General features: G+C 36.9%; 7 protein-coding genes across 12 annotated transcripts; 4 read left to right on the top strand and 3 right to left on the bottom strand.

Moving 5' to 3' along the window:
* The first annotated feature begins 1,120 nt into the window (after positions 1-1,120).
* On the top strand, positions 1,121-5,920 carry LOC103927157 (probable protein phosphatase 2C 10). Its single transcript, XM_009336048.2, has 6 exons — positions 1,121-1,364; positions 1,518-1,689; positions 2,457-2,690; positions 2,789-3,065; positions 5,094-5,248; positions 5,401-5,920. The coding sequence occupies exons 2-6, from the start codon at positions 1,651-1,653 to the stop codon at positions 5,539-5,541; spliced, it is 846 nt and encodes a 281-aa protein (XP_009334323.1). The 5' UTR covers positions 1,121-1,364; positions 1,518-1,650; the 3' UTR covers positions 5,542-5,920.
* A 14,451-nt stretch (positions 5,921-20,371) lies between these two features.
* On the top strand, positions 20,372-24,281 carry LOC103927181 (glutathione S-transferase T3). 5 transcript variants are annotated; one of them, XR_007257277.1, is made up of 3 exons: positions 20,372-21,409; positions 21,532-22,203; positions 23,265-24,281. XR_007257277.1 is itself a non-coding variant. In XM_048581326.1 (2 exons), the coding sequence occupies exons 1-2, from the start codon at positions 21,095-21,097 to the stop codon at positions 22,141-22,143; spliced, it is 927 nt and encodes a 308-aa protein (XP_048437283.1). In that variant the 5' UTR covers positions 20,372-21,094; the 3' UTR covers positions 22,144-24,281. The 5 variants fall into 5 exon arrangements, 2 of the variants coding, with proteins under 2 accessions (XP_048437283.1, XP_009334352.2); XR_007257279.1 differs by having other exon boundaries at positions 23,280-24,281; XR_007257278.1 differs by having other exon boundaries at positions 23,313-24,281.
* Positions 24,282-32,499: 8,218 nt separating this feature from the next.
* LOC103927180 (lipase 3-like) lies at positions 32,500-35,896 on the top strand. Its single transcript, XM_009336076.3, has 4 exons — positions 32,500-33,413; positions 34,790-34,882; positions 35,079-35,146; positions 35,402-35,896. Exons 1-4 carry the CDS (start codon positions 32,784-32,786, stop codon positions 35,562-35,564), a joined length of 954 nt encoding a protein of 317 aa, XP_009334351.2. The 5' UTR covers positions 32,500-32,783; the 3' UTR covers positions 35,565-35,896.
* A 102-nt stretch (positions 35,897-35,998) lies between these two features.
* LOC103927179 (14-3-3 protein 7) lies at positions 35,999-38,909 on the bottom strand. The gene is made up of 7 exons (XM_009336075.3): positions 38,590-38,909; positions 37,706-38,012; positions 37,400-37,487; positions 37,163-37,272; positions 36,892-37,037; positions 36,414-36,448; positions 35,999-36,257 (listed from the first exon to the last, which is right to left on the bottom strand). The coding sequence occupies exons 1-7, from the start codon at positions 38,654-38,656 to the stop codon at positions 36,252-36,254; spliced, it is 759 nt and encodes a 252-aa protein (XP_009334350.2). The 5' UTR covers positions 38,657-38,909; the 3' UTR covers positions 35,999-36,251.
* Positions 38,910-40,878: 1,969 nt separating this feature from the next.
* LOC103927160 (melanoma-associated antigen 1) lies at positions 40,879-44,420 on the top strand. 2 transcript variants are annotated; one of them, XM_009336052.3, is made up of 6 exons: positions 40,879-41,014; positions 41,113-41,359; positions 41,685-41,843; positions 42,229-42,334; positions 42,435-42,549; positions 44,189-44,420. In XM_009336052.3, exons 1-6 carry the CDS (start codon positions 40,967-40,969, stop codon positions 44,228-44,230), a joined length of 717 nt encoding a protein of 238 aa, XP_009334327.2. In that variant the 5' UTR covers positions 40,879-40,966; the 3' UTR covers positions 44,231-44,420. The 2 variants fall into 2 exon arrangements, with proteins under 2 accessions (XP_009334327.2, XP_009334328.2); XM_009336053.3 differs by having other exon boundaries at positions 41,685-41,717.
* Positions 44,421-49,681: 5,261 nt separating this feature from the next.
* LOC103927161 (5'-adenylylsulfate reductase-like 4) lies at positions 49,682-52,339 on the bottom strand. Its single transcript, XM_009336054.3, has 4 exons — positions 51,720-52,339; positions 50,689-50,876; positions 50,484-50,608; positions 49,682-50,127 (listed from the first exon to the last, which is right to left on the bottom strand). The coding sequence occupies exons 1-4, from the start codon at positions 51,900-51,902 to the stop codon at positions 49,682-49,684; spliced, it is 942 nt and encodes a 313-aa protein (XP_009334329.2). The 5' UTR covers positions 51,903-52,339.
* Positions 52,340-54,951: 2,612 nt separating this feature from the next.
* LOC103927162 lies at positions 54,952-60,602 on the bottom strand. The gene is made up of 5 exons (XM_048581808.1): positions 59,566-60,602; positions 58,375-58,510; positions 56,519-58,306; positions 55,790-56,227; positions 54,952-55,349 (listed from the first exon to the last, which is right to left on the bottom strand). Exons 1-4 carry the CDS (start codon positions 60,600-60,602, stop codon positions 55,874-55,876), a joined length of 3,315 nt encoding a protein of 1,104 aa, XP_048437765.1. The 3' UTR covers positions 54,952-55,349; positions 55,790-55,873.
* Between the last annotated feature and the right edge of the window lie 346 nt (positions 60,603-60,948).

Below are 60,948 nucleotides of genomic sequence, written 5' to 3' on the forward strand. Positions count from 1 at the left end.
GAGCGATGACAACAACAATGGTGACGATGACAATGGTTGTGATGGTGGTGGTGGTGGTGCCAAGAAAGGGGTGTGGTGGTTATGCTGCAGAGGTAATAATAGTGGTATGTGCAACAACAACCGCGATGGTGGTGGTGTGGTGGTGGCGGTGGAGGCAACGATAATAGTGGCAGTTTTGATGGTGGTGGCGCTATTGTGGTGTGGTGGTGGTGACAACAAACGTGGTGGTAATGGCAATGGTGTTGTAAGATGTTAGAGTTTGTAGTGGTAAGTATTAAGTACTAGTAGTCACATTGTTCTCTACGATAAAATGTGTCTGCAAGGATAATTAATGTTATTTTTTAAATTAATGAGCGTGATATAGAAATTAAAAATATTCATTAAAAGATCAGCTCTACTTTTTATTAAAATAGCTTTTAAAATCAACATACATACTGTTCTAAAAACTGTTGTGTGGAGACCATTATTTTTAAAATAACTAGGATATTTTGCATTTACTAAACACTTGTAGTTTTTAATAAATAAATAAAAGTAAATCGAATTAGGTGTTAATACTAAAATAATAATATTTATATTCAATTGTAAAGATTAAATTCCTCCAAGTAAATTGTGAATTAAATAACCAAGTTATTTGGTCTAATTTAATTGTTGTTTAGGTTTTACCTATACCTATATAAATAACATATTTATTGGTCAAAATTTCCTATTTATTATTAATACTCAGGTACAAATATTTCGTACCAAAATCTGAAATACAAAAGCGCGTGTCCCTGTTGAATATCAAGAAAAAAGAAAAGTACAAAACCGCGTGTATAAAAAAAAAGCTAAAATTACGAAAAAGCAGTCTACGAAGAAACAGACTAGAGAGAGAGAGAGAGAGAGAGAGAGAGATAGAGATGGAGAGAGAGAGAGTCGAAGGAAGGGAAGCAGGCGGGGCAGGCAGCAAAAGTCAACAGCCAACAAGTCTTTTATGGCAGCCTCTTCCCAGTTTCCTTTAAGACCTTTCACAATATTAAATTAAATTAAATTAAAAAAAAAACAAAATTAATTAATTAATTAATATCAATTCCCAAACTCCCACGACAGCGGTTATAAATCATCAAACACAATTCCTAGGACTCCCACAAAACTTCCCAAGAAAAACAATTTTTTTTTTAAAAAAAATTTATTTATTTTTTTGGAAGAAGAAAAGGTTGAAATGTTCACCCTTTTATTTATATTTTCTTTATAACTCGTCATCATCACCATTCTGTTTTTATTATCTTGTGTGTACGAAGTCATAACAAAGAAGAAGAAGAAAAGGAAAAGCAGCCACCACCGGCAAATAAGAGACCGCCAAGCAATTTCTACCTTTGATTGGATGGGTATGACCAAAATCTAGGACACCCACTTTCTGATTTTACTCGTTTTTAAGATTTTTTTATGGGTTTTACGGATGTTTATTTATCTATATATTTTCTGAAAAGGGTTTTTGGTTGGTCTGTTTATACTGATTGAATTCGGGTCTGATCGTGCAGTTTGAGAATCTGGGCAATTTTTGTTTGTGGTTTTGGAGGTGGGTTTGGTTTGGAATTTGGATTGGAGGTGATTACAAGTGGTGGATGCTGCAGATTTAGCTCCAGTTTACTTCCTTTTTTTTCTTTCTGTTTTATGGATTGGTTATGCTGTTTTAGTTCTTCCCACTCTCAGGTAATCATTTTTCTGCACTTTTTATTTCTCTTTTTTGGTGTTTATTTGCTCAATCATAAGTCTTATGAATCATGGGTTTCAATTATTTTCTGGGACCATGTTGAATCCGGTTGACTTCTATTTTTTTTCATGTACTTTGTTTTCTGGTAGGATTTTTGTTAGATTTTGGGTAGATGTGAAAATTCTGTGTTATTATGGTGAGATGGATTGATAGACTCTTTTTGGGACTTTAGGGACCATGATCCTTCATGCATGCTTTTCGATCGATTGTTTTGTGTATTTTGGTTTTCTGAGCTGCTCTTAATGGATTGCTATGGAATATTTGGTAAATTGAACTGCTTTTCGTGTTCTAGTTGACTGATAATTTTTGTAGCTGCAGCTGATGTTCTGAATAACTAAAACTTTAGGGCCGTTAAAAACCGAATCAACATGTATCTAAGTGGCTGCTGTTGTCGGTCTGGTGCAGTTAGTATAAGTATGTTGTTTTAGACTCTATAGGCAGAGACTAGAGTTATGTTTCATTGTTGTTAAAAGAAGCTTACGAAGGGAAAATAAATTGTAAAAAAAATAGATTTAAGCTCAATTTTCTTCTATGCTAGCCTGCGCGCTTGAAACTAATATTCCAATCTATCCCCGCTAAATGGATTAGGAACTGAAAGTTTTTCAGTTTTCTGAGAAAAAGAATCGAAAATAGTTGTTTCCTTCTGAATATTTCCCGTCCCTGATACACAAGATTGAGGTTGTATTATGTTAATTTTTCTGTGCAGTATGGGGGCCATTCATCTGGCTCTGGTAAGGGAAGAAACAATGATGGGATAATAAAGTATGGCTTCAGCCTGGTAAAAGGAAAAGCAAATCATCCAATGGAGGATTATCATGTTGCTAAGTTTGTTCAGATCCAGGGACATGAGTTAGGATTGTTTGCTATTTATGATGGCCATTTGGGGGATAATGTGCCGGCATACCTACAGAAGCATTTATTTTCAAATATCCTTAAGGAGGTATTGCTACTAATTTCAGATAGTTTCATCTATTGGTCTTGTTTAGGTGCATTTAAGTGGAATGACGCTATCTTACACTTCTCATGTAACTATTCTAGGAAGAGTTTTGGGTTGATCCTAACAGATCTATCTCAAAAGCCTATGAGAGGACAGACCAGGCAATTCTTTCACATAGTTCTGACTTGGGGCGTGGCGGGTCTACTGCTGTTACTGCAATATTGTTAAACGGTCGGCGGTTATTGGTGGCAAATGTTGGAGATTCACGGGCAGTTCTTTCAAGGGCAGGTCAGGCAGTACAGATGTCTATAGATCATGAGCCCAACAACGAACGAGGCAGCATTGAAAACAAAGGTGGCTTTGTCTCTAACATGCCAGGTATTTACAGCACCAATGTCTAAAATGTTCAGCAATGTGTAAATACTCGTATAGATGTAACTACTTGAATGGACATTGCTGGTTTTTCATGAAGGAATGAGTTGTCAATCTTCACTACTTTCATTTTAAATTGTTCTTCATCTTTTCATATATTGTATGCATTCTAGTTTTATGCTGCAAGGTTCTCCCCTTAGTTGTAAACTCCAACGACTCTTTTCACCTCCTTGCATTACAGTTAAAATTGTTGATGAGTTTTCCACCAAATAGATAGAAGCAATACGATGGACTATTTTCTTTGCAAGAAAATAACATCTTTGTAAATGTAGATACTTTGTTTCCTTGGAATTGTCTCAGCAATATTGACATCTTGCTTGTCCAATGTTATTGTGCATCCGAGCTTAGAAGTAGGTAGGATGACTTTCAAATGCACCAACTCTTCCTATATGTTCTGAAGTAATGAAATTCTTGAAGTAACAAAATGAAGATTTCTCTGTTCAAATTTAACTATCGAAACACAACCAGTGAAAGACATCTTGTACTGTTGGTTGTTCAACTGTGATGTTTAGACATCTTCTAGAAAAACAGTTATTGTGTCCTTTCAGTGTTTTATAGGTTATAATCATCCCCTGCATTATTTTCTATCTTTACGGTACTTGAGATGCTTTACATGTTTTAATCATTTCCTGCAATATTTCTCTCTCATTAGGACACTTTTCAATTGTGGTTTAATGCAATCCTTGCTTTCATTTTAGCATAGAACGTTATACTTTCGTTTGCTTGTTCATTTGTTTGTTTGTTTGTGTATAGACATGGTTATTACAGTAATAGAACACTCGTATGCCACAAGGTAGTGAAAAACTCACAATTTCCAATTAAACAACAACGACAACAACAAAGCCTTATTCCACTAAATGGGGTCGGCTATATGAATCATAGAATACCACTGCACACGGTTTTGCGCCAGGTCTTCCGTTAGCTCCAAGTAATCCATATCTTTTCTTGTAGTCTCTTTCAAAGTCTTCCTAGGTCATCCTCTACCTCTTTTGCCCTGAGCCTCCGTCTCATAGTCGCATCTTCTAAACAGAGTATCTATGGGTCTTCGGTTCACATGTCTAAACCTTCTCAACCGATTTTCTCTAATCTTATCTTCAATTGTGGCAACTCATACTTTACCCTGGATATCCTCGTTCTTAATCCTATCATTTCTCGTATGCCCACATATCCAACAAAGCATTTTCATCTCCGCTACACTCATTTTTTGCACGTGTTGCTATTTGACCGCCCAACGTTTCATGCCATAAAGCATCACGAGTCTTATTGTAATATAAAATTTTTCCTTGAGCTTTAGTGGCATACGACGATCGCACAACACACCCGATGCACTCTTCCACTTCATCCATCCAGCTTGTATTCTATGGTTGGGATCTCCATCTAATTCTCCATTATTTTGTAAGATAGATCCAAGCTAACGAAAATGTTCACTCTTTGGTACTTCCTGATCTCCAATCCTCACCCCTACCTCATTTGGGCCACCATTGAACTTGCACTCCATATACTCTTGTCTTTGACCTACTTAGAAGAAACCTTAGTTTCCAACACTTCCCCCAAAGGTTAAGCTCCGCATTTACTCCCTCCTGCGTTTCAACTATCAACACTATATGATCAGCGAAAAGCATACACCAGGGATATCTTCTTGAATATGTCCCGTTAACTTGTCCATTACCAATGCAAAAAGGTAAGGACTTAAAGCTAAGCTCTGGTGTAACCCTATGGTTATGGGAAAGCTTTCAGTTTGTCCTTCATGACTTGATTCTTTTTTACCTTAATATTAGTTTACCATCTGTGCGAAAGAGATTAAGTCTTGAAATACTTGTCTGATGCAGCTCTAAGTTACATCAGCCTGTTATGAGCCTTTTCTGTTAATGAATGTTCAGCGCATTGGTATTTATTGCTGTAACACGAGGTTGCAATTGAGCTTATGTTAAGTCTTTCGTTGAACTGACATCTATTGAACCCTTTTCTTTGCAGGAGATGTCCCTAGAGTCAATGGGCAGCTGGCAGTTTCTCGTGCTTTTGGAGACAAAAGCCTCAAGTCACATTTGCGATCGGATCCCGACATACGAGATGTCTACGTAGACAATAGTACTGATGTTCTAATCCTTGCCAGTGATGGTCTTTGGAAGGTGAATCATTTTACCTGATCCTTCTTCTTGGTGCATTGTGCACTCTAGAAAAAGCAGGAAGAATTCGCCTAAACACTGCATGCTTTAGTTTCATAGCAACAAGATAAAATTGAAAAGTCTCTTAGCAATGACTTATTTCTGTGACAATCCAGGTCATGGAGAATCAAGAGGTAGTTAATATGGCAAGAAGGACTAAAGACCCTCTGAAGGCGGCAAAGCAATTAACCGCTGAAGCACTGAAAAGAGACAGTAAAGATGATATTTCATGCGTTGTTGTTAGACTGAGGGGATGATACCAGTAAAACCGTATTGCTTTCTGGGTGCAGTATATAGGAATAATTGAAGTTTCTTCATATGCAAGGCTGATTTATGAATGGATTACACAACAACGAATACTTACCTGGTTCGGGTGGTTCCGGTACAGCGAATTTCTGCAGAGCACGGAAATGGCGAAAGAAAAGGGAAGAGAGAAATAGTGGGATGCTTGTCAGTGTAAATTTATGCTTCTTATTTTTATGTTTGGTGTTTTGATATTGTTTGAATTCTTTGAGAAGGTGAATTAGTCTGATGTGTATATGGCCTTCTACTTTATACAAATGAGCAAACGTGGCCATGCGATGACGTGGACGTACTTCTGTTTGTGATTGGAGGAATGCATTTTGTTTTGGACCAGGTTTTTCCCATTTACTCTATGGAATTGTGAAATTTGCCTACCATTGAACGCTCATCTTTGCTGGGGTACTGGGATTCTTGTCCTTCCCCTTTCATGGTAAGTTGATTTAATACAACGATATTGAAGGCAGCCGCTGGGGTTGGGGTCAAGCCATATAATAAGTCAACAGTAGATTGGTTTCAAAACCGTCATTCAGGGGCGTTGAACTCGTGATTTCTCACTTACAAGTGACGGTGAACAGTCATTTTGGCGACGAAGAAACTCCCCATGGAGCTACATCTGCCTACTCTTGCACAAACATTCATACTACCATGGGAAAATTACAAAATCAAATACAAAGATTAGTAAAAGTGAGTCCATAGTTTGGTTGAGCGTAAGCAACAAAGTTTGCTTCTTAGTAAACATGACAAATTTTTTGGACATTGAAAGCTCTCAAAAGGGGTGCAAGCATTTGTCATTTCCATAATAACTGGATAATCACCTTCAATAAAGTTGTTAGATAATCCAAGACGTTTAACCCACTTAAAGCCGGAGGAGAATTCTCTCCCCTCCTAATCTCTCTTCCCTTCCCTTCCATCCTATTTGAATGGTTACGGTTTAGCCACTTCAACATCTTATATTGATTATTTTATAGAGATAATAAGACAAAAAACAATATGTGAGAGGAGGGGAGGGAAGGGGATGAAAATAGGAGGAGAGAGAATGTATCTTTGTTCTCCCTTAAAGCCAATAAAACATATCTTTGTGCTATAGAATTTGGAAGAATGTCATGACAACTCTCCTAGATTTTGAGAATTCTTAGATGAGTAATGTTAGGTAAATTAAATTTGAAGGTTAAATTTGTAAATTAAATAATGTGTCACCAATAAGAAATAAGCATGTTAATCAACACTTAAATAAAAATTCAGCCATCAACATTCATGTCATTTAGTTTGCAAAATTTAGTTACGAATTTAATCTCCCTAGCGTTATTCATCTTAGATATGTCCACACAAGACACACATCTTCTACATTCAGGTTCCACATGGGCTCGTATGGAACTTGAAATGTATGAAATTCCTTTATGTGTGCATCTTTGGCAAACAGGTAAGGGACAGATACGATGGTATCCATAAATCTTATGTATGTTCCTATTTATACTTAGAGGCGACTCTTAGTAATATTGTCTAATGGTATTCCTTTTCATTGAGGTGTTAGGTTCTAATTCCGGGAAAATAAATGACTTCGTAATTAAGACCATCTTCAAATGATATGTTGAATATAATATAATTTTATTTGATGATTGATGTGACTAATTGATTAAATATCAAATTTTCTTCATTTTTAATGGATGTGTCAAATATTTATTTTATTAATATATTGGACTCATAGTTATATTAACTATTAAAAAATAATTAAAATTGATTCTAGTTTTCATCATATTAGTTGGTTTTTTTTTTTTTTTTTTTTTTGTCATCATATTAGTTGTCAATGGAACCCATGATAAATTAAATATATTTGACTTTATCTTTGCTTGTTGTACAAAAAGTAAGAAAGTAAGGAGTCAAATGACTTAACTGCCACATCATATATTACATCTCCACTAAAGAATACCTTAATGTCTTTTAGTCTTATTATTTAACATCTCCAATGAAAATATCGAATTATATAATAGTCAAATTACAATTGATGGCTAATGTTGCAATATGAAGTCTTATGTAAACTTTTGTGTTTCTCCAACCAAATTGTCAAATATTATTTCTTTAATGTTGAACTTTAATTGGTTGTATTTATTAAAAAAATGTTAAAATCAAACTTTTATTGGTTGGAATGTAGTGGAATAAGGGACCTACCATTTATTATTTATTTATTTTTGAATAAATGATGTTATCTATATTGACTGATATCGATTAAAGATAGTATTGTCCAAAGACTAGTTATGTTGATATGGCAAAACAATTAGATATCTAGCTGATGTGACAGTTAGTTAGAGTTTTTGGGGCTAATAGCTTACAGTGCAAGATAGCTACTAAGCTATATAAAGTGTGTAAGCTGTCATTGCATTTCAATTAGTGAAATATACACCGAAATTCATAGCTTTTTCTCTCTACAATTCTCTCTTCCTTCTTCTTTCATTTCTGCATTTCTTCCTTTTCATTGGTAATTTCTTGATACCTGTAGTACTATTATCATGGTATCACGAGCCCGTCGATCCTCGGTGCTGATTCCACTGTGCGATTCCTTTTGGTCGATCGAAGGTTCTTTGCTGGTTGATTGAAGTTCTTGATCGTTCATTTCATGATCAAGATTGCAGTGTATATTAGGTTCTATGCTTCTAATTTTTCTGTACATGCCAACTGTTTACTATAATGCTTCGGTATCAAATGTCTGTCATTTATGTTCAAGATTGAAAGGCCGATAGCCATTTTATGAAAGATACAAGGCCAATAGCCAAAATTGTTAAAGTTGTATAAGAATTGTTGAAGATTGTTAATTTTTTACTCGAAAAAGGCCGATAGCCAAAGAGTGGTTTCTTGAGAAATTTGTAGTTTGGTTCATGATATTCAAGAACACATCTTTTTGTGAAGAACAAGTATTGTGTGATCAAAACTGGTTGCGATTGTATTCAAATGGCAGATTTACTGTAAAGATTGAAGGGTTACTTGGTATGCTCACAGTGAGATTATAAGATGACAAATTTGTTAAATGGAGTTTTCAATTTTAGTCAGTTCTTAGAGGTTATGATATTTTTTATCATTTCACGGGAGATGCTCCATGTCCTCCAAAAATTGAGATCAATACAGAGATAGGACTTACAAAAGAGGTTGCTTTGGCTTACAAAGATTGGGTAAAGAAAGATTTGGCTTTGCTGAGTTTGCTCATAACTACTTTGTCTGATGATGCTATGGAGCATATTATCAGTTGCAAGACTTCTTATGAGGCATAAACCTGTTTACTAGAAAGGTTTGCATCAATTTCCATGGTGCAAATTAATCAATTGAAAAGTGAATTTCACACCATTCAGAAAGGTGGGGAATCGATAGATAAATTTCTGTTACGAGTCAAGGCTATTAGTGATCAACTTGTATCTGCTGGAGAAAAGATTACTGAGAATGAATTTCTTATAGTTGTCTTGTCTGGATTACCACCCGAATTTGAAATGATCAAAACTGTCATACTTGCTCGGGATTCAACTATTTCATATAAAGATCTGCGAGCTCAACTTCTTGGAGTAGAAGCAAGTATTGAGTCAAGAATGAAATCTCTGAGCACTTCTATGGCAGCAATGTATGTTCAAGGAGAAGGATCCAGTTCTAATGGGTTTTCAGGTGGTTACAATAGTTTTGAAACTGGTGAGAGTTCTAATTCCCAAGGATCTCAAGATGGTTATGAAGGAGAGCAACCACATGGTTATTAATCTGGATTTCAAGGTGGTTTTGGTTTAATAGGGAATGCTAGCAAGTCTTTTCACAAGCCTAATTTCTCTGGAGGTAACAGGAAGTATACTGAGAGCAATAACAATAATTGAAGACCTTTTTCGAGCAACTTTGGTAATAGGAATGTTAATGGAAACACTAATAGTAATTTCCCTGGGAATAGGAAGAGTCTGCAATCATATAGTGGTAATTTCTCTAGAAATGGTACTTTTTCTGGAAATAGGTTTCAGAAGGGTAACAATTGGAATGGTAATACGAATTATAGGTTTGGTATTTTACCTGAGTGTTTGGAATTTCACCTGAGTGTCATATATGTTCTAGTATAGGACACATTGTTGCCAATTGTTATCATAGGGCTGATACTGGAAACACAGGGTTCATCATCTGTCAGATTTGTGGAAAATAAGGGCATATTGCTCTTGAATGCTACCATCGAAATAATTTCACTTACTAGGGAAGTCCACCACCACCATCTCTAACTGTAATGACTAAACAAGCTCATAGTGGTCAAGGTCCACCACAGTACAACAGACATGGTTTTTCTAATGGTGATGCATGGATCTTAGACACTGGTGTTACACACCATATGACAACAAATGTCAATGCCTTATCTCAAGTCAATCCTTACAATGGAGATGAGAAAATTACAATTGGAAACGGTGAAGGTTTAGCAGTCAAGCATATTGGTTCTACTTCCATTATTACTCCTTCTAATACCTTAATATTGCATAATGTTCTACATGTGCCTCAAATAATTGTGAATCTTCTTTCTGTGAAGAAATTATTTAAAGATAATAGATGCTGGTTTATTTGTGATGATGTGGATTTCTTTATACAAGACAAGGCAACAAGGGTGATTTTGTACCAAGGAATGAGTGATGGTAGGGAACTCTTCAAGATTCTAGTAAATGTGTTTGCTACTTCTTTTGTTGCAAGCTTAAGTAGATGTGTCGCATTCTTGGGACAGCAAGTGAGAACTGCAATGTGGCATGAATGGCTAGGCCATCCATCTGAAGAAGTGTTGACTTCAATGCTGAAGAGTGTTGATATTCCAGTTAATAAAGATTCATGTCAAACTGTATGTTCCTCTTGTATTAAAGGGAAGATGTGTAGACAAGTGTTTTCTGTTAGATGTAATTGTTTGAGAAAGTCCACTCTGATATATGGGGACCATCTCCAACACGGTCTGTAGAATGGTATAAATACTACATCACATTTGTAGATGAATTTTCACGATACATGTGGATATTTCCTATGATCAATAAATCAGATGCATTTCCAATCTTTGTTAAGTTTGTAGCATTTGGGTTTACTCAGTTTAATGCTTCAATTAAAAGTTTTCAATTTAATGGAGGAGGTGAATATATGAGTAGAGAGTTTAAGGAATTCTTAGCAAGAAAGGGTATTACACACATGGTTTCACGCCCATATACTCCTCAGCAAAATGGAATTACTGAAATAAGACATAGACATGTCATAGAGACTGCAATTATGCTATTGACTAAGGCAAGCTTGCCACAAAGTTTTTGGTATCATGCTTGCTCTCATGCAGTATTATTAATCAATAGAAAGCAATCTAAATGCTTGGATTTGAAATCTCCATATCAGCTTTTATTTGGTAAAGTTCCAGAGATTCATAATTTCAAAGTTTTTGGAACTGCAATTTATCCTCTTTTGAGACCATACACTGTGAATAAGCTTCAAGCTCGATCTTCCAAATGTGTTTTCCTTGGTTATGCTTTGGGATATAAAGGAGCTATTATGATTTGGAAAGTAAAAGGTTAATTCTATCAAGACATGTAGTTCATAATGAAGATGAATTTCCATATAGAATTGCATCAGTTCAAGATTCCAATATTTCTGCACAGTCACAGAATGCAAGAATTAATATTGTTGTGATTCAAATGCCAATTCCTGCAATTCAAAATCAAGTACCACAATCAAACAGTGTTCCAATTCAAGAATTACAGAGTGAATATTTAACAGAGACTACTTATCAGCGACAAACTTCACATAAGCAACAAGAATCTAATATTAGGAATGTGGCAGTTTCACCTATTAGTGATTTAAATATGCAACAACCATCTTCAGCATCAACTTCCCATCACCATCACTCTACTCCTACAACAAATGAATCACCTTTGATGCTTGTCTATCACAGTTCTGAATTAGAGGTAATTTTTCATTTCTCACCTCAATTGAATGCTATTTCTGAAACTCATGCATCAACTACAAATCTAGTTCCTCATCATTCAATGGTTACAAGGTTGAAAAGTGGGGTTATTGAAAGATAGAATTATGCTACTTATCTAGCAACTTTTCCAGAGTTGAAAAATTTACAACTTACTGAAGATGAACCATTCTCTGGTGTTTATTCATTTGTCACTGAGATTTATGATACCACAGAACCATCCAGTTTTTGAAAAGCTACAAGTGTACCACATTGGCAGAATGTTATGCAAGAATAATATGATTCTCTCAGGGCACAAAGTACTTGGATATTAGTGCCACCAATAATTGATAGGTTGATTGTTGGAAGTAAATGGGTCTACAAGGAGAAAAAGAATCTTGATGACAATGTTTCCAGATACAAAGCTAGGTTGGTTGCTCAAGGGTTCTCTTAGGAGTATGGAGTTGATTATTCTGATATATTTAGCCCGATTTTTAGGCATACCACAATACGAATTATTTTTGCAGTGGCTGCAATGAATCATTGGGAATTAAAACAGTTAGACATTAAGAATGCATTTCTACATGGTGATTTGCAGGAGGAAGTTTATATGAAACAACCTTAGGGTTTTATTGATTCTACATATCCTAATCATGTTTCTAAACTCATCAAATCCCTATATGGCCTTGAACAAGCACCAAGGGCCTAGAATTCTAAATTTACAAGCTATTTGAGTGCTATGGGATTCTATGCCTCTATGTCTAATACAAGCTTGTTTATGAAGAAAGATGGGACTGATATTATCATACTTCTTCTTTATGTTGATGACATCATCTTGACAGGTTCCAACTCTGTTAAAGTACATCAGGTTATTCATGAGTTGTCTGAGGTGTTTGATCTAAAGGATCTAGGAAAACTTACCTATTTTCTGGGCCTTCAGATTACATATCAGTCAAATGGTGATATCTTTGTCAATCAATCAAAATATATCAAAGACTTAATTCATAAAGCTGGTATGGATTCCTGCAAACCTGCTTCAATACCATGCAAACCACATAATTCATTGCTAGTGACAGAAGCAATTCCTTTTAGTGATCCTACATTTTACAGAAGTATAGTGGGATCCTTGTAATATTTGACCTTCACTAGGCCAGATATTGCATTTGTAGTAAATTCAATGTGTCAATTTATGAAAGCACCAATAGATATTCATCTTGGGGCCGTGAAACAAATACTGAGGTAACTCCAAGGGACATTGAAGTATGGTATTGTGTACTTATCCGATGTAGAACCAACTCTTAATGCTTTCTCAGACTCAGATTGGGCTGCAGGCTTGAATACTCAATGTTTTGTGATTGGATATATTGTCTTTCTTGTCAATAATCCCATATCTTGGCAGTCAAAGAAACAAAGTTCAGTATCTAGGGGTTCTACAGAGGCAGAATATAAAGCATTAGCACACACTGCCGCTGATATAGCCTGGATCAGGAATATTTTGAAGGATTTGGAGTTATTTATGCCTACATCTCCAGTTATTCGTTGTGACAATATGTTTGCGATTGCATTGAGTGCAAACCCGGTGTTCCACTCTCGGATAAAGCACTTGGATACCGATTACCACTTTGTTCGAGAGAGGGTGCAGTAAGGTGAATTGGAAATCAACTACATACCTAATAAAGATCAGTCTGCATATATATTAACCAAGGGGTTACATGGTCCTTCATTTGTCAAACACGGTTATAATCTTCAACTTGGTAACCCAAGTTCAGATTGAAGGGATATTGACTGATATCGATTGAAGGATAGTATTGTCCAAAGGCTAGTTATGCTGATATGGCAAAACAGTTAGATATCTAGATGATGTGACAGTTAGTTAGAGTTGTTATGACTAATAGCTTACAGTGCAAGATAATTAGTGAGCTATATAAAGCGTGTAAACTATCATTGCAATTCAGTTAGTGAAATATACACCGAAATTCATAGCTTTCTTTCTCTCTACAATTCGATCTTCCTTCTTCTTTCATTTCTGCATTTCTTCCTTTTCGTTGGTAATTTCTTGATACTTGTAGTACTGTTATCAATCTACATTAAGGGGGAGGGAGTGGGCTTAACCTTACAATAGGCTAGCAATAATGTGATTCAAATTCGCCTTTGGTGAAAATCGAACCTAAGATCTCTCACTTACATGTGAAAAAGAAAATCACTAAATCATAGTACTAAGTGGCATAAGGGACCTACCATTAAACTAATCAAAAATAAATTTGACATTGACATCAAATTTGACTACTAATCAGAAATGCTTTAAATCCAATTAACAAATAACACTTTAATTGGAAGAATTTTTATGTCAAGAATGCATAGTGGCATCTCCTCGTAAGATTTGACATCTCTTTTAGAGATGCATTAAGGGGTCGGTTAATAGCCATTTTGTTTTCAGTTTTCATATTTGATAACCAATTTAAATTTTTAGAAAAATGAAACTAAAATCGAAATGGTTATCAAAGTTCAAAATTTATTCCTCCACCTTTTTAGTGTAGTGTATTGTTATATACAAAAGAAGGGGGAAGGTCATATCAATATTCAAATACGCGGTATAAAGTAGACATTGATGTGATAAAAACTAACACACAAATTAAACCCTATAAATTATGCAATCGTAGTATGAGTAAGTAGGGATCATTTTATTCCGGAGATTAGAATGGATGCTAATTAACACAAATTAAACTTATAAAACTGAAAACTAAGTTAAACTAACAACAAAACAAAGAGGGGGGATTTTTGGACGAATTTAAAAAAAAAATAGTAAATTGCAGCAAACGAATTAGGTCTTGTACAAGATATAGGTGAGAGGCTAGCTAGAGGATTGTTCTTCACACATGAAACATATGCATACAAATCAATTTCCAGTTATTATTTCTATAAACCATGAATGACAATGCTCCAAATTAACTCTCAGATATTCCTAGGTTCATTGAATTGGACTTAGCAACACAACCAAATTATTCTTCTCAAGTTCCCTAACTATGAAAAGCATGATATAGATACATCTCAAAGATCATTAAGTTCAATGAAAATCATAAGCATTGACAAAGCATTCGTAACTATGAAAAGCATGATACTTCTGCCAAGAATTTACTTAACTTAATCATGACTAGTGACTTTTAATACTTGCAAATATAAGTTCATAACGATTAGGTGAAATTCCCTTATATTCTAGCATCAAATCTCTGCATGCAAACTAAGTATACACCCTTAATAAACATACAAGAATAAGTTCTCTATAAAGCAGATAAGTAAATCGCATTCATGTTTTACGAAACAATAACTAGATGTAATCAATTTTTATAAAACATATGATCATGGCTTCGAATTCACCTCTAGCTAAAAAGAAACTTTGTTACACATGTTCATTATAACTTAAAAGCAATCTAAAATAAACATTGAAACTTAAAACAAAGATAGAAAGAACTCTGAAAATTTCAACAACTTCAATGGATGAATGGTAGGCATGGCACTCTCCTTCTTCTTTGGCCCTTGGAGGTTGCGGCACAAGCTTTTAATAAAACATGCAGCACCAGTCTCCCCTTGCTTGCTGGGGCAAGAATATATATATATATATATATATATATCTAGGGTAGGGCACGGTTGAATCCAAGGAGAAAAAGAATTAGGGTGTTTGAATTATCTTAGGACTCCTAGAATCAAATGGGAATTTTTTAGAATGTGATAAGGATTCATTTTGCAACTAGAAATAAGATGAGATAATGTTGGATAAGATTAGATAAAATAAGATAAGATAGGATAAGATGAGATAAGTTTGGAAAAGGTTGGATAAGATTGTGTATTTCCTTGTCTTCCAAGCTTCAACTTTGATTCCTCCAGATCTTAGCACATGTTTAGCACATGTTAAACACCAAAAATATCCAGCCCATAAACTCTCCACGCATGCTATCCAATCCAAGTCTAGAACTGCTCCAAATTGCTCCATTTGGCCATTTATTGTCATCTTTACCAATTGGACCTACAATAATACGAAATTAACATAAATTAACAAAATAAATAGAAATTAACGAAGTAACTGCAAAGAAATAAGATAACAAAGTCGCATAAATACACTCCTATCAAACCTGACAATCACGACCCGTTAATCTGACACGAAATGAAACGAAAGAAATAAGTTTTGGATTGAGGCTTAACGGGTCGGGGGATTTTATCAAGACAACATGTTTAGCCCCATTAAATAACGGGTTAATTCAGGTTACCCATGAGTAACCCGTTAAACTAAAGTTTTAGCCCTATCAGTATCTCCCTCGATTTATGTGGCATGTAGATGTGAAATAATTATAGTTGTATTTCGGAATCAAAGAGAGCTTTTGAATTCATATAATGTTTAGTAATTTAGTGTGTAGATTTTCATTTGATTATTTATTGAAGTAATAAAATACTATCTTTAACAGATAAAATGGATTAAGTGACCCGTTTATTTTAATGGATTGGGTTTGAATTTAAAATTCGTTAAAATACATGTTTAACATGACATAAATAATTATTTGTTCAAAAATAAAAAAATAAACATGACATAAATCATTAAGATGATATGTGTTGATGGAAAAGGATCCTCTCCGGATCCTCTTTGTGGGGATCTGGAGGATCAATCAATCACGTCTGTTCATCGTACATCGTGTGGTCAGTTTTCGTTAGGTACTATTTATATTCAATTTTAAATTTCGAATTTGAAATGATTTCTGACCGCACGATGTACGATAAACAGACATGATTAATTGATCCCTTGGATCCCTCCACAAAAAGAATCAGGAGATGATCTTTTTCCTGTGTTTATAGGAAAAAGACTCAAACATGGCACGAAACCGTTTGCCAGGACATGAGGGCAAATACATCGTAATATCAGTATACAATTAGACCTGGCATTTTCCACCCGACCCGTTAACCTGACTCGACTCGACCCATTAAAATTAGTATTCGGATGAGTGATAAACGAGTCAGGTGGTTAACGGGTCAACCCACAAATCACTCGTTAAATAACTGGTCATTTTGGGTGAACCCGCGAAACCCGTTAACCACCCCGTTAACACCCGTTATTGAGGATTTTTCTGTAATTTCAATAATCCTAATAGAAAACCCTCAAGTCCCTCACGACTCACTCTCTCTCGCACCGTCGCACGATATTGCTATCTAAGACTGAGAGATCACTCATCGCTGTGCTCCTTCCCTTTTGGCTCCGATTATCTCCCTCATCTTTTTCCCTTAAATTTTTTATTGCTCTTTGAGTATAGTAGCGTTTTCTTTTCTTTTCTCAAATTGCATCTCAGCTTGTTAGTATTCATCAAGGTTCTAAAAAACGCTAGGCGTTAGTCGGGTGGCGGGCTAGTGCTTAGCGCCTAGGTGGGTAGGTGGGGTCTAGGCCGGCGCCTAGGCGGTTTAAACAGATTTAGGTAAATTTCTTGTATATCTTGTAAATAAAAAATTATACTTGTATAAAATACATAAATAAAAGAATAAAAGAATGATAAAATGCAAATAAAATATCTAGCAAGTCCAGAATTTAAAAACATATTAAGCATATACATTTTGAATGATTATATCTAATTTTTAAAGATTAAAAGTAAAAATCCGGTTAGGTGGTTCATAATAAAAAGAATTCTGAAAAGGTGCATATGCATCCTTTCCCCTGTCCGTTCCCAACTTCCCATGCCTCACATCAGCCAAGACCCATGCCTCACATTAACCAAGACAGTCAGAAACTCCCAAACCAAGGAGTCCATTTTGACGCCTTGAAAACCAGAATTTTTTTTCTTTTTTATTCTTTCCTTTTCCTCATCCTTTTCGTCTTCTTTCCGTTCCCTCTTCTTCTTCTTCTTCTTCTTTTTTCCATTTTCCCTCTGTAATTTCTCCCTTTTTTCTACGATTGCTCCGCCCAATTCCCTATCCTCTCCACCTAATTAAGTTTCTCGTTTCCTATCCCTTCATTCTTCTTCGATTGCTCTGCTTGATTCCCCATCTCTCCGCCTAATTTCCATCTTCTTGCTCTGTATAATTTTCCAAAACCTAATCATGAGTCCAATCAATTTCCTCAAGCACAACGAAGAAATCCTCTCCGGTGAAGAAATCTGGGCTTCCAGGTCGATGTTATCGCTTTTTTTTTCTGCAATTGCACTGTTATTCTGATTCCTTCTACATATCTCTCTCACATTTGCTCTTCCCTCATGCTTTCTCAATTTCTCTTTCGTCACCATTGCGGTGTAGTGAGACGGAAAATTTTAACAAAACCGTCGCAGAGGCCGCTTAGCTCGCCGCTTAGCCTAGTGCCTAGCCCGCCTAGGCACCGCCTAATACCCATGCCGATTTCCTGAACATTTTTGAAATAATCGCGGCGGCGGCCCGACGCCCAGTGCCTAGGTGGCTGCCCAGACTGCGTTTTAGAACACTGGTATTCATATGCTGATTTGAGAGAAGTAATTTTCATCATTGTGCTGTTAGTATTCATATGTCTTGTTAATGCGTGATGATTAAAATAGTAGTTTCATTCTCTATAAATTGGACTACTAAAGGCTAGACCTAGGAGTTCAAGATTAGTTAGACTTGTTTATATGTGTGTACTGATTGTATTTTCTAGTTGACCAGGCATAACTATGTTGTTTAAAAAAATTAACGCCTTATTAGTTGAGTGGGGGATTGAAAAGAAATTGTTTTCCGTTACTTTGGATAATGCCTCAGCAAATGATTGTTATGTTGAGCTATTGAAGAAACAATTAAATTTTAGAGGTTTGCTATTAATGGATGGAAAGTTCTTCCATGTTCGTTGTTGTGCTCACATCCTAAACTTGATAGTCCAAGATGGTCTAAAGGAAATTGATGGATCAGTGACGAAAGTTCGTGAATGCATCAAATATATAAAATGTCCAGAAGGGAGAAAAAATAAATTTTTTGCTTGTGTTGTGCAAGTAGGGTTGGCAGGTAGTAAAAGAGAGTTGAGACAAGATGTGCCTACCAGACGGAATTCAACATATACAATGCTTGATAGTGCTATTTTCTATGCTTTTCTCAATTTGGCACTTGTTGATTCTAATTTTAGTTCATGTCCTTCCTTGGAAGAGCGGGATAAAATAGAGAAGATTTCCAATTTCTTTGGGTATATATATGAAGTTACTTGCTTATTTTTTGGAACAAATTACCCTACATCAAACTTGTTCTTCCCAAAAGTGTTCAAAGTCCATTATTGTATTCGAGATGCTATGGAAGATTGTGATGATTTCATGAGACGGATGGGGAATTATATGAATTTGAAGTTTGAAAAGTATTGATCAGAGTATAGTTTGATCATTGCCATTGCGGTGATTCTTGATCCTTGCTATAAATTGCAATTTGTAGAGTGGGGTTATGACAAGCTTTATGGTAAGGGGTTGAGAGAGTTGAAGGATGTTAGTGACACATTGTTTGCACTCTTTGGTCATTACATGGACAAGTTCTCTCATCTTCTTGTCTCCAACCCGGTTAATCAAAGTCCTACTTAAATAAAAGGAGGAGACAAACTTTTTGAGGTAGTATTTATATTTGTTATTCCTCTTTTAATACTTTTTATATGCATCTTTATATTGTACGTTGATCTTTGTTTCTATTTTGTTTTTATATGTAGGAATTTGATAATATTTACCAAGATGGGTCAACTTCAGTTGAAAAAATTAAATTACATCTATATCTTGAAGAAAAGAGACTCGATAGAAAATAAGAGTTGAATATTCTTTCATGGTGGAAACTCACTGAAGAAATTTTTCACATGAGCCTTAATGAAAACTCGGAACAATGCTCTAATAGTATTAGTCTTGAATAAGCATGGAGTGTATTTTAACTTGTTCTTTTAAAGATATTTTTCAACTTTTTTCAACTTTTAAGCCTATGGTGGAAAAGCGGTATATGAGTAAATTATGCTCTTGGTTCTTAGGTTCTATTGTTATTTTATGCTCCATTGTCCAGTTGTGTATGCTTTATGGACAAGGCTGTTTAGGGAGACAAGGTTAAGCTGGGGAATCCCTGAATCTTGTGCTCCATTACTTTGGAGAAGCCTATGTCTTTTGGAGAAAGGAAAGGGGGCTTGGTGCTAGGTTCAGTGTGATGCACTGAAATTGCATAGGAGATTTCTTACAGGCCTAAGTTGGAAGATGTGGATTTTTAATGGGAGTGTATTTTGGGATTCTTCACAGGCTTTAGTTTCTTTAAATATTAAGGACCGGTGTTACTTATTTATTCTAAGAGGGATGTTGTTGTTAATTAGTTTTGTCCTTCTGTTTTGTTTCTGTTGGGTTCTGTTTTGTTGTTTCTTCACAGGCTTCAGATTGTGTTATTATTATGCTTCTTGTTTATTTTCCTTTGTTTTCTTTTCATCAGTTACAATAAAGGTGAATGTTGAAGGCAAAAAAGTAGCAGATGATGCAATGCAAGAAGAAAAAGAGCCAGCGAGACATTGTTTGAAACTTAAGAAAGAGAATTATTTTGTTTTACTTAAACAATTTTTCGATTCATGCTAAGATTAGGAGACTCATATAATTGATAGAAAGTTGAATTCTACTATACAAAACAGGGTTATAATTGATTTGGATGAAATGTTAAAAAAAAAGAAAAGAAAAGAAAAAAATTAACGAATAAAATAGGTGACCCGTTAGCTTAACAGGTAGGTTCGAATGACATATTAACTTAAAGAGTTAGATTTGAATAACTCGTTAAATTAACGGTCAGGTTGAACCGAACCAAACCCGCTAAACCTGACGCTTTACAGGTCTATCTACAATAGGCGAAACCTCTCCTGAGACTGAGACGAGTCGCGCGGCGCCGCTCTGTACTCTCATCGTCTTCCTCTTTCCGTCGTTATCTACTCTCTCTCTCTCTCACTCTCACTCTCACTATCACTCTAATTTTCCAGAATTCTCCTCCACAGCTCATCTGGGAGAGCTGACATTGAACTGAACGGTCTCTGGTGATTCCACAGTTGAACAAGCTGTCGTCCGCCGACTGTAATCAAAACTCCCCCACCGACTTTTTCAATACAAGTCTCTGTCTCTGTCTCTGTCTCTAGATTGGTGGGTATTGAAATTTCAACCACTATTTTCAGATCTGTGGGTATTGAAATTCTAAATTCCAGCGTTCGTCAGGTGGCTTGATGCTGGGTGAGTGGCTGCGGGTCTGATTTTCAGGTGGGCTCATGTTGGATTTGGAAATGCAGAGTCATTTTTTGGTTACAGTCTTCGATTCAATCCAAACACTTGACAATAATCCCAACCTATCCATTCCAATCCTAGCCTAACCAGTCCAAATACAAATCCCTTCATGTTTCCCTCTGTTTACTTTCTGTGTATTTTAAGCAATAAGCATGATTAGGATGTTGATTAGGACGTGGGTTTTGTTTAATGGGTCTTGAAACCCTGGTAAGAGTAGTAAATTCCTCTCCTTTCGATCAATTTCTTGCAATGCTTTGTTCTGGAGCTATCAATTGATTTCATAGTTGTAGGGTTATAAACCCGGATTAGCATTTCTTTCTTTGCTGCTACCATTTTCTTTGCTTGCAATATTTCACCATGGAACCCGGCACCTCGTGGTCGACTATGGAGGATGTTTTGTTGTGCGAGTGTTGGGTTCGTGTTGCTCATGACCCGCTTACGGGTAGCGAATTGAAGCTTAATCAACTGTGGAAACAAATCCGTGCAGAATTTTCCGAGAGGAGCAATTCGACTCGCACGGAGCAAAGTATTTCTAGCAGGTGGAAAACTCTAAACAAAAAGTTACGCAGCTGGAGAAACGCCTTGGAAAAAGCCCAAGATGATTTTCAAAGTGGCAAAAATCTTACTCATCAGGTAGTAGAATTTAATAAAATCTTACTCGTCAGTCGTCAGGTACTATAATTTAATGCAGTGTAATGTGGTTTTGTAGATAATTAAATTTCATTTTTTGAAATTTAAATGTGTAATGTCAATCTGTGGATGATTAAATTTTGTTTCTTGCAATGTTTTTGTAGGCACTACAAGCACTCTTGTTGTATAGTGCAGACAACAAGAATAAGTCATTCAAACATCACAATTGTTGGGCCGTTGTGAAGGGATGTCCGAGATTTAAAATTGTTTCCACTTGTCCAACTGTTGTCAAAAACGAGGTGCCACGGCACAATTCACCTAATGGAGACAATTCAGCTAATGGAGATTTGCCGTTGGAGTCCCCAGTTGAAAAGGAGTCACCAACAGAAAAAAGGTCGATTCCCGTGGGTAAGAAGGTTGCGAAGAAAAGAGGTAAAAAGGGGGGTTCTTTCAATGAGTGTGCAAGGTTCTTGAAAGAACTTGTTCGCCAAGGTGAAATTAATATTGAGCGGGAGAGGTTAAGAGACGAGGCACTTGCAAGAGAAAGGGAGTATGCACGAAAACAAGATGAGGTACTCCTGAGAGAAAGGATGGACAAGCGAGATCGGGAAATTATGTCCCAGAATCTAAACAATATGTCCTCTGATTCAAAACTGTTTTGGGAACAAGAAAAAGCGGATGTTATGAAAAGAAGGTGTGCAAGGGAAGGTGGACCTAGCAACACAGAGTTATTCCAAGAGAGTTTATCAGGCAGTGCAGATGTGTACAGAACATGAGCTTAATACCGAACGAGGCAGCATTGAAAACAGAGGTGGATTTGTCTTTTAACATGGCAGGTATTTACAGCTCTCATGTGTAGATAGTTCAATCAATGTGTAAATACTAATGAAATGACGTAACTACTTGAATGGACATGACTGGTTTTTCTTGAACAAATGAGTACTCAATCTTCACTATTTTCCTTGTTAGAGTTGTGCTTCATCTTTTAGTATATTGTGTACATTCGAGTTTTATCCTGCAAAGTTCTCCCATTAGTTAGTGGTAAATTAAGAAGCAATACCATAAGCTATTTTCTTTGCAAGAAAATATTGTCATTTGGATATGGTAAAATAAACCGAAATACGAGCACCAAACCCTAAATAGGATCAACCTACTTTGCCTTAGAATATAACTTTACTGATCTCCTTGGATTAATTTTCTGCGTTTTTGCGGTTTATTTTAACTGCGTTGTGCTTGCTTTGTGAAATTGCATTATTACTGGGTTTTCATGTTTGCAACTAAAGGTTGGATGATACAATACACAAGATAACAGGGAGTCTCATCAAATATAGGACCTCTCTCTTAAAAAGGACATAGGTCAAGCACTGGAGGATCTACCTTCTGTTAACATCTTTGTATATTTGATAGTTTGTTTCCTTGGAGTTGGTTTCTGCACTCAGCATGCCTTCTTGTTTGTCTGATGTCATGGTCTATCCAAGCTTAGAAGTAGCGAGAATGACTTTCATCGCACCAACTCTTCCAATAATCAGGATTTCTCGTTTCAACTTTAGTTATCGAAACAGAGTCAGTTAAATTGTTTGGATGATGTTTAAGAATCTTTCAGAACTGTGATTATGCCTTTCACTGGTGTTACTGTATTTTAAAATTTCAGTCCTCCCTTTCTATTATGGAGTGTAACATACGTGCATGAGTTTGCTTTATATGTTATAGTCATTACGACACTTGAGTTGCTTTATGTGTTTTAACCATTTCCTGCAATATTTTCTCTACCAGTAGGACACTTTTCAACTGTAGTAGAAGATTGCATTCGTTTTAGAACTTTTAAGTTGTGCATAGACATTGTTCGAACTGTGAGGTTTGGTCCAAATTACGGATAATTTTTACACGCTTTTGTTAGCTGCATACTAATCAGGCATTGGAACATTTTAATCGTGGAGAAAAGCAGATGGACCAAGGACAATCGAAGCCTTTAGCCCAGCCATCAGTCATGGGTTCATGCCCGAAAACATGTTAAGGCTAGGGCTGGCACCACAATCTCTGCCAAGTGCCCAAACATGCCAAATAACCACATTGCATTGGCTGCTCAGTTGCAAGCATTTGCGCTTTGAGCACAATTTTGATCTTTCACAGCCAGGAAATGCCAACTTGACGCCACAGCTCATTCCACTGTTGCAGTTGAGGATTGCTGCTCAATGAAAAGCTAAGGAACGCAACATGGCTGCATAATCTTTACCTTTTCCAGCGTCAAAACAGCAGGTTACTTCTCCCCCAGTTGCGAGTGAGAGTTCTCCTCATGCTAATACATCAAGTGGTGCATCCAGGCAGGCTAGCTATGCAAAAGCAAAGCAGACAGTTGCGGCGGCTAACCCTTTTGGTTGAGGTTTAAATCGTAGTAACTTTAACAATAATAACAGCATTCCTATGCAGCAGTTTTTTGTTCATGGCAGAGAAAACCAGATGTGACCTAGGCAGTCGGTTCCTATGGGAAATGAAATGACTTGTACCCATCCCGCGCAGTCATCTGCAAACACAAGCCAGGCTGTGACAACTCTTTCCATGTAAAGAGTTCACAAAACAATCCAGATACATTGCAGACGCAATACCATCGCCCATCGGTAGTCGAGTGGATCTTCTCCACAAGCTGAGGATCCTTATGATGGGGTTCTGGCAACAAGAACCAGTCACGAGGTGGACTGGCTACTCGGATGGGACAACAACGCCATGGGTTCACTAAACAGCAGCTGCATCTTCTTAAAGAACAAATACTACCATTTAGAATTTACTTTTTGCTGTGATAATCCATGTCATGGAAAATCAAGAGGCAGTTGATATTGTTTGAGTTGTTTGAGAAGGTGAACTAGTCTGATGTGTATTCTGTTTGTGATTTGGACGAAATGCATTTTGTTTTGGACCAGCTCTTTCCCTTTTACCCTATAAAAATACTTCTTCCCCGTTGTTATTGTGAAGTATAAAAACACCGAAAGTACGACGTTTTTATATGCGTTTATGCGTTTATCTCACTCTACACCAATTGATCCTTTCTAACTTTACTTTTATTTCAATGTTCTAACTAAGCATATAATGAGTTAACAATAATTTGGTATTAAATCCGTCATTTATAAGAGGCACAACTTTGGAAAAGTTACAAAACCAAATACAAGGATTAGGTAGAGTATGTTATGGTTTGCTAGAGCACAAGGAACAATGTTTGCTTCTCAGCGAACATGGTGAATTTCTCCAACGTTGAAAGCTTTTAAAAAGAACAAACATTGCCATGTTAGGGGAAATTCTCCTTCATGAAACAATTAGATAAATACTAGATGTTTATTACCCCTTCATTTTGCACACACCAGAGAATTCTTTGCATTCGAGCTTACTAAAATTGATCCGTGTGGGACCTAAGTGCACACAATTCTCTTTGTGTGTGTTCTTGGGCTAACATGTGATGTGAGACATGTGACCGTATTAAAAAAATATTTAGCTTATTTTTACTTTCACATCTCTACAACTTTATTTTGATCTCATTTTTTTTTTTGTAACTCAAATGTCACACTTTACCTCCTGAAACTCAAAAATCATTCCACTTTAACTTGTGGACTCTTTCTTCTTCCTGAAACTTATAGGTCGCCTTCTAAAATATATGTGGGATCCAACACCCAATAAGACTATGCCACATGTGCAATAATTTTGGTTATAAATCTCCATTATGTGTTAACATTCAACAATGATAGAATATTAAGTTTAAAAGAAATTAAAGAGATGGTAAAAATATTTAAAAAAATGATTAGCTTGGAGAACCCATATAAGAAATTAACAAATCTAAGACAATGTGTAACGAATTTTGAGTTTTATAAAAACGACTTTCAAGTTTTAGGAGGAAGAATGAGATCAAAATCAAAATGAACCACATTATGAGTTTCAAAAAATAAAATAACGACTTTTGAATTTAATGAAACAAAGTAATTGAGTTTCCATGTTGCTAAAATCAGCCAAAATATTTTGTAGACTTTTCCTATTTTCTTCAAATTATTATTGTTCAGACATGACATTTGGCAGGTTTCAAAATTATTATTTTTCAGACATGACATTTGGTAGGTTTCAAACAAGGAGGCAGATTGCCCTCCTCTTTGGAAGCTTTTCCTGTCCTTTCTTATTTTGTGTGCGATCACGGTTAAACTACATCAATATTTTATATTCTTATTATTTTTTGTCTTATTATCTCTATAATAAAATTAATATAAAATGTTACTGTGGCTTAACCGTGACCACACAAAATAAGAAAGGATGAGAAAGGCATCCAAAGAGAAGGGCACACAATGTGCCTCCTTCAAACAACAAATAAACGAGGCGAAATCATAAATCCCAACTTTTCAGGGGTACCAATATGCAAATATGGTATGAAGCGGGAGGTCCGGCTAATACACCACAGTTTCGGTCTACAAAAATCCCAAACATCGCCGCTAGGGTTTTAAGCTGGCGCCTATATAAACACACGATTAACCTCACATCCTTCAACATCTCTCCCTCCTCTCCCTTCTCTCCATCTCTCTCCGCGTTATCCGTTTCTCTCTGTTTTCTGTTTAGATTAAGCATGATTAGGATGCGAATTAATTGATGTGGAAATGCCTCTTCTTTCGGCTGCAAGGGTTAAGATCTTTCGATCAATTTCTTGCAATGCTTTGTTCTGGAGGCATAAATTGATTCCATAGTCTTGGGGTTCAATGCCGGATTAGTATTTCTTGCTTTTCTGGCTATCCCTTGCTTGGAACATCTCAATCTTCCCTTTAAATTCTCTGTTTTTTCTTTAATTTTTCTTTTTCTTGAGTAAAATCCTTTTCTGTTTTTTTACTATAAACCCTAATTTTTTAGCATATTTGATGGATTTTGTGTTTTTTTTAGTTGGTGTGGGGGGATTGGACACAAAATTTGGTGGAGTTAATTGCAATAAAAGGATTTGAAATGACGATAATTTCTGTTATTTTCATCCTTTGCTTTTAAAATCCAAAGTTATGAAGATAAAAAACTGTAAATCCTTGTTTGTTTAGCTTGTTGGGAGTGTGAATCGGGAAATTAAGAGACATTGCATGGTGTCGGTGGGAGTGTGAAATCCGTATTAGGCTTAATCGATGATGTGACACGTGGGGAGGCCTGTAGAGAGTGAATCGACAGTGAATTTCACGGGACCTACATGAAACTAGCAATGAATAAAAAGAAATGAACTCAAATTTCTTTCATATACATGAACATGAAGAGATTAATGTCTTCATGTCATACAGACCTGAACAAACTCATGTCCTCTCGTGGATGCATCGACCGTCGGCCATGCCGGCAACAATGGAGATCATCCTGTTTTGACTCTAAACTATTGAGCCTGCGTGTCAAATTAGCATTTGAAATTACGCTAATATTGGACTGTGTAGCTCCAATGACTTGGGCAACCCCCTATCCACTGTCAGCAGGGTTAATACCCGTTTCATCCAAGGCCATACAAATCAGGCCATTTTTGGTCTCTTGGACCTTTAGCAGAGAATCTAAAGAGCATGCAGGCGCATTACCATCTCTGGTTTTGTCCGACCTCTCTCTTTGGTCCCAACCAATTACGCGTAACTACTCTTATCAAAATATTGCAACATCCGCATCTCAATGTCGATGTTCTCATTATAAGATGAGCAAGTAAGAAGGATGGCTGTAGATGATCCTCTCTGAGAAAGTGTTGTTCATAGGACAAGGCATCCAGTTAAACTCTTCTTTTTTCAAGTCAAACTACTTGTATTACTGCCTCCACTATCAAACAATGAACGTCTCCATAGACCACTTAAACTTAAGTCAGGTGGAGGTAATGCTGGTGTCTCTCGAGTTTCGAATGCCAGAAGCTGTTTGTCTTCCCCAATACAAGATCTTCTGTATATACGAAACTCTTCCATTGTATAAGTGGAAGGAGCAACAGCTTTGTAATTAAGAGAAACACGAACAATCTTGTGTTATTGAATCCCATTCCATCGCGGATTGATTACGAAGCAATGTTTGGGTTTCATTCTCTGTTTCAAGCAAACCACATTGAGATCGACAAAATGTATCACGCATATATGTTGGGACTCACAATTCTTCCGAGAAACTAAGAACATGTTGGTTTTTGTAGATGTCCGAAGGCGCCATTACCCTCATCGTATCTGATTACTTGCAAGTCGCAACACCGTGCTTTCTAGAGGTTTGACAACAATTGATCGAGCGAAAAGCATTAGGTGATGGAACAGAGTGATTTTGGCATTGCAACGTCTTGGAGATACATTTGATGGAACAGAGTGATTTTGGGGGAGTCACATAAAGATGTTTGACGAGGATACCTGTTGGGGAAGGGGCATCAACTTTGTTTTTAACTTTAATTTGAGTGTGCCACTTAGTTAGGATTGTTTCAAAACAACGTCTTTAGTTTTCGTTCCAGAATTTCAGAATTCAGATCAGATTAGATCACAATTTTTAAATTCGAAATTTTTAGCATATTTGAAAATTTCGAAATTGGAGTAATCTTAAATTTTGGAAAATCATATATTTTGTAAGTTTTGAATATTCTCTAACCTTTTTGTATGTGCAATTTATTATTCTTTCTTAATATTTACTATGTACTTTTTTTTTTTTTTTGGTTGAAAGAACTTCAAAGAACCAGAAAGGCCCAAGGCCAAGAAACAGACAGAAGGGTGCCCAGCACACCCACAAACAAGAACAAGGAAAAACGGGAAACAATAGACGCCGCCACAAAGGCCCCTAGCCTCTTCCCAAATACCACAACAAAAACCCCCCTACGGAGGATATGGAAGACCATCTTTGTTCAGAATGCCCACAAGCGAAGATGGGGCGGCCAAAGAAAGAGGGATGTATGGGATTTCGTAATTTTAAAGATTTTAATCTTGATTTGCTTGCCAAACAATGTTGGCGGTTGATTCATGATCCCAATTCGCTTTGGGCTTGGGTTTTGAAGGGCAGGTATTTCCCAAATGATTCTTTCCTAGAGGCTAAAAAAGGTTGTAGAGACTCGTGGGCGTGGGCGAGTCTCTTAGATGGTCGGGATGTTATTCTAAAGGGTGCTAGTTGGTAGATTATGGAAGGGCAGCAAGTTCGTTTTTGGTTGGATAATTGGATCCCTGGCTTAACGGAGGGGCATCCCATCCTTCCCATGAGTGGGGATGCTAATAATGACTGTAGGGTTGCAGAACTAATTGATCCGGTTACTAGGGAGTGGAATTTGGACTTGCTTGTTGATCTAGTCCCAGAGACGGTTTGTGGGGCTATTTCTCGAATCCATGTGGGTCTCCGCTTCTCTCTGGATAAGCTTGTCTGGCCTCTTAAAAGGCATTGTTCTTATTCAGTTAAATCAGGCTATAGGTGGTGTCAAAGCCGGCTACCCCGACATAATCATGACCGCCCATCTTCTTCCCAAAGTATTGACTCTCGGGTATGGGCTTGGATTTGGGGTTGCAAGGTACCACCAAAAATGCGGCACTTCCTTTGGAGGGCGCTACGTAATGCTTGTGCCACCAAACTCAACCTGTTCCACCGTCAATGCTCCGGGTCCCCCCTTTGTCCCATTTGTGCACAGAGTGATGAGTCCATGGAGCACATACTCCTTTTGTGTTCGTGGGCTTCCAAGGTGTGCTCAGAGAATCCTCTTCGTCTTCAAATTAATCGAAGCTCTATAACTACCTTGTCTGATTGGTTGTGCTTGGTTGTTAGTCAATTTCTTTTTAGGAGACACATTTGATGGAACAAAGTGATTTTTTTTCTAGGGGGAGGAGGGTGATGTTTGTTGAGGATATCAGTTGGGGTAGGTCCATCAACTTTGAGTGTGCCACTTGTTAGGAGTGTTTTTCAGAATTATCACATCATAAACAACGCTTTCAATTTATAAGTTTTTAAATATTCTAAAATTGTTTTGTACATGCAATTTATTGTTCTTTCTTAATATTTGGTATATATATATTTTTTACACAAATTTTGACACACAATTGTTGGGCACCACTTCATAATGTATTCAAAGATCCGAATTGTTTATCTTTTAAGTCTTTCCTCAAAGATCATGTCTACCAAAAATCACCAAAATCTAAACTTATATGACCGTTGTATTAAGGAGCGGGCCCTACAACATGTAAAAAGTTGTATAAAAGAAGTGGTGTCACGGATCTGTCCTCTTCTTTAATATATAAAGGCATGTTTAATATAAAAACAATGAACAAAATGTATCCAAAACTAACAATAAAATATAATGGTTGATTACAAAATATATAATTTTAGCAAATAACTTTTAAAAGTTGAATTATTTCATAAGCTTTTTTATTGTAATATGTTCGAAGTACTTCAGAAAAATTTGGATCAATAATTCAGAATTCTCAAAAACTCTAAATTCACTCCAATTTTTCAAAAAATATTCAGTTTCAAAATTTTCGGGTTCTCATTCAGAATTTTTAATGTCGTTATAGGAAACACCATTCCAACATAAAAAATTTTGGTCCTCAAAATATTATAGTCTATAGCTTTGTTTGAAACTGCACCAAATACTTCATAATTCTTCTACTACTTAGTCCAAGCCAAGTAAATTTAGCTTAATCCTTGAAACTAGTCCAATTCTAGCTATGAAGGTGAACCAAATGGAGCCTAAGGGATGAGAGAGTAAATTGGTTGTGAACTCGCCATTATCTAAATTTGAACTTAAGATCTCTTACTTACAAGTTATAAGTAAATAAAAATACTATTAGACCGTAATACTAAATGACTCAAAACTAACTTTAGGAAAAAGAAAAAAAACTCCGGTGATTTTGTAGAGGAAGAATGACACCAAAGAAACTTTGCAACTAATTAAGAATAAGTTAGAACATGAAAAGTGGTTAATTTAGGTGTTATTTTTTTCTTATGTTTTACACTACATCTAGTCTGCAATCACTCTAAGAGATATAGATTTGTCCCTTTGACACTACGCCAATCTTCATATGTTTTTCTGCTTCAAAGAGGAAGGTTTAGACGTGTCAATCTTATGCCATCTCTCCCAATATCGCTGGTAAGAGAGAGAGAGAAAAAAAAGGAAAAATATAGAGCTTAAGATCTAAAAAAAATCCTGACATATTTTGTAGTATGAAAACAGTGCCGAAGAAGAGCGGAAGTAAGAAGTAGGAAGTCGGACCACATCAAAGTAGGAAACATGAAGTTAGACCAAACCAAGTAGGAAATAGGACTGGTAATTCTTTCCTAACCGAAAATCCAAAAGAAAATAGAGAATATTACCCAATCCGAAATACAATTGGACAGGAAATACGTTTAATTTCCTCTATATATACTCCTGAAGGACTTGTCCTCAATACAGTTAAGATTCTTTCCGCAGTCCCAAAAATAAAATCGACATGCCGCCTTCAATTGAAGCTCTTGCAATGGCTGGTGCTGATTATCTAGAACATGGCATTACCTTGAACGAGTTGGACAGACAATCACAACCAAGCCACTTACTGGTCGATGCATACCGGAGCGATATCGATATCTTTAATTCCCTAAGCCAGTGCTCATCCAGTTCCCACAGCCGGAAAGAAGGGTGCAATCTAGGGTACTACAACGGAGAACGAAAGGGTGGCGGGAATGAGTTGAAGAGAGACACCCTTATTATCACGAAGGTGATAGGTAGGGTTTTGAAGAAGGCAGCTCATGCGATGAAAAAAGGGACGTAGATACGATGAAAATCTCACTGGTGTGAAAACTGACATAATTGACATGCGTAATTTAGAGTAGGTTTGTTTTGTGGCCAGTCACATTGCACATAACATGTTCAAACTTCAAAGGTTAATTCCTCGCTGAAACAACTATCTATTGTAGTTGTAATGTGCTTTATTAGCGAAATATGAGTATATTTTACTGATATCATTAACAATCATGCCATATCATGCATTTATTAATTTTGGGTATGACATACCTTAAAAAGTTTAGTATAGAATAATCAGACGGTTATTTATCTCATACTTTTTTTTTTTGAAAGAAAAACAATAATGTCATTAACCAAGAGAAATATTACAATGAGTCTTGAATTACAACCAATAGAGAAAGCAAACTTTGCTGAACGATGGGTAACCTCATTTCCGATGACGTGAAACATGGGCGATTCTCACATCTTGTAATTGGGAAGCCCACTCATTTGCATCCTTCAACAAACAACCTAAAAACATGGAACATAAATAATTCTTATATATCATACTCATTCATTCTCACGTTAATTCATTACTTTTAAGATTTTAAGTAAGTAAATATATCATTGTTTTTGTGATGAAATTTGTACAGTTTGCATCCACAAACTACAAACTTGTCTACATCCTCCTGTTCGAACATAATTATAACGTAATAATGCTTCCATCATCTGCTGTCTACAGAAGCATTCTCCGCGATTCCATAGATAATATGGACACCAGCTGTTGGAAGCTTTTATTCTTAATATACTATTACAATTTTTATCCCAACCAAATTCAGGTTGGTTATAATTTGAATTGGGTCAATGAAAACAACATTGTTCACTTGGTTGGGTCAATGAAAACAACATTGCGAAAGGTCATCTATTTGGAGATACGGAGGTGATTTTTCACACACGTTTTTTTTTTTTTTTTTTTAACTTCAAACACTCTTTATTTCTAATTACCGATTTAAATAAATTAAATGAAAACAATAAACATAATTACATTAGAGTGTGTGAAAAGCTAAAGTGAATGTGTTTTTATCATTTGCTTTGCAGATATTGTGATGACCTATCTATGCTTGGATTTAAGATATATATTATTAGGACGATATTCTCATAAACCATGCGATCCAAATCATTTTGTCCCTCCATCTCAACCACTTTGTTATATTAGGAAGTGCCATCTTTGCATATGAATTATTGGCATTGCTTCTCTTGTTCAACTTGAACACATTTTGGCAAAAATCAATTGATCAATAGTTTAATTCATTTAGTAGAAAGATTCGTTGGCGTGGATGACCAGATTACATGACCTTCTAATTACAGACGTACAAAACTCCTCGTAACACCTCACACTTATAATTTTAGTCCAACTCTGTAGTGTCTGGTGGCGATGTACAAACGTTGACATTGAAACTAATTTCTCCATTTGTGGGCTCAACAACCACGTCCATGTCGATACTATTACGAGGACTAGTCTACTCCCCTAAAACATCCTATTCCTCCTTCTCAACTACTTTTCAACCTACATATGCATACATTCTCCATGTTTCTGCACCTATTTCTTTCCAGGCAACATTACATCCTCATGAAAATTGTGCAGCCAACCAGTCCGACCCACCCATCACCATCACCCACCTCAAACCGACCCAAATTGTATCACGCAATCTCACCCGGTCCTCAATTTAGTTCCGCACAGAGTCCCGAAAACAACCCAAAATGTCATGCTTCAGCCTCACCCAGGCCAAAAACTCATGCCACCGGTCCACCTTCGCCCGAGCCGGCCTCCGGTCCGCAATCACCGACATCAAAGACGGCGCGACCACCATGCACTGTTGGGTCCCGCAATCCCCAAACCCTTCCAAGCCCAACCTCCTCCTCATCCACGGCCTCGGCCTCAACGCAATGTGGCAGTTCGCAGACCTGCTCCGCCATGTCACTCCTCACTACAACGTCTACGTGCCGGATCTCGTCTTCTTCGGTGACTCCTATACGACCCAGCCTGACCGGTCCGATTCGTTCCAGGCGGAGTGCGTGATGCAGGCGATGGAGGCGCACTCGGTGCGGAGGCTGAGCCTGGTGGGACTGAGCTACGGCGGGTTTGTTGCGTACAGCTTGGCTGCCAAGTACAAGGAGGCGGTGGAGAGAGTTGTGATATGCTGCGCCGCCGTGTGCCTGGAGGAGAAGGATCTCCTGGAAGGTGCGTTTCGGATCTCGGATTTGGATGAGGCGGCGGGGATTTTGACGCCGCAGACGCCGCAGAAGCTGAGGGAGTTGGTTAGGTACACGTTTTTCAGGCCACCTCCAGTTTGGTTGTTGCCCCCTTGCTTGCTCATGGATTTCATTCAGGTAAAAAGCTTGCTAATATTTTAATCCCTGTTTAATTGTTTTGCAATAGTCCTTAAATTATTAGAATAATTGAAAGGAAAACTAAAAATGATATGAAAAGTTTGAGTTGTAATGATAAGGACAAAATAAAGAGTGAAGTGAATAGTTTCAGGATTGACATTTTAGTGTAAAAATGTGATTTTTCATTAAAGTGAACAGTACAGTAGGTTTTTTATTAATTGAATCCGACCGGGAGATTACCCATTTAACAAAACAAGTTTATCACCAGTGACCCAGGTTAGGAACGAATTCCAGGTTAGTATTTACGTTTTAAGTTCGATTTCTGTTGTTGATAAATCACACGATAATTATTAAGTGAAACCGCCAAGTGCTTTTTTTTTTTTTTTTTTTTTTTAACATTACAAAACAAGTTTGTTTCATTTTTTTATTGCATTCCAATTCCCTAACATAGAAAATCATTCTTCCTAGATTGAGGTTAGTCCTCTGTGTGGCTTATAATTTTCTTATAAATGTAGGGCTAAATGAGAATTTTAAACTACATTATACATAATTGGAACACTTGTCGCATGATTTATCTTCACTCATTTGTAAAGTATATTCATAAAAAAAAGGTGATTTATCTTTGCTTACTTGTAAAGTATATTCATAACAAAAATGGTGATTTATCTTTACTTTTTAAAATAATTAAAGATAATATTTAATTATCAACAATCACGTTATATAGTATATAAAATATGATCTATCTAAAATTATTCTAATAAAATAGTTAATAATATAATAAAATTTTAATAGCCCATGAAAGTTTCAGTTACACCAAAAAACGTAAATACACACTTTTTAATCTTTCATGCATTTAATTTTAGTCGTTTCATTTGGCAGTATCTTTATTGTCCTTTTTTTGTCGAATATGTCCATTTTTTAGCAGTATCTTCTTGTCCTTTGACAAGTGTAAATAATGTGTATACGCATACAAACACCCAAATTTGACTTCTCCTTTTTGTTGCTTTTTATTAATTTACGAAACGAACAGTTAGTTGACACGTGTAAATTTAGTTTTTTTTTAAACTCATATCTTAAATTCTTGTCCCCGGAAGGATTAGTCGTAAAATCCCTTGTTTTATTGAATAATTGATCGTGTGTGTGACAATTGACAAATCAAACAATCAGTCATAAGATTTGTCGGTCAACATTGTTCGGTACAATACAGTCTTAAAAGAAATAATAAATTAATTTCGTGCAAGTGATTGTTGCAATTATTATATAACGTAAAAAATTTACGGTGCGGAGTATAAAATAATTTAATTTTTTAACTATTAAATTTTTATTTTTATATTTCTAAATAAAGATCTAACAATTAAAATATTTGAAATGAACAGGCGATGTTCACCGAATTTGTGCAAGAGAAGAAAGACTTGATCCGGGCCGTCCCCCAAAACCGTAAACTTTCAGAACTCCCCAAGATTCCTCAGGTTCAATCTTCTTCTTTGTCTTTTCCCCAAAAAACAATGCTTTAAGTTAGTCGCGGCACTAACTATATAATTTTCAACAGTTGATGCATATTGGGTCAACTGTTGAAAATCTCCCAAGTATGCGAGTGCGAAATTCACAAAATTTAGAACAATGTTAGTAACAATAGATTTCGAATTTTGTTCACTTCTCTCACAGCCAACCTTCATAATTTGGGGAGAACATGATCAAGTGTTTCCAGTTGAGTTTGCTCACAAATTAAAAAGGTCAGTTTTTCTGATGCTTAGCTCAAAATATTTCACTTCACAATTTCCTTACTTATGGCTTAGTCATTAAGTTGATGGTATTTCGTCACTCCTACGGTAGGGTTTTATCGTTAATTTAATGGCCAGCACATTTCCACCCTTAGCTAGAAGGTTAATCGGGTCGGGGTGTCTCAGTTAAAGTCTTTGACCAAATGCATTTGTTTAGTCACTCGGTCGCTCACTCCTGTGGGTTTTGAATTCTTCGGAAAAACACAGGCACGTCGGAGAAAACGCTCAGCTGGTAGTAATCAAGGATGCAGGGCATGCACTAAACGCAGAGAAGCCCAAGGAGTACCACAAGCACATCAAGTCCTTCTTAGTCGATTCGCTGCCCCGTTCCCCTCCGATAACTCCATCTGCTAAACCAGTCACTCACTAATTAATCATCTGTACAAAGATGTCGCCGCGTCAATGGGCGAGGCTCTGAAAGTTGATCCCCATAAGAATCAACTGCCGGGAGTTGCCCACGCACACATTGTTGACATTGCCAACACCTGATTCGTTCAAGGCTCCAAGAACAAGCTTGTGTTCTACCGAAAACAAACATCATACTAGCTAGTTATGACATGGTGTACAACAAAAACGGGATTCATTTGAAGGACCCTATTTAACGTAATTTTCATAGCGTAAGGGGCACATAATCTGCGCCCCTACCCGGTAAACTAATACATTCAATGTCAGATTCGTATCAAACATTCTCGGAATTTTACAGTTGACAAACGAGTCACAGTGGTCAAGGGTTCGATTCCTTCCAATGCAGTCAAACAAAAAAAGCGCACTAATGGTCGACAAGCAATAGGCGTGTCTCGTTCATAGACGAAAGCAAATTCTGATAGGAGAGCAAACATAAACATAAATGAGTTCAACTGTTTAACAGTTTGGCATACAAATTCCAACAGGATCGCAAATGCAGAGTGTGCTTATGTTGATAGACAATACATACACAGATACAAGCCAATACTACTCACTTTCCCTCTGCTACAAACTTAGTAATCCGTTGTCACAAGCCTTATGTTGCTCCGTTGCCGAAAGCCAATCCCAAATAATTAGTCTCTCTGATCCCCATCTAACTCTGCAGATTCATTACTAACTAGGGATTAAAGTAAACAAGGCAATTTAACAAACAAAAGCAGAAAATCTACGTCCGAAAATAAACAGCACAAGGTGGAAATGAAATTTTGCCAAGATGAAACTGCAGTTTTCTATTTCATAATATTATCTGGCTTACCTCTGGAAGGGGTTCTTCAACTTTAAGTTTCTCAGCTGAGAATTCAATAAAAAACAGTAATCACGAATTAAGTGCATAAACTCTTGATTAATTTCCATTAATTATACAAGCAACAACAACAAAAGATTGGTAAATCGGAGAACATAATCAGATGGAAAGTATTTCTTGAAGAAAGCAAGTGTATTCACTTTCTTTTTGTTTACGTAAAAGCAACACAGAATGGTCTAAGAATTTAAATTTCACCACAAGGAAAAGAATTTAGACGAACTAAACTCTGTGATAACGAAAGAATACGCTAACATAAGAGTGAGAAAAGAACATAATGAATTTAAGAAGATTTTACCCTGTAACACGACGAATCCAATTAAGACGGATTATCAGGACTTGTAGAAATCATACTAAGACATGGCTTGAAGATAATATAGAAAATTGACACAAGATTCAAACAATGCAGAAAGAAACCGACTTGTAAAATTACCTCCCTCTGGCAGATCTGAGGTCCACAATGTGAGATTATCCTTGAGAAGCTGCATAATGAGGGTGCTGTCCTTGCTAGATTCTTGGTCGATGCTGTCAAGTTCGGCAAAAGCCTCATCAAATGCCTTCTTAGCTAGATGACAGGCCCTGCACGGTGCAATGTTGCACATGGAACATAAAAGTGGTGACTCAATGTTGTAAAAGTAAACGCTGTGTAAAAATAATTCGAAGGAGGCAGGCAAGTGGGGCAGAAAGAGGAAGATTAGGGAAACCTCTCCGGGGAGTTGAGAATTTCATAGTAAAAAACAGAGAAGTTTAGAGCCAGGCCGAGCCTGGTTGGATGTGTTGGGGGCAACTCAGAGGCAGCAGTATCAACGGCAGTCTGCAGCACAAATGTAAATTGCGTTATGATATAGTTATTGGCACGTGAATATAACATGACAATGAAAAGAAATTGTAAACATGATAGGGAAGAAGACATCCAGCAAAGAAGCGGAATCAAAGTTTACCAAATAGGCTTTAAGCGAGTGATCAGCAGCTTCTTTGCGATCATCACCAGATTTGAATTCTGCTAGATATCGATAGTAATCTCCTTTCCTGTCACACAGAACAACAAGGGTCACAAATCAAATCTCTCTCTCTCTCTCTCTCTCTCACCCACACATGCCGTATTGTTGCCAAAGAAAACCGCAACATTACTTTGCATTGTGTTAGTCTGTCAAAAGGAATAGGCGTCGAAGCGAAGATCCTCCGAACATAATGCACGCGAAAAGTAACCAAAGGTAAGAAATTCATAACGAAATAGTTGTTCTCACATCTTCTGGTAAAAAACAGTAGATTCCCCAGTGGACGAAGAGGGGAGAAGGTGATAATCAACAACTGTTAGTATGTCATGGCAAATTTTCGCAAGCTCGTCTTCAACCCTCTGCCTGTACTCCTTTATCCTCTTCACATTTTGTTCAGCACCCTTGGCCTCTTCCTTTTGTTCAATGGAAGACAGTATCCGCCATGACGCCCTTCTTGCCCCGATCACGCTCTTATACCCAACTGACAACAAATTTCGCTCCTCCACGCTCAATTCCACATCCAACTTGGCAACTTTCTTCATTTCTTCAATCATCTCTGAAACAAAGAAAATGAAATATAATTAATTTGTATTATGCAAGTGTAGAAATGACCCAAAAACAGAAAATTATTTGCACCACTGCCACCACAGATGACCAAAACTCAAATCAGCAACGTTCCTGAAAATTTGTTGCAAAAATGATAAGACCAATACCCAAATAAATGGTACCGAATTGAGTCTCAGAATGAACAGGTGATCGAGGACGGGGTACGACATGTATCGCAATCAAAGAATGTTTAACATAACCAGTTTTGCTCGTAAACAACTGGAAATTTTATTTCTGCTTACGAACACCTATGATATATGTAATCACTCTTCCATTTCCTCTCTTTTCCGGATCGAAAAACTAAACCAGGCTGAGCTATCAAGGATCAAGCCGGAAACTTGACATAATCATTGTTATAGGATCAAACACGCAGTAATTAACTTGGTCTAGTTATGATGCAAACTTAGATGCTCCTTGTGTAAAACTCATAACTTGGTCTAGTATTCCAAAAGCCATGAGAATATAACAAACGCTTCACGCCACCACAATTCACAAAAGTAAGAAGGGTCCATGCAAGAAGAACATACCGTCGTATCTTTCGGCTTGCTCGGCAAGTTTCGCCTGGTAAGCATGCTTCTCTCTCTCTATCTCCATAGCCTTTCTCTCTGAAACTCTGGTTTTGGCAACTTTGAAATATTCTGCAACTAAATAATATGATCTACTTATATATATCTCGTCACAACCCTCCGTCTATCTCTTTCATCACGTGACGATTCAAATAGTTCGACCGAGAGACCGTTGGATATGGTTAGTGGACAGGTACTAGGATCAATGGTCTGAAATGGTTGTGGATTTTCCTCAGAGGGCGAGATAAGGGCCGGTGATGGAATTAGATTCGAACGTGGATCACATGGAGCAACGTGGTTGGGTGCGCTATTGAACGGGGCGACCACTGATGGGTGTTTGATGTTGGAAAGGGTGAGAGTGGTGAGTGGTGCACTGCAAGTGGGCTCTATTTTGTATATATGCGTACATGTTATGTCAACTCCTTTTCATTACAGTTTTCACCAATAGAGATCTTTACTAAGAAATGACTTATCTATACCTTTGTTATATTATAAGGTTTGCTTGAAAACGCTTTTAAAAGAACTGAAAACGCTTTTATGGAGTCTAATAGAGTCATTGGTCAATAATTTCTTTTGGTAAAAGTAAAATCTTTATTGAAATCATTGAAATGCTAGCCACAAATTCAATTCTTGCTCTAATTTTTCGTCCTTCATTTCCCTTTCTTGTTCATCTTCCTCAATTACTTCATCCCCTATTTCCCCCTCAACGTCTTCCTCCTCCAACAAGTCTTCCTGAATTATTTCATTACCCCCATTCATATTTGAGACTTTATATGTACAGAATCACCTAAGAAAAATACATGAATATAATATTAAAAGGTTAACAATCTGCATATCTTAAGGTATTTGTAAGTGAGAGATTTTCGGTTCAATTTTTGTCAAAGGTGAATTTGAACCACATTATTGCTAGTTCATTATGAGGTTTAGCCCACTCCCCTACTCTCTTAGTATAAATAATATCGTTTATAAAAAAAAAATATTAGAATATCAATCCATAAAATAAAAGTTTGTAACTTGAAATTGAATATAGCATATGAAAATAGAATATTTATGAGAGATGAAATGAAATCAAGGTTCTAAAAAACGCTAGGCGCTAGTAGGGCGGCCAGTTGGGACCTAGTGCCTAGGTGGGACTTAGGCGGGCGCCTAGGCGGACTAGGCAGATTTAAGTAAATTTATTATATTTCATGTAAATAAATGTCTGTTTATACTTAATATATAAACTACAAAATAGAATAACATATACATTATAAAGTACTGGAACATAATGAAAATATGGGATACAAACATATAATGTGTGTTCATTTAAGTATTCAACAAGTCTCTTACAATTTATTGAAAAGAAATAATATGCAAAATGAAATTTATCTATTTTCTGTCTATGTGAGTTGCAACCTAGGTGGGTATGGGCGGGCTAGGCTGTCTAGGCGGGTGCTTCAGTAGGTCTAGGTGCCCTTTCTTAATTTTCAAACGCCTAGACATTAATCGGAGAGTTGGCGAGCCACCTAGCCCCTAGGCAGGGCCTAGGCGGCTCTAGGCGAAGATTTTTAAAACAGTGAATGAAATCATTGAAGCTGAAAGAAAAAAAACCCGGCCCTCCAACCCAGGGCTAACAGAACCCGCTAAAAGGAACATTTCACATTCCAAACCTTAAGCCATCTCCAACCGAAGGGTCCAAAGGGCCAGAGAGTCGAAAATAGCCTGAAAACCGTCTCCAACCGAGGGTTAGGCCAGATGGCTCGTGGAATCTGAGAAAGCCACACGGAATCTGAAAAGGCCAAAGGGCTGGTCAGAAAAAATGGAAATCCTTTCGGTTATAACCGACAGGAATGCTTTGAATTTTTTTTTTTTTTACAGTTTTATTGTTATTTTTTATTTACAAAATTTTCCCTATAACTTCTATTTCACAAAATTTATTTCATATTTTTTTTTAATTCTATTTTTTTCCTATAACTTCTTAAACCATTATACAACATTAAAATTAAATTAAGTAACATAAAACAACATTAAACAATATGAAACAATATTAAATAATATTAACCAACATAAAAATTATACTACATAAAAAAACATTTAACAACATGAAACTTAAACAACATTTAAGTTGTAGTTTTTAAATAATAAATTATATTTGGCCTTATGACCTTTAGTTGGAAACGATTTTTTGTTATAGGGCTAAAACGAGCCTTCTGACCTTTGACCCTCGGTTGAAGACAAAGACAACTATGACCCTCTCTACTGTTCATTGAAATATTAATATCTTGAATAAACAAAATCGCTCAAGAAAAAGGGGATTAGGGTTTCAGATTGAAGGCAAAATCCCCAAATTCACTCCATCATGTCGCAGCCAGTTGTAGATCTCTCTCAATTCGACATCTCCAAAGAGGTAAGAACGAACTCGCACACTTTCAATTCCAGTCTTCGTCTCGGATTCCCCAAATTTCAGAAGAAAGATTTTTCGTTTTGGGTATTTATTTTTCTCAGGAAAAGGACAAGCTTGTAGCGGAAGTAATCCGATACGTGCTGTTCAAGACGCACCACAGCTCGGGGTGTCCGATAAAGAGGGAAGAGCTCACCCAGCTGCTCACCAAGAACTACCGCCAGCGCAATCTTCCTACTTTCATCATCAACGAGGCCATACAGAAGTTGTCCTCCATTTTCGGGTACGAAATGCGGGAGCTTCAGAGGTCTCGTCCTTCTTCCGCTAATCAGGGACGCATTTCGCAACAGAGTAAGATTCTTTACTTTCGAAATTTCGATGGTTAAGTTGCTAATTAAGCTCAAGGTTCAAAATTTATTTGAATTGTAATTCTGTTGTGATTTGTTCTGGTCCGAGTATGGTAGGATCCATATGATACCCATGTGAGCCAGTATTGGCCAAACCATATATAATGGAATTTGAGGTTTCCTAAGTTGCAGGAAATGTGGGTTTCTCAATTGTAGGTTATATGTTCCCTTTTGATACAAGTTCAATTGTAATTTTACGATGTGCCCATCATTCCTTAGTAATTTCGAGGATTCGGGTTTTGACAGTAGTTTATGAACACATTATTCAGGTGCTGCGGAGGCAAAATCCTATATCATCACGAGTAAGCTTCCTTCTGATGTGTATAAGAAGTATGTCTTGAACGACAATGATAGTACGGTTCCTCTCAATGGTTTCACTTTTGTCGTACTGAGTCTTGTACATATTTCCGGCGGTAAAATGACCGAAGGTATGGCTGCCTTTTGGTTTTATTTTATAGTTTTATGTTTACAAGCTAATCATTTGCGAAAGGAAAGATGCCAGGATAGCTGGCAGAACAATTTAGTTGGAAAATTGCTTATATATAAGCCAAATTCTTTTTTTTTTTTTTTTTTTTTTGGTAAACTATAAGCCAAATTCTTTGATGAATGTACTTTTATACATATTCGGTGATCTGCTTGCTTAATGGGCTCTTCCACATCTGGTATAATGAGATTGTGTAGCAAAGTGCTTGGATCAGACATCACCACATAGTCTTTAAAATGCTAAAAACCAATGTGGGCAATTATTTATTTTCTGTTACCTTGTGTTGTGTTGTGAGACAACCAACTTTTGCCGTCCTGGTGAAACTGCAGAGGATTTTTGGCGTAATTTGAGACGAATGGGATTGGACGAAAGCAATGAAAACCATCCAGTCCTGGGAAACATAAAGCAAGCACTGGACACACTTGTCCAGCAAAGGTTTGGCTTGTTAAGGATTGTTTATTCGCAATGAGATAAGGCTTTGTTGTTGTTGTTTGTGTCTATGGGTATCTATCTCAAGTATTGTTATTCATTTTAGATATTTGCAGAAAGACAAAGTAAGTGGACCTGAAGGCAATACTTTGTTTTATGAGCTTGCGGAGAGAGCTTTAGATGCACCAATTAGTGAGAGCACTAAAGCACACATATCAGAGGTATGATTTAGAGATCAGTTACGTAATGACTCTGAATATTATTCATGATTAAGTATCTTGTGCAGCTAAGAGTAAGTTCTGTTTGGAGTGTATATATATCTCCCTTCAACAGAGAAAAAGTATATTTGGAAACTTACTCATGTCAACTTGCACGGTTTTCAAATTGGTGAACATGTTTGTCCTCTATTTTGGGAATTCATAGAGTTGTTAGAGGTTCAAGTTTTTGTGTCTCCACTCATTTAATTCAAAGTATAAACTGTACACAGACACAAAAGTTGAAAGTTTGTGCAAGGTAGAGCTGTAGACAGAGTAACACAATGAACAGTGTAGAGAGTTCATGAAGATTGCAAAGAAACAAAACGTTAAGTTTGCATTTAAGGAAGGTTAAGAAAGTACACATTGGTTCTCTATCCTAGAATAAAGATCGGTCTAACTAGAGTTGACAGCACAGAGAGTGACTGACCCCGTCATATGGATGAGGAGAGGTCCTGTAGTTTAGAAGGGAGAGGAAGTTGAGGAGTCTAAGAATAGGAATAAATTATACAAGCAGTTTCTATATAGAAAATGAGGAAATACTATGTTTTTGAGAATAAAGAACTAGAAGAAAATATAAGGGACCGTTTGGTATCCTACCCAAAAACTTTGATTGTTCCTAAAAATAATTTTCAAATAACATCACGAAAAACAGTTTTCTTTTAAATCTCAAAATTTCAAAAATCTGTTTGGTTGAGTTTTTAAAAATAATTTTTTTAGTTTGAATTCAAACTACATTGGAGGAGAGAAAGACAGGGAGAGGGCGAGGAGGTGAGGGAGAGAGCAAAAATTTACGGTGAGAAAGTGAGGAGTGAGAAGTAAGAGAGGGTGATGAGACAAAGGCAGAGGAGAGAGAGAGAGAAGACAGGGTGTGACATGGGGAGAGAGGAAAGAGAAGGTTAGGAGAGAAGAAAGAGAGGGTTAGGAGAGAAGAAAGAGAGGGTTAGGAGAGAGCAAAAAAAAGATGTTGAGGAGAAAGCAGAAAAAACTCTAAAAACTCACTTTTAGTGTTTTTAAGAAATAGCCTATGTTTTTAAGTTAGTTTTGAATTCAATTTTTAAAAAGAGTCCTACCAAACAAGAGTTCAAGGCCTAAAACTCAAAAAGTAAGTTGAACTCAAGTAGGATACCAAACAAGCCCTAAGGAACTGTAAGAGGTTGCAAGAATATGGTAGAAACTACGAGCGTCAAACTAGTAGGAGATTATAATTACTCCGAAAACCCTAGAGACTAGTATGCATATGCAGATGAAACATTCTCTAAATTCATCCATATCGCAAAAGAAAATAGTAAAAGTATAGAAGACGATAAAAGGTAGAAGATATTAAAGACCATTTGAAAGGACATTTTTTCCGAGGGTGCTGCCACTTATTTACAACACTCTTATATTGCTCTGGGAATTAGCTCGGGAGAAAGTCTTGTTCGGCTGTTTTGTCGCTTTGTTGCAGAAAAAAAAATTCATAGTTGTGTGATTTGTACTAAAAGCTCAGAGCTTTCCCTGTCTATATCTAATTATCTATGTCCAGTGAAATTCATTTGCTTAGTTTCTGCAAACCTGAAGTCTTGGTTATGCTATGCTAAGTATCTGTATGCATCCATTGTTGCAGATTGTGAACAAAGAGGTTGTCTCCGTGGATGTCGACGACTAGCGGCGGGCTGCCAACTTGGATCTGACTGTATCTAAGTTGTAGTTTGATGGTTCCATCTTGCCGCCATATGACTTTTCTCTAGTTTTAAGGAAGCTTATAATGCCAATAGATGTATTCCATTTTTGGGTCTTGTATGAACTGACAAATGATAATGTGATATGTTTAAGGACTTAATTATGTTAAGTCTTCATCTAGGCCTTATATTGCGTTAGATTTGTTTTTTCTGAAAGAAATACCGCTGATGAAGTTTAGATACGGGGCAGTCGGCTCTCCAAAGATCTATTTATAAGCGAATGAATCACTGAAACGATATACCAGTTGTAAGAGAATGTCAACTCGTTTGAAAAGTGCTTCTAAATGACTAACCATTTTTAGAGAAAAAGTTTTTGGGTTTCAAAAGCACTTGCAAGAAGCACTTCAAGTGTTTTTTCATAATTAACTTGCATTTTTACTAAGGATTGGTTTCAAAAATATTTTCTTTAAAAGTGTTTTTAATCATTTTAAAGCACTTCCCAGATGAGCCTGTATCTCCGATTTATGCCTATCAATTAACAAATTTGGGTTCTGCTTCTAGTAATTATGTAGACGAAAATATCTCATCTTAGCACTCACCATTATCGGCCTCAGCTCGAAGAATAGAATACAAAAATATATGTATATACTAATCAGTGAGAACATTAAAGCACACATATTGACCATCTCCTTTAAAAATGTCACATAGACACATAATGGTAACAAATGATGTATTATTTACTCCAACCGAGATGTCAAAGATGACATGGGAAAAAAAAAACTAAGCTAATATAGACAAAGTGATGTCAAATTTGAAGCTGCCTTTAAATTTGATTTTTACTATTTCCAAAGGCATTCCACTTGTCTTACCTTAAAATGCTAGTATATTTAAGTATTATTTTATTATTTTTAGACCAATAACAACCCGAATTTTATTATTTTTGTTTAAAAAAAACATAAATGAAGCAATAAATTTTGGCATACCAGATGAAAGGAAAATATTGATCTTATTCAATTCATCCGATTCGACGGTCAAAAATTAAAAAAGTGTGTGCAAAGTAAAATAGAGTGTGAATATCACACTCCTATATCAAATTGTCAAATCAGCCATCAAATTTAAATTTGATGTTTTGAATTTAAAGTCTCATTTGAAGATGCTATTGTTTATAGATATCATTTTAGAAATCAATTAGGTATGGTTTTATAATTTGTTCATGATTATTTTCGAAAATTTCCTCGTGCCAACATGCATGTTTTTTGAATTGATGAACATGTCTGTCCTCTCTGTGTCAATTCATAAAATTCTTAAATATTCATGTTTCTTGGGTCTCCCCTCAATATTGACTCTGTAAATAATAATTGAGTGACGACACAAATAAAGCTGACTTAAATAACCAAAAAGCTCCACGTCGAACTTCAACTCCTTTGAGTTGGCCGCGGTGTAAAGGCCTCTGACACAGTGACACCCCACACCATTGCGGTAGGAGGGGGCTTGCCCATCAGCCTAGCTACTTTGCCAAGAATTCTAAAACTACGGAACCAACAGGTGTCACACCGAGGGAACAACATCCGGAGCAGGTCTCTTTAAAATACAAAGAAAGTAAATTAGGTCTTTAAATTCATACGATAAATCCAAAAGATTATTGTAGTATCAATATTCATGAAACACAATGATAAAAAGAGGTTCTAAGTTCTAACCTCGCCCTAAAAACAAAATCTAACTTCACTAGGTAAACATATAAAAATGAAACGAAATAAAAGAACACCCTCGCATCCTAAACAAACTTAAAGAGTAACACTCTAGTCTTAAACATCTAAGAACCAAGGAAGTCCTTCGTTTCCGAAAACTCTCTGATTTCCACACAAGTATGCGTTACTAGATGATTGCGATTGTTGGCCGTTGCTGCATCTTCTTCAACTTTCGTTGGCATAAAATTGTAGTAAGAAGTGTTCTTCACCTTCATGTTGACCCTTGCCTTCTCTTCTTCAGCTTTGGTTGGCATAAAATTGTAGGGAATGTTGTTATTAGCCATGAGAATCGAAGATTTCTTAGTCTTTCTTTCGTTGTGGATGATCGAAGCTTTGATGGTTGAACATTAAAGTTGTGTTTCGGAATTTATAGTGATCTATGCATGCTATGTAACAGGAAATTTATACTATCTTTATTTATTTATTTATTTTGCTATCTTGATAGATTTTCAAAGACATGTAAAGAGAAGGTTGCATGGAGATATTAAACTTTTCGTTACTTTTACTTTACACTAATATCTAAAAATATAGAACCGGTGGATTGAAGAGGAAGACAGAAGTACTGGCTTACTAATATATTTTGGTGATATGTATCTTATGACGTGGATTCTATACATAAATGGCATGAATATTTGCAGTGAATGGAGCAACCTATGGCTAGTTATATCATTTATGCCTACCAATTACCAAATTTGGGTACTGATTCTGGTAACCCTATATAGGATACGATTTTATGTTAGAAAGAGCTCACATGTCGATGAACTTTTGAATTGACCACCTTATACACATCGCTCAAAGTTTTAATCATTCAGTTTGTTAATACCACGCTAACTGTATTTGGGGGACAAAATCTATCTTGTAAATTTGCAATATTTAATACAATTTCCGATTTGAATAAATATTTGCTATGATCTGCAAATGAGAACCTAAAATATATATGATAAAGATCATGAGATTATTTTCTGAAGAGAGTATAGACGAGAAGTGAACATCCTAGTTAGCATTCCAGGGCTCCTATAAGACGAGAGTTAAACTTTATGGGGAGTTTTTAAAACAGTAATTTAGGATACTGTTATTGGCACTTTAAAAATCTCATTTTATACTTCAAACTTCTATACAACAACATAGCCTAATTCTACTAAGTGAGGTTGGCTGTATGAATTCTAGAACACCATTGTGCTCAGTTTTGTGCCAAGTCTTTCATTAGCTCATTGTACTCCCTGTCTTTTCTTAAAGTCTCTTTCCACATCTTCTTAGGTCTTCCTCTACCCTTTTTGTCCTGAGCCTCTGTCTCATAATTGCAATTTTTAACCAGAGTATCTGTAGGTCTTCGTTTGACATGTCTAAACCACCTTAACCGATTTTCTCTCATCATATCTTCAATTGCGGCCACTCCTACTTTACCTTGGATATCCTCATTCTTAATTATGTCCTTTCTCGTGTGCCCACACATCCAACAAGGCATTCTTATCTCCCTACAATCATTTTTTACACGTGTTGATGCTTGATGGCTCATCATTCTGTGCCATAAAGCATTGATGGCTTATAAAAAAGTTCTTAAGCTTTAGTGACATACGACAATTGCACAATACAGTCAATGCATTCTTCCACTTCATCTATCCAACTTCTATTCTACAATGAGAACTTCATTCATTTCTCCGCTCTTTTACAAGATAGATCTCAAGATAACAAGCACATTTGCTCTTTGGTACTTCAGGATCTCCAATCCTCACCCCTATCTCATTTGGTTCCCCAACTTGCCACTAAACTTACACTCCATAGACTTTGTTTTTGACCTACTTAGGCAATCATCTTGAATATATCTCTTTAACTCATCAATTACCAATGCGAAATGCTAAGGAGTTAAAGCTGAGTCTTGGTCTAACCCTACGGTTATGAGAAAGCTTTCAAATTGTCCTTCATGAGTTCTTACTGCATTCCTTACTCCATCATACATATCTTTTATTGCTTGGATATATGCTCTCGTATTTTTATCATACATATCCTTTATTACTTGTATATATGCTCTCATATTTCTTTCTTCTCTAGAATCCTCCATAGAATTTCTCTTGGGATCCTATCATACGTTTTTTTTTCCCCAAATTTATAAAGACCATGTGCAAATCCTTTTGCAATCTATCTATCATCTATCGACCTCCGTAAGAGATAGATTGCCTCCATAGTCGAGCACTCTAGCATGAACCTGAATTGATTGCTTGAGACCCGTATCTCTTGCCTCATTCTATACTCAATTACTCTCTCCCAAAGCTTCATGGAACGACTTAATAACTTAGTACCCCAATAGTTCATGCAATTTTGTATGTCACTTTTACTCTTGTACATAGGTACCAAAGTGCCTTTTCGCCACTCATTTGGCATCTTTTTCGTTTTTAACCTATGCCATGCTATACTTGTCTCTCCAAGACCTTCCACACTCCAAACTTTCTATACTAAAAAATATATACATATACTAACGAATGCACAATAAAATTTTTAGAGTAAATAATTGCACCTATATTTTAAACTAAGAAGTGAGATATTAACTAACTCATACAATAGGTACATCATAATAACGTAAGATCAAACTCGTCATCCACAAACATAAACCTAATAAGTGTATAACGTCACCTTAAAGCCTCCATAGAATAAGTGTATAACGTCAGAATAAATTTTGTGGCAGAAGGAAATGATGACTGTAACTGTGCTCTTGCCAATAATGGAGTCTGGATTCACAAACTGCGTGTGCTTTCTGAGTGCTGCCAATCATTATTTTTAGCCTTTACCTACTTATGTTGTGCAATAACTTTAATTTAGTCCGGTCGAGAAAAAAAATAATCATGCGAAGGTGGGTTCCATCAATCTCAACACTAATCAGAAATTTCTAAGCTACTTGATACAATAAATCACTGTTCTAAGAATTCCCGTCTAACCCTGCCTAAGTGTTAGACGACTAGTTATCACTCCAATTAATTCTTAGACGTTTGAAAATTAAAAAAAGACACCTAGCAGCCTAGGTCGTAACTCTCACTTAAACAGAAAATAGATTAACTTTCATTTTGCACTTTTTTTTTTCAAAAAATTGTAAGACTTGTTAAATACTTCGATGAACATTCATTATATGGTTATTCCCTATGTTTTCAATATATTATAATACTTTATAATCTACTGTCATTCTATTCTGTAATTCATGTATCCAAATACAATTATGTATTTTTTTTGGTACAAGTAGACATTTATTATACCATATAACAAATTTAATTAAAATTAAAAAAACTGCCTAACCCCACCAAAGCCCCACCTAGACGTCTAGGCTTCTGCCGGCCACCCGACTAGTGCCTTTTAGTACCTTGCAACGAACCCCTCACACTTCTTTTAGACAAACAACGAACGCAAGTGAATGTAAGTGGCACATGAAAGGGTTACTAGTTATTAAACCTATTCAAAAATTGGGGTCCAAATTCAGCAGTTTGAATGATAAACATATCGTAACCTATAAAGCATATAGACAAGGACGGAATGATCCGCAACAGCAACAAGATACAACGACATATTTCACCTCCGTTGCAAGACAACCCTAATCAAGGGGTGTTGAGATGATTCGCAAACGCTTCTAGCACAATACATTTTCTACAGCCTCACCCTTCGTCATGGAAGCATCAAAGCCTGTTCAGATAAAACCGTCTATGGCATTCAGTCAGTGCTATAACCCCTGCTGGTGCTTGCATCCCCGATAGAAACTGTGGCAAGTGACTTGGAAGCCCACACCCTGGCGTTCATTGCTCCTTCCTGCAAATTACTCCTCTTGCAAGGCTCTTTTAGAGAATTAAACAACTGCACTGCCCGCTTTAGAAAAGCCAAAGGGTGCTCCAACAAGCTCCCCAATATCATGTCTTGAATATGCCGTCTCCATGCAGATTGAGCAAACGATAGAAGAGCAGGTAAAAAGAAGTAGAGCAATCTGAGAAGCACAAAAGCAGAAGCCAGAGCTAAATATGTTTCTTGCCGAAGCAAATTCTCTGGAGATCTAGCCCAAGAAAATGGGCAGCTTTCCTGCTCAGTGCTATCATGCTTCTCATGATTTAGTGGGTATCCAATTTTTTCCAGTGACAATTGATCCAGTGATACAGTCTTGAAGCCTGCACCAATTCACCTCGGTCAATAACTACCCCGCAGGGGAAAACAGTTTTCTATATAAGATAAATACAAGGACAGTGAGAGACTAAAGAATGGCAAATCTGATATTAAGAAAATATGATTCTGGACGGTAATGCAGAATATCAGAAAAGCGAACAAGTTGTTCTGTAGGACTAAATAGAATCAGTGGGTCACGCATAATCTAAAACAGTTTATGTAGAATAAAAATCCAGTTCTCTTTAGTACACATCACTCGATGAAAGGTTTTTGACTGCTTTTTATTCATCACACCAAATATTATAAAAGATAAGAAATAAAGTTCACAATCAAAGCCTACGATCCGAACAAAAAGACTTACCAGTAACATGCCTATAGAAAGCAATAAGAGAACCAGGAGTGCGGGCACCTTGATATCGAATACGCATAGTAGAATTCAAAATGAAAAGTGTAGGAAATCCATGAACTCCATATTTGGAGAGTATACTGCAAACAATTAATCAGTTCTGTTCAATTTCTAATGACAAATTGTTTAGAATAGACAGTCTCTACAGATATTTACAAACCTTGGCCTGATGGCTGATTCTTCAAATGCAAAATGGGGGATCGAAGGATACAAAGAAGCCAGGATGGAAAACGTTGGTTTAAACATCCTTGAAAAAGGGCACCATGACGCATAGAAGAGCACCGCCACATAATCATGTGTATTCTTGTGAACCATATTTAATGCCCTTTGTAAGGAAACCTCATCTCCCTTCAATGCAGCAAGACATAAACAAAATTAGAATAACAAATGTAAGAGATAAGAAATTTCAACTTTCAATACAACAACAACAACAAAGCCTTATCCCACTAAGTGGGGTTGGCTGTATCAATCCTAGAACGCCACTGCACTCACTTGTGCACCATGTCTACCGTTAGATCCAAGCAATAGACTACATATAAAAAAAAAGACATTTTTTGTCATCCCAGCAATAGACTAATCTAAGGAATTGTGATAAAAGCTAAATTTTCTGTCACTTATGCATTGCAGATTCATCTTCAGGACCATATATTCCAATTCTACTTTCAGAAGAAAACCACTTCCATTACCTCACCCCTAAGGAGAACTTTTAGGTTCTAAACAAAACTGCATGTGATATTTACAGCATTCACAGGAGAAACTGGTTGCAGGATTCTACTATTCAAGTAACTGCATTTGGGACAAGTATTGTTCTGGTTTATCCAAACATATAAATTCGGAAAAGGGTTCGCTATTAGAGGTCAGCAAAGCACTCAAAACACAAACATAGCGAAACTCAAAAACCTAGAATGATCCTCTTGGAAACACTCTATGAATCAAGCCATTTCGGATAGAGGCCAGCAGCTACTTTGAGCACCATTTGAAAAATCAGCACTGCCCAACTCGGTCTTTTACAAGAATAATACAAATTACTACCCTAATTGCAAGGTCAATGCACCTAACAAAAACCCGAACTTTTAATAAATACATATAAATAAATAAAAACAGCATCTCCCTAATCAGCGCCTCAAACCCATAATTTCCCAGAAATTAAAAATTAATAGCAAAACAGTAAATAGATAAGTCATTGCGTACCACGATAACACCCATGGATTCAACGGATCTGCAAGCGCCGTCGACGGGGCAATTGGAATACCGGAAGCCGAAGATTCTGTCGGCAACGGACTCCGTCGGGCAAGAGGCGGGCTCGGCGGCGCAAACTAGCCGGACCCATAAAACCAATATCACGATCCAACTTTCCCAAACCCTAATCCCCATTTAAGAATCAATGCCGCCCCAAACACCAAACAACCAAAATAAAAAACGAAAAGCTAAAAAAGGGAGCTGCTTGGCAACAGCGCGACGGCGGATGAGGAAGAAGAAGGAAGGGGCGCAGGGGAGAAAACCCGGCGCGTTTTAGCGTCGAGGGTTGTTGGTTGGGGAAGCGGATTGGATTGGATTATTAATGGTAATTTTGTGAGAAAATGGGTTGGTTTGTTTGGAAGTATCGTGAAGGGGGGGTGGGGTTTGGTGTGGGTAGTTTGGTTATGGGGTGGAGAGCAGAGGAGAAAACCGAGACGTGGAGATATCGGTGAGTTCTTTGTTTGGGTCACACTGGTGTGCGTCTCTGTATTTGCCAACTCGGTTCCCAACTGGTCTTCCTCTTCCATGCCTGACATTATGCACGGGATGAGTTCAGCCTCAGAACTAGCAAAAACGTACGAGAATCGAATATAAGACATTTGTTTGTAAAGAGTAAAAAATAATGTGTTGATAGCATATGCCTGTAAATACTATTAGAATAGTACCAACTGGTTCATGTCCTATTTTTTACTAAAGAAAAATATTTATCTCCTTTATTTATTTATTTTGCAAATAATGTTGTTTTAATTTGGCTTTTGGGAATAAAACATTCTAAAAAAATTTCTACTTTTTAATGTGATGATTATGAAATGGTGTTATAAGTCTCCTTATATATAATTTAAAACAAAAAAGTTACTGGGTGGGTTGTTTGGGTCCCTTAAATGAAGGTCGCAAGTCTGTTGTCTTCATTTTTGTATCTTAATGTCCCGTCTTTATTTGATTAACATGGGTCTATTCACTTGAGTAAAAATTTAACACTTTATAGCTCAATTCACCTACGATCCTTCCGACCTCAAGGGGAACAAAGATGGTGGCTTTATCTCTTCTTTTATTTTTAGTTTTGTATGTCAATAGATTGAACATTAATGTTGTTAATTTTTGGATTAAGTGAATGAACACATGTCAAGCAAATAAGAAGTAGACATGAAGGAGACACCAAAACAGGAACAATAGGCCAGTGACCGCTAACCCAAGTAATAAGGTGCTCAACTTGACTCGAATACCATTATTCGTGCTTAAGCTCAAAAAAACGCGTTAACGTATGCTAAGCTCATGTTGACTTAGTTTTTCAAGTTTGATGTTGACTCAGCTCATTTGTAAATCAAAACTGCTGGGAGGCTAGCTAGCTGGCTGAGCTTATTTTCTTGAATAAGCTCAAGCTTACATTTGTTTGATTTAATAAAAAATAAAAATTAATGAGTTATATAAGTTAAAATGATTGCATTCAACGTCATCAGTTGATATATCAAAGCTCAAGTTTAGCTCATTTTTCTAACAAGCCTAATATTGTTATAAATCGGCTAGTTTCATTTACCAACCGAGTTAGACCAAACCAAAGACGAACTAAACACGAGTCGAACTCAAATCATTTGAGCTGATTCTATCTGGAAGTACCTAATCTTGTTATTTGAATAGTTGATTGAAATAAGAAAAAGGGCTTATATGGGTCCCTTTCCAAGAAAAACTATCTGATAATTATTGAAAAATTATACAGGTCTTTAACTAATTCTTTAAGCAATTTAAACAAAATAGTATCTTCAACAAAAGAAAAAAAACACAAATGGTTGCTATCAAAGCACCCCACGCGGCTACATTGTTGATACCAATACCAATGTCGGTGACAGTGTAAGCTTGTTTTTATTATTTTTATCCGCTTGTAGGCTGGAGATGTTGTAAGCACTGTTTTAAAAATCTATCCTTAGCGCCGCCTAAGTTCCGTCTAGGTACTAGACGGCTGGCTACCGTCCTGATTAATATCTAGACGTTTGAAAATTAAGAAATGACATCTAGACATACTGAGGCGCCTGCCTAAACCACTTAAGCACCCCCCGTCCAAACCCGCCTAGGTTGCAACTCATCTAGACAGAAAATAGATAACTTTCATTTTACATTTTATTTTTTTCCAATAAATTGTAAGAGACTTGTTGAATACTTGAATGAACACATTATATGCTTGTTCCCCATGATTTTATTATGTTCCAATAACTCATTATATATGTCATTCTATTTTGTAGTGTATGATGAAATTATATATATATATATATATATATTAAGTATAGATAGACACTTATTTATACGAAATATAATAGATTTAATTAAATCTACCTAATCCGCCTAAGCTCTTGCCTAGACTACGCTTAGCTGCCTAGGCGCTAGGCCCTAGTCTACCACCCGACTAGTACCAAGCATCTTTTAGAACCTTGGTTACAATAGCAATTAGCAATTAAATTGTCATACCAGCTTTTGATTGAACTCGTTCATTTGGATGTGCTTTTAAATGACTAAAAAAATGAGGGGAGAGAAGGGAAGGAAAAAAAAAAAAAAAAAAAAAAAAAGGAAACTTGTATACATACTGGGCCTCGTTCATTTTTCATATTACTTTTATCATACTTTTCATATCACATTTGTACTATCTACACTTGAAAGTTTCGATAGTGAATGCTAAAACGAGACTTGTTATTAACACTCCAAAAATGTAGCTTATTGCCCAGACAGCTTACAAAGCTAAACCTTTGGCTAAGAGGAAAGACAGCAATTCACTGCTGTGAGTGTCTTCATAATATCTCTCCTCCAATCCATATCCCTCCATCGCATGAGATTTGGGGGGGGGGGGGGAACGGAAAAATAAAGTTAAAATCCAGTAAGAGCTCAACAATGAAAAGAAAAGAAAAAAATGTAAAAGAGGGTGGGAGAGATGGTGATAGCGGAAACTAGCAAACGACCTCTTGCTTAATGCAAGTGATTTCCGCAATTTTTCTCCTTCTGCATACCTCTCTTTACTTGTGTCCGTTGGTTCTCCTTTGGTTTATTCGTTCCAAATGCCTGAAAAAGGAAAGCGCGCAGAAGGAACAAAAAAAGGACAAACAGAAATCATTTCTATTGTTTAAAACCCGCCCTTAAACGTTTCCCCCAGTTCTACTACGAGAACAAAGTAGATCTCGAGCCTCTTGAGACAAAATAGTCATGTTCTCAACAGCATAAGAATTCTTATCGTCACCATCTTCGTTAACAAAATAAATGTTTTGTTTGAGAGACTAATATTTGGAGCAGAAAATGTTATCGAAGTTGTTATGCACAAGTTAGTCCAAAAAACCTAATTGGACATTCAGTTTCTTTCTCGTGCGGAGTATATGAAAAATGTCCTCCGCCGGAAAGGAAAAAGAAAAGGCCTAATTCAATCAGATTATGACACAATCATTTAGACCTAAAGAGAGGGAAAGCAAAATGTAAATGTGCTGCTGCAACCTCTGGCAAGAAATGGACATAGAGCTCCATACCAGAACCGGAAATATCAGCCTCTTGCATGGGAACATTAGATCTATCAACGAGCAAAAGTGATCTTCAAAACAGTTCCATCAAAGCCTGCATGATACATAACACAAAAGAACAATCCATAATCATTCACAACACCATTATCTTCATTAAAATGATTCATTTTTCATTGAAAAATGGAACATATTGGGGCTTAATCTGCATTGCAAACAATGCCAAAACAGACTAAAGTCCAAACCTTTGACACTCAGTATGACAACTAAAATTGGAAGAAACTTAACCCAGAAAGATCGGAAATAAGACCAAATTCGTATCCTCTCCCCCATTGAAAAAAAAAAATAAAGAAAAATAGGAAAGGGAAAGAATGAAAAATGGCCAGCACACAAGTGTACTGGACCAGGGTATATCCAACATTCATCAAGTTTGTAAAGTTAATTCTACGCACAAAATCTCCCTCAAAAAAAAAAAAAAAAAAAAAAAAATCTACGCACAAATATATTCAAGTTCGTAAAGTTAGATAAGATAATTACCTCAACCAAGAATTCTTCTTCTTGCAAGGAGGATGGATATATAACAAGAAAACCATCACTGGGAGCAACAGCACAAATGAATAACTACAAAAAATTGCCTGAGAAATTGGCCTGGCAGGTTGCACATATCAAACCGACAGAACCAGGTTGTGTCCGTTCACAAACCTCATGATGAAACTCATTTCTGCACCAGACACAGGTGTTAATCTCATACCTGCTTGCGTTATTTGGCATTGAGGGCAAAGATTCCTTTTCAAGCCAATCCGATGAACTGAAACCTTGTTCCATCTCTCCATCATATGACAACACTTTTGATTCCTTTGTACGTGAGGTTGCTTGCACTGTTGGGAAATTGTAATCAAACTGACCCAGTTTCAATCCTTCCAAACCTGACATGTTGTCACGCTTTTCATTTACACTTAAAACTCCATTTGCACCCTGTTCATTGAAGCAAAATTTGATATAAAAATATTTCTACTGAAATTACAACATATCAGATTCTTTGCAGCTTTTAGTTGTAAAGAAAAAATTGAAATAATTCAATGGAGGAAGAAGACGGACAGACTAGCAAAGGAACTCACTGTGTGTTCCAAACAAGTCAAAAATTGTGCTCTTAAGAATAAAACAAGTGAAATCGTGCAGGTAAAACAAACGTTGAAAGGTATATTGCAGTCTCAAATAAATGCGTACATCAGTCCCTAATATATATATTCTCTATATACAGCATACCTTGTCAGACAACAGACCACTGTTCGGATAGTAGCCAGATGATTGCATGAGTTCAAATGGTGTATCAACCAGTCCACTCAGCTGAACATTTTGCTCATCACTTCTCCACATAAATTCAGCCATGACATCCCCAGAAGGTTGGGAATGATTTAGAGGCTCATTGTTCCTGGACTTTTCTGCATTCTCAGTGTTAGGCTGCTCCCACATTATGCTGCCATAAACCCTGTTTATATTATGTTCTATCCCAGGGATTTGTTCTTCACCATTTGGATGTATTGAACCATCAACAGAACCTCTACTAAGTTTATCATCCGATACTGAGCTACTGAAAATGCCAGTTAATTTATTTCCAGTGGAAAATGTTTGACTATTCCCTGAATAAACAAGGGAAGGTCCTCCAGAACTCCTTTCATGCAGAGTGTTTGTCATAGAATTGGCAACTGATCCAGCGTAACTGCTGCTAAAAGAAAGCATTACCTCGTTATTCCAAGACCTTTTAGAATCCTCATGTTTTGATTCTTCCATTGAGCTTGAGTTTGTGCTATTCACATTCCGTGCATAGCCAGAGGGGTAAATCATACCAGTTTCAGAAGAACCCCTGCCCGGTTTAACAAATGGAACAGACTCATTGCCTTGAAAACTCTTTTCCTGCCAGAGTTCCTCCACTATGCAACTAGGATTCTTTGCATTACTTAATGCAATACAACTTTGTCCATCCAGACCTGGACCGCTTGAACAGCTCCCAGTACTTCTAACATGCTCATTGATTTCCACTGCACCCACATTCGGCATGGCATGGTCGCTGCTTAAACTGATTGCCTTGTCGTCATTCCCAGATAGATCAATATTATCAAACTTGGGTCCATAAGATGTGTAGAGTGACTCACTATTGTAATCATCCCTGACATCACATGTTTTCTCAACAGTAGTACTACATAAACCTCTTTCAGAGCCTCTTTTCTGTAGAGACTGTATGATAGTTGAAGGAAGAAGCGAGCAGGCTTCAGAAGTACTTTGCTGCACGACATTAGTACAAACATTCTGGGGTCCAATGCAACTCTCACTAATACCAGATATTGACCTGCCATTCCCACGATCATCCACATCATCAAATTTTGTATTTTCTTCTGTGCTAGTTAATTGGTTGTTATCAATATTCTCAGACCTCCGTTCTTTTTGTGTACCATTTAAAGCAGTATCAGTGTCTACATTGGGCAAATCAACTGAACTCACAGAAGCCTTAAAACCATCATTTATTCCATCACGAAAGCAGTCCAAAATATTTGTTTCAGCAGAGCTGAGACCAGGACCAGTAGGCTCATCCACCAACTTATCATTTGTCATAATAACTGCACTACCCTGCTCAGAAAATCCCAAATCCTTACCAATTTTATTATTCTTCAAAGCTTGATCCTCACAAGACAATGAATTAGATTCACTATTGTTCGATCCAAAACAATTTGTGATATCATTGTTCACTTTACCACAAGGAAAACCAGCACTCGATTCATATTTGGCTACTGCATCAGAAGATGCTTCCCTGTCTATTTGACCTGACTCATAAATCTTCAAAGATGTCTGCAGAATACCAGTCTTTATCTGGTCAACCTTCTTAGTCATGCCCATTTCTTCTCCTGCTTGAAATTCCTGTAAATTTTCTGTAAGAAAGAAGTTTTCTTGTTTCTCATGACCAGGTGATACTGAAGTAACAGGCATTAGCGAGTGGCTAGCAAGCTCATTAACCTTGCTCTCATCTTCAAAGGTAAGATTTGTATCCTGTTGCATACCCTGAATAAATAGCATGAATGAAGAAAACAAAATGATAGAAAAGAACAAAAAAATGCAGAGTGACTTACATCTCCAGAAACCATTTTATTAGAAAGCTGAATACTGCCACCAGTATGACCAGGAATTGACTTGTTTCCAACTCCAAAATAAGAGATCAAGTACGAATTAACTTCCTTGCACGACACAAACTGCTGCCCATTAGGGCTGAATAATACCAAATTAGGGAAACTAGTATAAGAGCCAGGCAACCATCTAACTTAAAAATGCAAGATCAAAAATTAATAGTAGCTATCCCAAAATAGTTGATATTTTTTGCTATGAATTAATGAAACAATATACAACACATCTCCTGAGAAAAACAAATAGAAAATTTGAATAACCTCCCACTCCCTTCTCCCAAAAAAATGACAAATAAAAAATGGGTATCAAATGCACCAACTTCCGGAAATCAGTTTACTCTTTGAAGTTATGTCGAAGGATTAAAATTTCACTTATATTTCCAATATATCCCAAAATTTCGAAAAAAATCATGTAACCGACAATCAAAAGGGGCGTCAAGGTATATATCATATATGTACCGACTTTCCACATAAATTCAGTGGTTTTGGTTGGATATCCATTCTTCGGTTGAATATCTCCCAAATTTCAGAGGTTTTGATGGAAATATCAGTTGAATTTTGGTGGAATTTCAAAACCCAAATTGCCCAGAGGCAAGGAAGCGGAGATGGTGGAGCAAGTTGAGGGCAGTCCAGAGGAGGATGAAGAAGAAACAAAAATTAAAAATTAAAACCCTGAACGAAACGAAGTCGTTTTGTTTTAAAAGGTAGAACAATTGCCAATGTCAAAATGGAAATGTATTGAAAATTGAATCATTATGGCTGGAATTAATTTCCAATGGTTGTTCAATCATTAAATTAGTTTATATGTTAAGTGAACATATTATTAGTTTGTTTTGGAGTTTGTAGAGGCTCACATATAATTTAAATTTTTATAGCTACTCTTTTTTCATTTTATTTTTTTTACCACTGTTTCTATCTGCATCGATATACATTTCCATATATCTCTCTATTTGGGCTACAAAATCGAAACTTAAATCCTTGGTTGCGTGCACCCTAAAATTAGCAAGAAAAAGCAAAGATAAACCTATAAGAGATGAACATTATTTCTTTGCAATGTTAATGCAAATGAATTCTAACGAAATAACATTTAAATTTCATAAACTTAAACTCAAGCATTTTCATTGACAATGAGAGAACTACCTTATGTATCGTTTACAGAAGAGTCGAACTAGCCCTCCATTCCTCTTGAGAGATAGCAAAATCTTCCAATGCATCGGCAACACGTCACCAAGCTCACCCGCAGGCACAATCTTCCTCTTCTTCCTAGCGCTCGACCACTGCCCGTCCAACCCTCCCAGAAACCCTAACAACTGCGCCTGGGTCTCCATCCCCTCCGTCCTCCTTCTCAACTCCTCCCCAAACAAACCGTCCGCATTCTCTACCACAGCCAAGTCCACAATAACTCCATTTCCGTTCACCATCACCATCTCAGCCTCCTCCACCTTCACTTTCCCTTCCTTGACCGTCACTTTCTTCTCACGCTTAGCCACCGAAACCACTCTGTTCTCATCTTTCCGCGGCCGGCCTCGCTTCCGGCTGCCCTCACTGCTCTGAACAACAATCCCGGGCGGCGTATTGTCACCGCCACGCATCTTCATCGAAACATCAGCGTTGACGCTCGGGTAAGATATAATGGCATTGTGATCCTTACGCGGGCGGCCTCTCTTCCTCTTCGTACTGATATCGATGGAGAGTCCAGCCGGGAAGTTTTCCACGAAGGGGCCGGGCGTGGCGTCATATTGGACGAGGCGGACGGGGACAGGGACGAGCACGCCGTCGTTTTCATTTGGGGCTTTTTCTGAGGGAAAAAGCTGTTTCAAGAGAGCGATAATCTGGAGGGTTTCGGAGTCTTGGGGGTGGTAATGGGGAATCGTTTTCTGCGATTTGGGGTTTGGGATTGGGAATTGGGAGTTACGAGGAGCGAGGCGGAGGCGGGAGTAGGTCTGCTTGCGGCTGCCGGCGGATTCATTGAAGACGGAACGGTCGATTTTGGGGATCAATACGTCATCGTCGAAGCGGCGGGTGGGGTGGGATTGGGAGGAGGAGGAGGAGGAGATGAGGGAGAGAGAGTAGAGGTCTGATTGAGAGAGGAGGCCGAGGTCAATGAGAGGGAGGGATTCAAGGTAGAGGTGGTTAGGGCTAGGGCTGTGGTGGTCGACGGCGGGCGGGAAGGCCATGGCATTGAACTGTGAGAGGAAGAAAGAGAGATTTGGGCGGAGAAGAAAAAACGAAAAGTAGACGAGGGTGGATGTTAAACGACGAGGCGTTTCGGTATCCGACTTCTGATTGACTGGCGCGCAGTATTGTTTGACTTCTATGGGAACCCGACTTCGTACCGACACGTGTGTCAGTTGCGTTAGTGTACGCATCAACTTTCCATGAAACGTGCTCACGGTCACCAATAAATAGCGAGTTTTAACGAAAAATTCATTCATTCTAATAAGTAAAAATTATATTTTTATATTAAAAAATTAATTATGGTACTATTTAATTTATCTTTTATTTTGTCCTTATTATTAAAAT

Source organism: the organism of the source record quoted next, unplaced genomic scaffold, assembly GCF_019419815.1.
Source record: "Pyrus x bretschneideri cultivar Hongxiangsu unplaced genomic scaffold, Pyrus_bretschneideri_v1 Contig17, whole genome shotgun sequence".
NCBI lineage: Eukaryota > Viridiplantae > Streptophyta > Magnoliopsida > Rosales > Rosaceae > Pyrus > Pyrus x bretschneideri.

Excerpts from the sequence above, each read along its gene's own strand:
- LOC103927157 (XM_009336048.2), top strand. The coding sequence starts at position 1,651 with ATGGATTGGTTATGCTGTTTTAGTTCTTCCCACTCTCAG. Across the intron at positions 3,066-5,093 it reads CTTTGTCTCTAACATGCCAG|GAGATGTCCCTAGAGTCAAT; the intron begins GTATTTACAGCA and ends TTTTCTTTGCAG. Across the intron at positions 5,249-5,400 it reads CCAGTGATGGTCTTTGGAAG|GTCATGGAGAATCAAGAGGT; the intron begins GTGAATCATTTT and ends GTGACAATCCAG.
- LOC103927181 (XM_048581326.1), top strand. The coding sequence starts at position 21,095 with ATGGAACCCGGCACCTCGTGGTCGACTATGGAGGATGTTTTGTTGTGC. Across the intron at positions 21,410-21,531 it reads TCTTACTCGTCAGTCGTCAG|GCACTACAAGCACTCTTGTT; the intron begins GTACTATAATTT and ends ATGTTTTTGTAG.
- LOC103927180 (XM_009336076.3), top strand. The coding sequence starts at position 32,784 with ATGTCATGCTTCAGCCTCACCCAGGCCAAAAACTCATGCCACCGGTCC. Across the intron at positions 34,883-35,078 it reads AACTCCCCAAGATTCCTCAG|CCAACCTTCATAATTTGGGG; the intron begins GTTCAATCTTCT and ends CTTCTCTCACAG. Across the intron at positions 35,147-35,401 it reads TTTGCTCACAAATTAAAAAG|GCACGTCGGAGAAAACGCTC; the intron begins GTCAGTTTTTCT and ends GGAAAAACACAG.
- LOC103927179 (XM_009336075.3), bottom strand. The coding sequence starts at position 38,656 with ATGGAGATAGAGAGAGAGAAGCATGCTTACCAGGCGAAACTTGCCGAG. Across the intron at positions 37,038-37,162 it reads ATTCTCAACTCCCCGGAGAG|GGCCTGTCATCTAGCTAAGA; the intron begins GTTTCCCTAATC and ends TGCACCGTGCAG. Across the intron at positions 36,449-36,891 it reads CTCAGATCTGCCAGAGGGAG|CTGAGAAACTTAAAGTTGAA; the intron begins GTAATTTTACAA and ends TTGAATTCTCAG.
- LOC103927160 (XM_009336052.3), top strand. The coding sequence starts at position 40,967 with ATGTCGCAGCCAGTTGTAGATCTCTCTCAATTCGACATCTCCAAAGAG. Across the intron at positions 41,360-41,684 it reads GGGACGCATTTCGCAACAGA|GTGCTGCGGAGGCAAAATCC; the intron begins GTAAGATTCTTT and ends CACATTATTCAG. Across the intron at positions 42,550-44,188 it reads CTAAAGCACACATATCAGAG|ATTGTGAACAAAGAGGTTGT; the intron begins GTATGATTTAGA and ends CCATTGTTGCAG.
- LOC103927161 (XM_009336054.3), bottom strand. The coding sequence starts at position 51,902 with ATGGGGATTAGGGTTTGGGAAAGTTGGATCGTGATATTGGTTTTATGG. Across the intron at positions 50,877-51,719 it reads AATCCATGGGTGTTATCGTG|GGAGATGAGGTTTCCTTACA; the intron begins GTACGCAATGAC and ends GCTGCATTGAAG. Across the intron at positions 50,128-50,483 it reads TTTCTATAGGCATGTTACTG|GCTTCAAGACTGTATCACTG; the intron begins GTAAGTCTTTTT and ends GAATTGGTGCAG.
- LOC103927162 (XM_048581808.1), bottom strand. The coding sequence starts at position 60,602 with ATGGCCTTCCCGCCCGCCGTCGACCACCACAGCCCTAGCCCTAACCAC. Across the intron at positions 58,511-59,565 it reads TTCTGTAAACGATACATAAG|CCCTAATGGGCAGCAGTTTG; the intron begins GTAGTTCTCTCA and ends GGTATTATTCAG. Across the intron at positions 58,307-58,374 it reads ATAAAATGGTTTCTGGAGAT|GGTATGCAACAGGATACAAA; the intron begins GTAAGTCACTCT and ends CTATTTATTCAG.